The following is a 65,643-nucleotide window of genomic DNA, read 5'->3' on the forward strand; positions in this document are numbered from 1 at the left end:
TTCTCCCAGTGGATGTAGGGTATTACGCTCCGGCGGCCCGAACCACTCTAGATCGTGAGTTCATGTGTGCTTGCCTCCGTGCTAGATTAGCCTAACCGCCTAGTACTTCCCCGAGTCCTCCCTCACCGGGAATAGGCGGGTGCGCTCCGCCACCCGGCTGTGGGTACCCTAAAAATCCCACGACAAGTACTAGTATTCTCCACAAGTCCACATTAGTTTTCAGACGACGCTGTTTGTTCAGAACGTTGAATGAGATGGTTTCTGGATGCGCTTGAGGTTTTCAAGACTGATGCTGTAGCTTTAGAGTCTTTCTAAAGGTTTCTGGCAGTCTCATGTGTCTTCAAGACATTCATTTGTTCCGAAAAGAAATGTAACGGATGTGATATCCTAACTGTGACTTAGTTTGCGTTATGATGACAGTCACTCCATGCGTCAGTGAGATTCCAGGTATCTGGTTTCTATAGGAGGGCGCAAGCTGTTGTCCTTCCAACCACCAAGTAGCACTGTAGCTATAGAGTATTGGCATGCTCACGCATTGTCCAAACAAGTGGAAGTAAACTAAGTACCTACTCGTGTTATCAAGTCAATATAAGCAACTAACTATTAAATTTTTAACTGCGCCAATGATCACTAATCATGCTATTAGGCATAATTATATAACGCTCCATAATGCTTTTGGCAAGAATGCGCCTAATTTGTCATTCTAGCCTAGTTGACCATGAACTCCCAAAATTCCAAAACTTTAGGCCACAACGCCCCACATTTTCAAATCGCAATTCGAAACAGCATACCAATGGGACGACAAAACCTGGATCCTGTAGCAGATCCGACAACGGCAGCGAAGACCAACATACCAAGCTAGAACAGCAGCCGTAGTCAAGCAGAAGCCCCATTTACAGTAGTTGCTGGTTTATGAAAATCATGACATGCTCCTCAGCTGCCGTCGCTATACCTGTTCTCACCTATGGACTTTGCTGCATACTCCTGGTGGGTACCGATCGATCCGGTATGGTCCCAACCACAACCACCCGTCTGTCCCTTTCCAGCTATCCATGGCTGCAGGCTGCAGCTGATTGGATTGAGGCACGAGATCGCAAGTCGTTTGGGTTAGGGTGACCAATACTCCCTGCTGCTTTACCTTCTCACACCTAACCCTTGACATGGCTCCAATTGATCTGGTGGCACCTGTATGAATTCGTCATGTGTCCAAATAGCGACGGCATAGGCCACTGTGCGCCGCTCGTCAGCTTGCAGTCCTGCAGAGGTCAGGGGGGAACGGATCAGAGGTATCCTGGGTAAGCTTTGGTTCAGTTCAGGTTACCTGGGTGACGTTCTAGCTAACCTCATTGAACGCGGGCCTGAACAGATTAGTGATCAGGCCTGGTTGCGATCAGTGAACTCGTAGCAGAGAGAGAGACGTCCCTCGACACAGTGCTGGTGTGCATATCAAGTAAACACCTGTCCTTTGGTGCTATTATTTCAGGAGTTGTACATGTAAAGATTAACAGGGGACGATGGTCGATGGAACCTGTCCGATAGAGATTGTTCGAATGATCTTCGGCGGTAAAATAAAATGAAAAGGATTTATGACATTAAGAATGTGAATTAGGTTTGCACTGTAGCAGTTCATGTCATTATGCATAGTCATATAGAAATGGGAATAATGATCAGACAGGAGGTAGCTGCGGTTCCTGTCTTTCTAGGATCCTGTTTTTTTATTTGTGAAAATTCAGATCCTGTAAACATTACTTCTTTTATCTTAGATGAAAAGGCGGAGCACCTACCGATTGCCCTAAAAAGGTAGAAATTTGACAGTCCTTCAAATTGTGCTATTGTCCATTGTCCTTCAAACTGAGATGAGAAATACATGTGAATGGACAAAGGAGGACGCGAGACATTTTGCATCCGAGACGCCTTTGTAGTTTGTACATCGTACCGCACTGACTAACAAAGATGCTCCTTTATTAGTCCTTTTGCGGTTCAACTTCAACATGAAGTCTGTAGCCTATACACACTGCCTTTTTGAACAACGACTCGGCTACCTGGAACGGCCAGCGAGCGTACAAGAGACATCCGAAAAGGTCGGAGTAGGTTCACCAGTGACCAGTCCATGCGACATTCGGAGATACAAGGACGAGGCCGGTAGGATAGATCTCGGTCCGGCTTCGTGCGTGCCAACTGCCAAATGACCGAACTGTACTGTGCACCGGGATATCAGTAATAGGATTGTCCATTCCCATCATCTAATGAAACTGTTCACTGTTCAGTCAGGCCAAAAAAAAAATGGTCCTTTGCAACGCCGGCAACCTTTCATGCATGTTCCATCCCAGGGCCGCCGGGCTCTTCAACTCCACGGCAGCAAGCTGGTGGTGGCCGCGCCGCGCGGTGGCGCGTCCCGTCCGGTTGGGGGGTGTGGCGTGGCGCCCTCGATGAGAGGCGCACGCGACGCCGCGCGAGCTCGTTCCTGGCCTGATCGTAAACGGGCAGCCGCACGGATCTCTTTCTGACGGCGGTGTATGTAACCACCCTGCTAAGACTCCGTTCAGTTCGCGATTTTGGAGTGAAAAGTTACTGTAGTACATTTCGTTGTTATTTGACAAATAATATCCAATCATGAACTAATTCCGTTATTTGATCATGACAAATAATATCAAATGGTGTCTTAGCGTTGCTAATAATATTATTTGACAAATAATATCTAATTATGAACTAATCATGACAAATAACATTGCTAAGACTCCGTTATTTGATCAAACGGTGGCAACTGTTCACTGGTCCGGCCTGTCCCTGTGCTCACTGCACGATTGACTGCTGTGGCACAAGAGGAGTTGACTCAAGTTTCCGCAATCATGGCTGGTGGAGTCCGTCTGAGGTACGAGACCGGCGGTCTAGCCCGTTCGCCGACCCTGACGGCAAGTTGCACACCTCGACGCTTTATAGGCTGCTGCACTCCACGCGGAACGCCACAAGCCCACTCGCTGCCTTCGTTTGGCACAACCGGGCTCCCCCAAGAGTGCAGTTCTTCGCCTGGCTCCTCGTCCGGGACCGAATTCAGAGCCGGGAACACTTGAAACGGAGGCACGCGCTGCATGACGCTGCTTCTGAGATCTGCAATGGCGCGGAGGAAACTGCGGCGCACATCATGTTTGGGTGCAGCTTTGCGGCCTCCTTCTGGGCTGCTATCAACATCGACCTGCCCCCGGATATGACGCCGATGAAGCTTCATCTACTCCTCCCGCCGGCGCATATCCCTGGTAAACACTTCCACACCTTCCTCCTGCTGTGTTGTTGGCAACTTTGGAAACGACGGAACAACGCCATCTTCCAGCAGCAAAATGACCACCTGGGCACCATGCTACGCGCTGCAAAAGAGGAAGCCAGAACCTGGGGGTATCGTCTGCCGCCAGGCGACCTTAGTGTTAGCTTGTCATGGTGCTCTGTTTTTAATTCCGCAATGTAACACCAAATGAACTTGTTGTAAAATGTATTGAAACATTCTGATGGGCCACTTCAGGGCCGGATGAAATGAAAATTCAGGTGGGGATTCTCTCCCCTCCCGGTGACCTTAAAAAAACTAATTAGGCTTAAAAGATTCATCTCGTGATAATCAGTTAGACTGTGTAATTAGTTATTTTTTTCATCTACATTTAATATTTCATGCATGTGTCCAAAAATTCGATGTGATGATTACTGTAGCAAATATTTTGGGAACTGAACGGGGTTACTGTCCCACACGACCGCACTGACTTTCTCGCCGGATGCGGGTCGCCGCCTCGCCGGCCTGCCCGTGCTCGCCACGTCGTCCTCAAGGCCGCAACTGGACATGCACGTTTTGCTGACAGATTGATAGATCTTGCATTCTTGCGAGGACATCGCTCACAGTCACTAGCTTCGCCCAAGTCGCCGAAGTAACCAAGTAGGCTGCAGCCCGATGGGTACCTGGCTGCGAAAGGCCGCTAGCTGAGAACAGTCAGAAACGGGGATGTTTTCTCAACAGGGATAGTCCAAGTGTCCAACTTGCTGCCTGACCTGTTCACCTGTGTACCGGTAAACCACGGCATCTTGGTTCGGCGCATTGGTTCGAGATTCCGGAGGCGGCCGGGCTGCCAAACCGGTGTCTCTCCGCTGAGGCATTGGCATTGGGTGCCTACCTGCCTTTTGTTGATCGGTGCAACTGCCGCCATGTTTCCAGCAAAGAAGCTGAAGCCCGAGCCCCCCCATGTGAACGTATCTTCCCAAATCGTGAAGATTGTTGGAGCATCTTGTATCAGCGCGTTTGTCTTTTCTGAATAAACTGCTGCTGGATCTGTACTCAGAGCGAGAAGATACTGAACCAGTTGCATGCATGGCTGCTTGTCTTGTTGCAAGTACTAGTAGCTATCAGGGGGACGTTTCTTCATTTGACTGGCTTCGTTTACCTTTCTCTTCGGTACAGCAAGTCTTCAAAGATAGATAGATATCTTACTTGCTCTCCAACTAATTAACAGAATTCTGAACAACTGACAGGTCTAGCTGATTTATTAGCATTGACAATTAAGGAGATGTTTGAACTTTGAATTTGGTGTCAATGCTTGCTTTGCTTGCATTGATTGAAAACTCACTACATAAATTTTCCTCAATCATATTATTTGACAATAATTCGGATAAACGGATAGTGTGCTCCACTTTCTTCGCGGGCAGAATGTTCTGGAGATTTCCGTGCGAGTAAAAAAAAATGTCAACATCTGCACGGGTACGTTTGGAAAATGTCGTAAGTTAGAAATAAAAGTGTTAAATAAAGATATTATTACAAGTAAGCTTATGGTCAGATATTTTGGCTGTCAAGTATAATTTATTACTCCATCCAATTGTGGAACAAGTAGACAGTGCAGTCTAAACGGAAGACCTCATAGGCGTAGACATATATCACACTCTATAGTCTGCAGTTCTGCATATCACACACTAGCTAGACTGTATGATGTCATTCCGATCAAAAGTAATAATAAGCTGCCCATCTCATGAAACATGGCCAATCTAATAATGAGTGTGGTGTGAGTAGTCGTCGGTAACTTGGTATGCATTTGGTTTTGAAGCAATGGGTCATACATGATTACATAGGTTTCAAGGGAGAAGGGACACTCCGTACCACGTATAACCTAAAGATAAAAAGCTAAGCATAAGCAACTAAGCAAGTGTGAACCATCATGTAGGATTTTGCGGTGGATGTTGACTAGCTACTTGAAAGGGATTCCACATGTTGTTAACAATGGTCATTGATAAAGAGTATATTTAACACAGGCCTACACACACACACACACACACACACACACACACACACACACTATAGCCAGTCATGATCAATTGATTCGGAAGAGTAGTGAAAATTGTGGAACCTTTGTATGTTTTGACGACTTCATATGAAAAATGGATAATTTTACATAAAAATCCTATGCCCCGTACTCCCATAGGCCACTGCTGCTGTAGTAGCAGTTTGATCATGCGTCCTGATACGTACTACAATTCTACTATCTAACTGTTGAAGAGATAGCTGTAAATGGAAATAATCAAACATAAGAACAGCTTTGGATCCTCCTCTTTTTCGAGAAACGCCAAAAGTCTAGCCTATTGACGTTGAAATGCTAACCCAGTCAATTGAGTTTATTGCTGTTGCAAAAACTCAAAAGTCTAGCCTATTGACGTAGAAAGAAACGTTTTAAATCACAATGATGATATGAGGCATCTTCCGGTGATTGGAATTTCTATTTTGATAAGGTAATAGGAGGTACCGAGAGGTACCAGGAGGTACTTTCTTATTTTGGTATGGGTTCTATCTAATTTGGTACTGATTGGTACATTTTTCTAAGTACCTATTATGTCTCTGAAAGGATCTTGGTGATGCCTAGAGGGGGGTTGAATAGGCGAACCTGCAAAAACTTGAAAAATTCTTCACAGGAATTAGTCCTGTCGGAACTTCCGACCCACCGTAGGAAGTTCCGACCCTATACTATGGTCTGAACAAAATTCAAACCTAAATACGAGATTGTAAAAATTATATGAATCAAAAGTTCACCAGTACGTAGGAGAGTAACCTGCAAGTGATCTTGTGCACTAGAACAACTCAAGAAAGTAGATGGGTCAAATTAAGTTCTAGGTCAACAAGAACGAGTATGAACAAGCAAGAACAAGTAAAGTAAATGACACAAGAATTTGTTCCCGAAGTTCACACACACAAAGGATGCTACGTCTCCGTTGAGGAACTCACAAAGAGCCGGGTTGCCCTATAACCCTTATCCTCACCCAATCCACCACTTAGGAGGATTGAGTATTCACTAGCTCTTATCCACAAAGGACGGGGTAATACAAACTTCCCGGAGCGCTCACACACGAGAGGGCGCTCCGCGGGCGACGCCGAACCATCTAGGAGCAAGCTCCAAGAGTAACAAACGCGAATCACCCGATGAAGATGCTTCTAGCGCCTTGAGAAGAATGTGGCTGCTCACTCTAGGTCAAGGATTCAAGCTCAATCACAAATCTAGCTCACACCCAAGCCCTTGCTTGGATTCACTCAAAGATTTAGCACTTCTAGGGTTTGGGAGAGTGTTTTGGAAGCTTGAGGATGAGTTGTGTTCATGGGGAGTCAGCAGCAAATGAAAGAGGGGGTGAAGGGGTATTTATAGCAGCCCCTCAAAAACTAGACGTTGCTGAAGTTTTATGTGTTTGTCGGAACTTCCGACACAGGGTCGGAACTTCCGACCAGTTCAAATTTACACGGCTGAGAGGATTGGGACCTCCGAAGGGAGGGTCGGAACTTCCGACCCATGTATTTTCAGCTGGCCGAGGACCCTTTGTCAGACAAAACACAGCACTTCCGATGGGGGTCGGGACTTCCGACCCCTACTGTACTTTTCAGGTTTGGTGCCCGTGCGTGCATCGTGTCGAGAAATGGTTGGATGGTTTCTTTTCTAGACACTATAGCATCTCCAGACCGTAGTTTCACGTCCCTCTTAATAGTACAGTGCTTCCTATACTCAAATTCAAAATACAAATTAATAAAACTCGTCAGTGTAGCACATGCACCGTTCCTTTAGCGAATTTAGCGTCGATACTTGCTCTTTTCAATTTCAATGATTTTAAATCCTGCTCATAACTCAATAAATGCATTAGCTCCTTAATTGTGCGTGTCATTATCATCAAAACCCACTTAGGGGGCCAAATGCACTTACAGTCTCAGCCGTCGATTTCAGCTTGATGGACGATCCACATTTATTTCAACCATTATAAAATTTCTATGATAATACATAGGGTAAATTGCGCAAGAAAATGCAGTTCTTGCTATTTGCCTCCGCAGAATTTGATGGCTCTACCTGCAACCCAATAACTGAATGCCACTGAATATTCAGAAAACGAGGCTTTTCTGAGAAGTTGGACTATGAACGGAAAAGGAAAGAGAAAGAAAACCCACCAAAATTTAAAGCAGCACAGGAGATCGTGAGTGGGGAACCTTTCACTGTTTTTCATGGTGTCGTCCAAACCATCCAGGTGCATCCATGGAAAGAACACAGGATGAAATACGAGCAAGGCCACACTGCAAATGGACACCATGCTTTTTATCTCTGAATCCACAACAAATGTGCAGCACGAGCATGCTAAGCGAGGGCTACGAGTGCTAGCCTGTTACTCAGAACCGAAGTCATCAACTACTCGTTTTACTTGGTTCATAAGAAAAGCAGGCTCAGACAAGCAAGACACACACACACACAGAGAGAGAGAGAGAGAGAGAGAGAGAGAGAGAGAGAGAGAGAGAGAGAGAGAGAGAGAGAGAGAGAGAGAGAGAGAGAGAGAGAGAGAGCAACATCTCCAGCTTGTGTCGCTTTTGGGTTTCGAACGCTAGGCCCTGCACGCCCCGCCCTTTTTTATCCAACCACCCAGCAGTTAGTACCGTCAAAATTAAGTAAAGATGGGGTCTAGACTCGGTTAAGTCCAGAGCACCCGTCGCTGTGGAGAAAATATTGGTAGGGTGTGTGTGTGTGGCCTGGTTTGCAGTTTCGCTTGGAGCCTTGGACGGAGGATGTGACCGTTGTTGCTGCTGTCAGCCGGGCGTCGGTACTGACGAAACGGGGGCATCGGCGTCGGCGGACTGGACGCCGGGACAGAGCGCGGTGCGGCTGTCGTCACGCCTCGCACGTGCGAGGCCGCGGTGGCCGTCACTGCCTCATTGGGCTCTCTCCAAAGGCAGCTTAGCTTTGGTCTTGTTGTGAGTTGTGACAGGGAACTAAAGGATGGCACCTTTGAGTGTGGAGGAGGATCAGCAAGTGCAGACTGCAGAGAGGAGAGACTGGTGAATGATGATGTGCTCTAGCAAATTGAATAGGAGTGCACTAGATTTGTGGATGCATAAAGTTGAGTTATGGAAGTCATACATGGCGAAACTAGGCGTTGAAAATTCAAAAATTTGCATATCGTTGTATCCTTACTATTTTTAAAGACTATATTATTTGTTACCATACATCACCCTATTTATTATCGTAAATTATGTTTTATTGTTGGTTAAAACAATTCAAATTATGTCGTATTTTAGGCTAATTTTAATCGTAATGGCAGTGGTGGATAAGGCTATTTTTTATCGTAATAGCAGTGGTGGGTACCTTTTTTTTCTATTTTTCTCTGATTAACGTGAGAATTTCTATACCTTGAGAGCGAACGTGGAGGCTCGGTTTGTTGGTCAAATAATAAGATAATAGTACATGTTTGTAATTTATACATAGCTAAATGATATTTTATATTTATTTTTTCATAATGGCATTGGTGGGTAATTTTTAGTGAGGCACAACGATATTTTAGACTAATTTTTATCATAATGGCAGTGGTGGGTAATTTTTATTTTTTTATTTTTCTTCGATTAACGTGAGAATTTCTAGACCTTGAGAGTGAAAGTGGAGGCTCCGTTTGTTGGTCAAATAATAAGATAATAGATTTTAGATCTAATCAGTGCTTTTGCAAATTTTCATGGCTGCAAATTTTTTATCTAGATAATCTAAAAGTCGGGTCTTAAAAAAAATCAAACTCTAATTTTCTATAATATTAAATTAAAATATTAAAATCAAATTAAATTGTAAAGAGAATATTAGGATCATGGTCTATTACCATCCTTAGTTGTAGGCACGTGCTTATTTTCTGATGGCACATCGATCTATACAAGTGTAGATGTCGCTTGACTACTGCAACACTAAGGCCCTGTTTGGCAGGGCTCCGAAACTGGCTCCGGCTCCACACGGAGCCCTGCCAAACGGGGTGCGGGGAGGCGGCTCCATCGGAGGAGCTCATGGAAACCCACTCCCTGGAGCCCATCGATGGGGGTGGAGCCATGAAAATGTAGCTCCGCGCGACTCCATGGAGCTCCTCCATGTTCCCTACCCGCTTTGCCCCCGCGCACGCAGTGTCGCCTCGCGCCATCTCGTGCGGGTGTAGGGGGAGGCGGGAGCTCGCGGCGGCGGCCGCCGGCGGGAGCTCGCGGTGGCGAGAGGAGGTGCGGGCAAAAGCCGGCTTGGGTGGAGGCCGCAGATGCAGGGGCCGAACCGACTTAGCTCGCGACGGCCGGCAGGCGGGAGCTCGCAACAGCGGCCGGCAAGCGGGAGCTCGCTGCAGCGGGGCTTGCAGCGGCGGCGGCAGGCGGGATCTCGCTGTGGTGGCAGGCGGAAGGTTGCGGCGGTGGGCGGGATCTCGCAGCGGCGGCAGGTGGAAGGTTGCTGCAGCGGGCGGCGGTCGGCAGAAGCTCGCGGTGGCGGCCTGTGGGTGGAGGAGGCACGAGCGGAGGCAAGCAAGAGGGGCGGCGGAGGTGGAAGGAGATGGGGATGACGGGGGAGGAGGGGGCCGAATGGATAAGGAGGAGAAGAGGGAAAAAAGAAAAGGGTGAGAAAAAAAGAAGAGGAGAGAAAAAAGGAAAAGAGAATAAAAGAAAAAAGTAGAAATGGTAATTTAGATATTTTACAACTTCAATCCAGCAGGTGAAGCCGTTTTGCCAAATATTTTTCAAAACGGCTTCAGCTCCATCAAAGAAGCCGCTCCATCTGAGGAGCCGGAGCCGTTTTTAGAGGAGTCGGAGCTCTGCCAAACAGACCCTAAACTCATATTTTAGTCATGTTGCTCAAATTTCCATCTCCAGCAGGGCCCCTACTTGGGTGACTAAAATGAGGGGGTGACTAAATTTTCTCTCCCACCTCTTCAATTTGGTCACCCTCTACTTATGCTACCAAAAGTAGGCCCCACCATTTTTTTCTTTTTAGTCTATTTAGTCGGTGCTGCTGGAGTAGAGACTATATTTTGGATGACTAAATTTGAAAAGTGGGTGACTAAAATAAATTTTAATCACTCAAATTTAGTCACTCCACTGGAGTTGCTCTAAGATTGCCGAATGAGTAGCAGCTTACTTGACGGCCTACATCCGTAGGCGCGGAGCCAGAAAGAGATTCAACCCGGGGCTGACAGGTGGACAAGATACTAAGCTAACTAAAATTATATTAAATTCTACTATTTTGAGGTTTTATTATTACCATTTTATTTTTTAATTACACAGTACAACTCAGACACTCACAACACACACGTAAACTCACACATATGAACACACATATGCAAACTTTATTTCTATGAGCATCTTCGAAGACTTAGTCGGAAAATCCTCAAGATTGATGAAAATCATCACATTCGAAGGTTTAGCCGGCAAATCCTCGAATCTCAGGATTGATGAAATCATCGCAGACGTCTCGCTGTCGACGGGAACATCGCTTGCCACTAAAAGCTCAATACCATTAAATTTTAGAATATTCGATCTCTTAGGGAGTCGAACTCAAGACCTAAGATACTATTAGACTCATGTAATCACTGGGCTATAAGCCCTTTCGCAATTATTGACATTTCACGTGGAAGAAGCTAGGCTAGACCTTTGCGGCAGCACGCGGACCCTGGCTCCGCCCATACACGTCTGTGCTTGCAGGACTGTAGAGAAATACTCCCTCCATTCTAAATTATAAGTTATTCTAAAAATCTTGGAGAGTCAAAGTTTTTCAAATTTGATCAAATTTATATAACAAGATAACAATATTTATGATACCAATTAAGTATTCGCTATATTTTCATAGTGCACCTATTTGATGTCATAAATATTTGTGTTTCTCTCTATAATTTTGATCAAACTTTGAAATAGTTTGACTCTCTAAAATTTTTGGAATGACTTATCATTTGGAACGGAGGCGGTAGCAAACAGCTCCGCGCATGCACGTCTGTGCTTGTAGGACAGTAGAGAATAGCAAGCAGTGTTGGAACAGCACAGCATATGCAATGCACACAGAGCGCGAGCAGGGATAGATGCTGGAATTGAAGGTAGGAGGTTTATCTCCCTTGTCTTTCTTCCAGCCTCTATTTTCCTCTTCATCTCTTTTTTTTTCTCCGTCTCTTCCTCTGCCCTCCCTTTAATTTCCATAAAATTCTTGAGGGTAATGAGCTTGAGCCCCCTCAGCCACTATGCTGGCTCGGCCACTGAGCGCGAGGTAAGAAAAGCAAGGCTTCAATCGAAGAAGTGAGTTTGTACTGCAAGCCTAATTAGTTCGCTTCAAAAAAAATATTAGCATGCTAAAATATGGTAAATCTATAAATTTTGGCACTTATTTTGTTGAAGATCCAAAAAGTTACCAATCTAATCAAATACTAAACTTGCTAAAATTTTGTTAAAAAAAATAGCATACTCACGTTTTCATACACCTATATTTTGATATGCCAATATTTTTGAGGTAACCAATCAGGCCCGTATCGTGTCGTGCGTTGCGTTAGGCGCGAGAGGTATTTGGGCCGGCGGTTTTTTCTTTTTTATATTTAAAAAAATTAAAATTTCAAAAATATATGTCCGTTTTGAAAAATTTCGAAAATATACCCCGGTCGCGCGCACCAGGGGCGACAGAACCTTAATGTAATTTTTTTCTTCTAATTTGCAAAGAGGTCCCTGACCGGGGGCGCGTGGGGGCAAGGGGGCCTGTCGCCCCCCCCCCCCCTCGGGCGACTGGGGGCCTGTCGCCCCCTCCCCTCGGGCAACAGGGGGGCCTATCGCGCCCCCCCCGGGCGACCGGCTCTGCCCCCTATATAAGCCCTTGACCCCTATTTCCTCCTCATTTGAGCCCAAAAATTTCACCAAAAATCTAGAAAAAAGAGAGGGGTGAGGAGAAGGGAATCGGCGAAGTCCTGCCGGATTGCGCACTTGTGATCTGCAGGTAAATACATTTAACTTATACTCCCTCTATTAAGTTTTGATTGATATATTTCCATATGGCACAATGATCAAGGGCACCACAAGTGTGCTTATCAATCTAATAAATGCAACAGACTTTTTTGTTGGTCCTCCAATGGTTTAACTGGAAACTCCTTGTAACTAGTGCTATTTATTGTCACAACCCATACCAATAGTAAATATAGCTATCATTTTTGAACATTTAAGTTTTTGAAATATAGCTATCAAAAGTGAATGGAGGGAGTATATTTTTCCATTGGTATTGTAGAGTAATTTAATTTATTTTTTCCATTTAAGTAGGAGTTTAATGATACTTTAGTTACGTAGTAGTAAATTAGTTTAGAAAATTAGTACTACGTGTTTATTATTACAATTGCAGTACTATTAGAGACGTGTTTATAAATTAATTACGATTTAGAATAGAATTTTGCATATGCAATATAGAACTCATCACGTAGTTATAAATACTTATATGTTGTAGTTGAAATCCATACTTAGTTTTTACGGATTATTGAATAAGGTAGTGAAGTAAAGTGTATAACTCGATAAGTATTCTGTGATATAGAGATATGTCGAGGAAGATGCAGTTTCAAGTATTTTTTGGTGACTACAATATTTTGTATGGGCCAAATGGAGTAGACCTTTCTGCCTTTAAGTGTACATCTAGCGCCATAGATAAACCTCTGGAGAGGAGTTTTGGTTCCATATATAAGTGGCAGCAGCGTGGGTTCCGTATTGATCCGGAGACACATGTGATGACCGTCCAGTCTCTTGTTAATTGGGAGGTAGAAAGTGATTTATGGGTATTGATGATGATACACAGCACTGATGACTGGCAGAAGTACATGCAAGCAGCTCTAGAGCGCGGGTGACCTCTGGCCATTCTTGTTCAAACCCGGGAGAAGACACAAAATGAAATCCAACATGGTACAGATCAAGCAACTCCGAGTATTCGAAGAGAGACCAACTATGTTGAGCAAGATGAGTAAGAAGAGATAGAGAACCAAAACATCGGACCACAGAGCCTTGCTGATGAGGGAGAGAGGATACATAGCATTATGGACGAGATGGAGGCAGAAGACCAAACTGCAATGGAGATGGAAGAATATGAGGGCTCATCTGATGACGAGCAGTACTCATTGCCAAAAGAGTGGAAGGAGCATGGTTTTGACAATCATGTCGTAGAAGGCGTACGAAATCAGGAGTGGGAGTACAGAGGAAATGAGGTAGTGTAAGGTGCAACATATCCAAACATTGAAGCCGTAAAAGATGCTGTGAGACTATGTGCAATATCATTGAAACAAGAATTTAGAGTCGTAAACTCTGGCAGTAAAGAATACGAGGTGAAGTGTGTGAATGATGGATGTCCATGGCAGTACATGCATTCAAGGGAAAATGGAAGTCGAACTGGAAATATTCCATTGTGACAGAGCACACTAGTTTGCTGTCAGAAGTTCTTCCCTCGCATCACAATATATTATACGACTTTATTGCAAAGCAAATATATGGGTTGATTATGGACAACCTAAATTATGAGCCAAAAATGATTGTTCGACACATTGAGCAGACTTACCAGTACACCATTAGTTATTTGAAGGCATGGCGGGCTAAACAAAGAGTGTTCGAGATGCGGTTCGGTACATACGAGGCATCAAATGATAACCTACCTCGTATGTTATCCCAGGTTGCTGCTAGAAATCCTGGAAGCTTTTATGACACATACCTCGTACCAGCCGTGACTAGGGGGCAAAGCATTCTGCAACGAGCCTTCTTTTGCCTAGGTGCCTGTGTTAGGGCATTTCGGTGTTGTCTTCCGGTGATCTGCATTGATGGCACATTTCTGACTGGAAAGTATAAAGGTCAGATACCGCTATCGGGGTAGATTGCAACAACCAAATAGTTCCGCTCGCATTTGCATTTGTTGAGAATGAGAACTTAGACAGTTGGTATTGGTTCCTTGAACAAGTGAAGGTTCATGTTGTTGCTGCACGTCCAGATGTGTGCCTTATTAGTGATAGACATGCAGGTCTGCTACAATCAATACTGAAATTACAACGTGGAACTGCGACAACGCCTCCATTGTGGCCCGATGTCCAAAACAGGTGGTGCATTAGGCATATGAGTGCAAACTTCTATGACCACTTCAAGAACAAGGATCTTAAGAACATGTTTAAGAGGTTGTGCACCCAAAATCAACAAAGAAAATTCAATGCATTATGGCAGATGCTTGATCAGTTGACTGCAGAGCAAGTTAAGGTAAAGACATCAGGAACAAGTACGAGTCAGGCTGCAGAGTCTAGGGATTCAATTGAGAAGGCATTTTCACACTGGATTCGAGGTGCACCTAAGGAGAAATGGTCATTCTTTTATGATACCAACAGAATACGGTATGGTATTCAGACAACGAACCATGCAGAGTGTTTCAATATGGTTATTCATTCTTGTCGTGCCTTTCCTCTTGTGGGAATTAATGAGTTCATCATGTATGGGTGCATGAAGTATTTCAGAGAGCGTTACATGGCTGCAAGCATAAACATCAGCAACCCCCAAATTCAGTTTTGCACAATAGTGACACAATGTATGCAACAGAAGATTGAAAAGGCCAAACTGCACCGCGTCATATCGACAGGTACAATGGAGCATAGATTTGAGGTTCTATGCAAGGATAGAACTGGTCGTGGTATCCGTAGAGATAGGGTGGTACAGGAGAGTTTGATTATAGTAGATGGCAAAGTCTTCTGCTCCTGCATGAAGCCTAAGTTATTGCATTTGCCATGCTCGCATCTCATTGTGACATGTGCAGAGTCTGGGTTGCAGCCAGGAGTATTTGTTTCACCTTACTTCAGCAAGGAAGCAGCTGTATCCACCTGGGGACATGAGGTATTGTAGCGAAAATGGCCTCTCATGCCATATTTCAATATATTTTTTTGGTGATTGATATAGACAACATAACACTTGGACTAATATGATTGTTAAGATGACCATTCTCAGGCTTTTAGGTTCAAGTGATGACAAAGAGAAGATAGGTGTAGCTAGGCCCGAAGGGCCGCCCCTACGGGGGTTCCACTACCCTGAAACCTCTTCGGTCCAAGGGACAAGAATTGAAGAGACCGTGAAGAAATTCAAGTCAAACCGAACAAGACAGAGACAATTTGCTATCACCGGTTAAACCGACGTTAGGCACCGGTTAAACCGACGTTAGGCAAATTGTACTCATCGGTGCAATGGACCCAGAAAGCTGAGACTAGGGTTTTGCGCCGGTTGAACCGACGATGCCTGAAGACAACTCGTCGGTGCAATGACTTGAAGTGAAGACTGACCCAGAGGCACCGGTTAAACCGACGATAAAGAAAAAGTGAGCGTCGGTGCAGTTGTCCAGAGACTCCATTTTTTGGGGGGTTTCTGAGCTTGCACTCACCGGTTAAACCGACGTTAATTTTGAGAGCGTCGGTCGATTGATCAAATAGCCGTTGGAAGATTGTAATGGCTAGTTGCTGGGAAAATACACTCACCGGTTAAACCGGTGATGACAAAAACTGGAGCGTCAGTTTAACCGGCGTTAAGAGATTTTGTCAGCCTTTTTCCCAACGGCTAGTTTGGAGGGTTGGACTATATATATGCCACCCCACGGCTCATTTGAGGTTGCTGGAGACCAAGGAAGTATACAAGAGCCAAAGATCATCTCCAACCACCATAGAGCTTCATTGTAGATCATATAGACTTAAGCACACTTGTGAGAGTGCTTAGTGCTTGTAATAGGGATTAATTCTTGCGAGAGCTCCCTTGAGAGAAGTCTTGCTGCGGCAAGCAATCCTTGTGATCCGTCGTGTGACCCTCCGACTTGGTGTGGAGTGGCAACGACACTTTGTGCGGGGGAAGAGGAGACCCCCTCCTTGGTGGAGAAGCTCCGTAGTGGATTTCGGCCGGGTGACCGAGAGAGACGGTGGCGGTGCATTAGACTCGGTGTCTTGTGGGCACTTGCCTTTGCTTGCAGGCATCGTCTTGGTGGCGCAGTGCAAGACGGTGATCGGAAGAGCCTCGGTGTCCCGTGGACGTAGGCGTTTGTGCCGAACCACGTTACATGACTGTGTCTACTCGGGAGTTTGCATCCCTCTTACACTTACCTCTTTACTTACCATATTACGTTTCCGCATTTACTCTACCTTGCGTGCCTCTACTTTCCTAGTTGGTTTGATTAGGATTGGTTATAGGTTGCAAGTATTTTGGGGTAAGTAGAGAATAGCAAAGATAAACCTTAGTCATAACTAGCATGTATAGGACGTGTTAGGTTTATCTTATGCAAGTAGTTTGAGCCCTAGGTTAAAAAGCGATTAGCAACCCTATTCATCCCCTCTCCCTCTAGGGTCGGACACCCCGGTGATCCTTACAGGTATACAAGATTGGAATAGTGGGACCTTTCATTCAGGATAATGAGGATAACATGTTTATTTCTGATCCAGCCACTAAGAAAGGCAAAGGCCGCCGTCAGACACATCGTATTCGGAATGGTATGGACGAGTCCGAAGCAAGCAAGGCATAAAAGCGTTGCAGCCAATGTGGAGCATTGAGTCACAACTACAAGAAGTGTCCTCAGAATGCACTTCACGATGCTGCTGACGTCGGTCCTTCCGGAAATCCCAGAGATGGAGCACCTCCTACGTTCAGACGACCATCGGCGAGAATTGCTCGTGGAAGGCACTCGGTGTCATGATCCACCAGTGTGCAGTTTATACCTATATACTAATCGTGCGTGGAGTTTGTATCGAACATATCTGTAATATGTAGTAATCGTGCGTCCAGTTTGTATGTAACATATATGTAATGTATAAATATCGTGCGTCCAGTTTGTATTGAACCTATCTGTAATATGTAGTAATCGTGCGTCCAGTTTGTATCGAATCTATCTGTAATGTATAAATATCGTGCGTCCAGTTTGTATAGAATATATATGTACCTATGTGTTCTCATATATTTTTGAATGTAGGTATGGAGATGGACTCCTTGCTAGACCCAATTATCGACTCGAGCCACAGGTCTTTCTTTCCAGCAGTTGAGCACCGAGCCCTAGTGGTGCTACATCCTCGTCCACCTGGGGAGGCGATCTCTATACACCACGATTGGGTTGACAGGTATGTAATGAAATATTATTGTTTATCACTTATGTATTCGTCCGTATTCTTTTGTTTTGACAATTTTGTTTATTGCAGGTTACATGAGTCCGGTCTATTGACTCTGGGCCGTCTTGTCGAGGGTGGGCTTGTTCAGCTCGACCGATCCCTCCTGACGGCGCTCATTGACAGATGGAGGCTGGAGACACATATGTTCCACCTCTCGTGTGGGGAGTGGGGAGATGACTCCTACGCTGCAGGACGTGGCCTACCTCCTCGGCCTCCCTATCGTCGGGAGGCTGTAGGTCCGCGTGTGGTGGCGGCCTCGTGGAAGGATGACCTGGAGGCCCGTTTTGCCCTGGTTGACCGCGTGGAAGAAGCAGGTCCGATCAACCCGCACCCGCGAGCAGCAGGTCCTTCGAAGACCTGGTTCCTACAGTTTACAGTACGTATTCATTGCATATTTAAGTTTAATTGTTACAATTCACATGTTGCATTGTCAGTAGAAACCATTAATCTTAATTGTTTATGCAGCCTACCCTGTTGGCTGTGGATGCCGACAAGTACAGTGTGACTTTGGTTGTTTGGTTACATCATATTCAACAACACTTATGGCAACTCGGTCGATAGGATTCTCCTTCCGTATGCACGGGAGATTGCGGATGGGGACGAGGACGAGGACGTACCGCCCTACAGCTGGGGTGAGGCGGTACTTGCAGCCACTTACCATGGACTCTGCGACGGCTGCATGAAGACACACGGGAACACTATCCTGGCGGGGTGCCCACTACTGCTGCAACTTTGGTCGTACGAGAGGCTAGCCGTTGGTCGGCCCATCGTCAGCCACGAGCCTTACCACGAGGCCATGTACGGCGACTAGGAGGACGACAGGCCCACTATGGGAATTCTCTGGATCTGGCGTCAAGTACGTTCGCAACAAATCTAATTTTGTCATTCATTGTTACACGATGCATTAGCGCACTTTTAATTTTATTTATTCGGACTGCAGAGGTCCTGGGCACATGCGCAGGTTAGACGCGCATATCCTGAGTTTGTTTCGGAGCTTGACATGCTGACGCCGGAGGACGTTGTGTGGGAGCCTTACAGCCAAGAGGTTGTGGCTACCCGTGCATCAGCAGGCCTGTCTTCGCACTGCTCCGCGAATGCGAGCCTGTGGCTTACTACAGCCGTCCTGGTTTACGACATCGCGGTTGAGGCATATTGCCCCTGGAGAGCCGTCCTGGTTTACGACATCGCGGTTGAGGCATATTGCCCCTGGAGAGTCAGGAGACAGTTTGGGCAGCGCCAGGAGTTTTCGGTGCCCACCGCGTTGGAGTGTGTCAGTCACCAGGACCATAGGTAATTATGATGAACTTGGCTCATACATTCGTGTCGAATCTAACGATTCTTCGTGGTCCACTTTTGTAAGTTGTCAAGGAGTGGCTTGCCGTGCTCTGCTGATTGGCTCACCAAGATGCAGCCGTGGGTGGACCAATGGGAACAGGCAGACGAGCACTTGGTCCATCCAACAGGACCACACACAGACAGCTCCTTTAGGGCTTACCTCACTCGGGCTCGTCTGGTTTATGTTGACACTCACCCGCAGGCACACCAGGCGAGGCCTCAGGATGGCTATGCCCGGCACCACGTGGAGGCACTAACTGGCACGATGAGTCTCTTGATCATATTTGCATATATATATATATATTAATATTTATAAGATAATTCATGTGTTACTAACTGTTCCTTTACTCAATGGATGCAGTTTCGCCTTTGCAACATGATGGAGACGGACTGCTCGACTTACCTGACGACGTGCCGGATCCCCAACAACCCAGTTTGAGCAGACAGAGGCATGGTCGAGGCAGCGTGACCAGTTGCGTTCAGTACTGAAACTTGGCGTGTGCAGTATAAAGACAGCCACGGGTCGTCCCAGGCCTCGTCGTCGTTCCTGTGTCCGGCGACCGTGCACCGGCCGATGTCTCAGTACTACACAACTGCAGGTAACGTAGATATCTCTTTAAAATTAGATCAAGTGTTGCTACATATTTACTAATATCACAAACAGGATATGATCCAGCTACTGCGTTCGGCCATACTGGAATGTTTAGAGGGGCACCACCAGTTGGCGGACCGTATCCAGGGATGGTACCGGGGCCACAGATACCGGCCTACATAGGTTAGTTTATGTTTCATATTTTGGTTTCTACATGTTATGACGAAAGACACGAGCGTACGCTAACATCCGCATTTTATGCGTAGGATTCTACCCCGATGCGGGCGCCAGACCTTCTTCCTCCTTTCGACCTGGTATAAAACACTCTCTCAATACACTCACTAATTTACCACGCAACATATGTTGGTTTACGTTTATATGTTACACATGGTTTGTTTCGAGTACGTTCATTCCAGATAACGAGGGCGTCACCTTAGACGAACTCGACAGCTTGACTCCAGACTCACCTGGCGCGCACGGTGACCCCGATGTCTTGGGGTATTCACAGCTAGGAGGAGCACCACTTGGGATCTCTCAGCAGCAGACACCGCAGCCCTCTTTGCGTCCTGAGCGACAGGTGAGGTCTCCGGATCGTCACACCTACTCCGAGGGCCATGTCCGTGCTCAGCAGAGGGCTAAGAGGGTCCATCGCCCTAGGGGTGGTTAGATATATCCGATGTTTGTATCTTTGATGTTTATTTGTAATGACATAGCTGTGGACCGCTTATTTGTACACTTCAACGTTCGCCTCTGATCACTCTCGTATTTTCCATTACATACGATAGATGGTATGTTTATGTTTCGATGCTCCATTACGACTAAGTACTATTCAGACTCGACATTGTGTACATGTCCAGCGAATGCAAGTTAGGTACGAGACATACATACAAGCATAATACAACATTAACAATACTAAATGCGAATACATCTTAAACCGATGAACATCATATGTTATAGATCATTGCATGAAATCATCTAGGTCGTCATCCCAGTTGACAGATGCTGGTGCTGCAGGTGGTGTAGTATGACTCGACGAACCTCTTGTCTTTCCCTTTCTCTCTTTTCTGGATCTACGTTCATGTACAGGGGGAGGAACATCATGTGTTGGAGGCCATGGTTTGGGGGGCATGAAGTCATCCATGTCGTCATCCCAGTTAACACAAGTTTGTGCTGCAGGTGGTGCAACATGACTTGACGAACCTCTTGCCTTTCTCTTTGTCTCTTTTCTGGTTCTAGATTCATGTAAAGGGGGAGGAACATCATGTGTTGGAGGCCATGGTTTGGGGGGCATGAAGTCATCCATGTTGTCATTCCAGTTAACACAAGTTGGTGCTTGAGGTGCTGCAGCATGACTCGACGAACCTCCGGTCATCTGTTTTTACGCAGGCCAAGTACTATCACCCGAAGATCTTATCCACCCCCTTCGTCTAGTTTGTGGCATAAGTCCACCGAAGATACATACCAATTTACGGAAATTTGGTATCGATTTGTTAATCAACTCCGTATCCTCGGGGTAATCCTAGCATATAATTAAACAACAATGTTACTGTTTTATAAATATGGATTCCAAATGACGGACGGGATTAGAACTGAATGAGAGTTACCTTAATGTGCATCTCATACACCTCTGGCTGCATCCATATTTTACAAAAACTTTGTAAGAATCCAATGATATTAGGATGATTCGCTAGTTCACATACTCTCATATATATCTTCCAACGTTCTAGCAGGTGTCCCTTTACACCTTGCGTTGTAATACCTCGAAATAATGTGAAATCTTTAAACTCTACACTTTGGACAACACCATCTCTATCGTACCATCCGCTAACGGATCCAACTTCTTACTGATAACAAGATGGGTCATGATATCAAGTATTATACTAGATTTTTCTTCGGTCCATGAAAATCCTCCACAATTGGAGGCAGTCATTGTCTTATACTGCAATATCAATAAGGTACTATCATAATTCTATTCTAATTCATAATTAATTTAAAAATAAGTCTGTAATAGTACTGAAATTGTAATACTAAACGGGTGTTCTAAAGCACCAAATCTAATTCAGCTAATCCGCTAATTAAATTAAATTATTATACAATATCAATGGATTCATACGGAAGTTACCGGTAGATCACAAGTGCGCAATTCGGCAGAGCTTCGCCGCTTTTCTTCTCCTCACCCCTCTCTTTTTCTGATTTTTTGGTGCAATTTTTGGTCTCAAATGAGAAGGGAATGGAGGCCAGGACCAGCGGCGGATCCAAAGGGGGGGCTGGGGGGCTCCAGCCCCCCTAAGAGCCCCTAATTACATATAAATTACTGTAGCAAAAGTTCAAATTACCATTAAATCTTCACACAAATCAACATATCCATTGTTTCAGCCCCTCTTGTCTCTCATCCTGCATCCGCCACTGGCCAGGATTTATATAGGGTGGGAGACCCCCTATTGCCCGTGGGGGGGCCTATCGCCTGGGGGGCGACAGGACCCCCTCCCTCCACACACCCCCGGTCAGGGACCTCTTCACAAATTCAAAAAAAATTATATTAAGGTCCTGTCGCCCGTTGATTGGACGACAGGACCCCTGTCGCCCCTGGGGCGGGCGACCGTGGACCATTTTCGAAATTTTTCAAAACGGACATATATTTTTGAAATTTTTATTTTTTTAAATATAAAAAAGAAAAAGACGCTTTGGGCCGTGTACACGGCTGGCGTTGGGCCATTCTCGTACCGCGGGCAGAGCCCGTAAGGAGCGGCAGGAGCGATACTGTAGAACTGAAAACTCTGAACCCGACCCTCTTCTGCCGTTTTCCCGAGTTCTTCCCCAAACTTCCCAAATTCTATCCGAAATCCATCCAAATCTCTCCCCCAATTTTTGACGAACCTTGTTTGGATAAAGTACATCTTATAAACCGCAGATTCCTTAGGATCCACAGTTTCGTTTCCTTTAGTAATTGGTGAAATATATTCCCATCGTGTATATTCCAGCTCCCTTCTCAGCAAGGGCAGCAGCCTCAGGTCGCCGTAGTCCTCGCCCACTACTGGATCACCTAGCATGCCATGCTCTGCTCAAGGTCGGCGAGCCACTTGTCATCGCCCCTGCAGCGGACGTAGTGCCGACCGCCGCGCCGTGCTCCTCGATGCGGCGGGGTGGCGGGCGGACGATGAGGTCACGGCCACAGGTGAGGTGGTGGTGATCGCATATGCCCGTGCGGCCGTGCCCGTGCTGAAGGGCGCGCCTGCAGTTGATGCAGTAGGCGTCCCTGGTGAGGGCCTGAGGGGCGGCGTGGCCTGTAATCGTGCTGGACGAAGCGGTTGGGTTGATGATGAGGTGGCCCTCGGTCGGTTCCCCGTCCGTCGCCGGGTAGCGCGTGCAGAAGGCTATCTGGCTGGCCGGCGTCCTCCACGCCGACGGGGGTGCGACGGTCGACGGCGCATGGCCATCCATCTCCAGTGGTGATCCTGGCAGCAGCGGGAAGAGAAGGCCTGCATAGTACACATCCCACACACGAGCGGTCGCGCCGGCACGTCCGCGACACGGCGACAGGTCCTCGTCCATGCCAAGCCGCTGCTCGCTGAGTCGTGTGAGGTATGAACCCGAACCAACGGTTCATGTCCAACCAGTGAACCAAGGCTGCCCCACATCTCCACCAGCAGGCCAGCTTTTGGGTGGTTAGTTTGGCGCGATTCAGCTTCAGCTGACATGCTCATCCACCACCTCACCTGCGAGATATTTGTGTGTCACTCTGCTAATGGTTTGGAAACCAATTCAAAACCACCCCCGAACCATTTTATTATTAATATACTTTAGAAACCAAATCAACTCCATCCACTTACTATTCCACCCAAACCAATCCAAACTAATTCCTATTTACTCCCAAAGCAAACCAAACCAATAGTTTTAACCCAAACAAACCGATGTCGAACTACTACACGTCTAATTCTCTCCAAGTAGTTTAGTGCATCCGCTCTTTACATGAGGCCCACGTGTAGTTTTAGCCACACTGCTTTGCATAGAGTAACTGCCAGCCATACTGAGTCATCTCCAATAAGTTTCAGTCAATTTCAATAAAATTGTATAGTGTGAACGCGAGGTTTTATTTCCAGGGTTTGACTCTTGACGTGGGGCCCACGTGTAGTTTTAGCCACACTGCTTTGCGCAGAGTAGCTGCCAGTCATACTGAGTCATCTCCAACAAGTTTCAGTCAATTGCGATAAAATTTTATAGTGTGAACATGAGGTTTTATTTCTAGAGTCCGGCTCTTTATGTGGGGCCCACGTATAGATCTAACCACACTGCCTTACCAAGAGTATCTGCGAGTCATATTGAGTCATCTTTAATAAATTTTAATCAATTTCAAAAATTTTATGATGTGAATGTGTGATTGTTACTTTTAGAGTCCATACTATTTTGGACAAAATATCCATTTCAACCCACCCCTGATTCATCTCAATCCATATTTACATAGAACCCACTCCAACCTAACCCATTACTTAACTCAACCCATTTCAACCCGACCAAACACAATCCATCTCAAAACTCAATCTATAAAATCCATTTCAATCCAAACCATTAGCAGGATGATTTGCGAGCCCCTCCCTTTGCTTGCAGTTCAAACCAAGCCAAACCACCAATCCCTTTCGACGCATTTAAGCGCGCCTAGCCCTGCTAATGGGTTGGAACCCGCACCATACCCAACCCCACCCAAAATTAACATATTTAGATACCCAATCCCACCCAACCCAATTAGTTAATTTCTCAACTCTAACCAACCCGCCCCATTATAAGCGGGTAAGCCATAAAAACCCATGGGTTCTACTATGCAGAGGAATTTAGTGGTTCTACACTTAATGTGGGGACCACATATATATCTAGCCACACTACTTTGCACAGAGTATCTGTCAGTCATATTGACTCATCTCTAAAAATTTCAGTCAATTTCGATAAAATTTTATAGTGTGAACGCGAGGTTTTAATTACAGGGTCCGGTTCTTGATGTGGAGCCCACGTATAGTTCTAGCCACGCTATTTTGCACAGAGTAGCTGCCAGTCGTACTGAGTCATCTCCAACAAATTTCAGTCAATTTCGATAAAATTTTATAGTGTGAACGCGAGATTTTAATTTTAGGGTCCGGCTCTTGATGTGGAGTCCACGTGTAGTTCTAGCCACGCTGCTTTGCACAGAGTAGCTGCCAGTCGTACTGAGTCATCTCCAACAAAATTCAGCCAATTTCGATAAAATTTTCTGATATAAACACGTGGTTTTAATTTTAGAGTCCAGCTCTCACGTGGGACCCACATTTATATATAGTTATACTATTTTGTAAAAAGTATCCATTTCAACCCACCCCAACCCGCATTTATATAGAACCCGCCCCGACCCATCCCATTAACTAATACAACCCATTTTAAATCATCCAAACACACTCCATTTCAAAACTCACCCCATAAACCCCATTTCAACCCAACCCATTAGCAGGCATAAGCACGCCCGCCCCCAACCGCACTGGCGAAAAGCTTCGGGCCGCCCCGCACCAGCGCGCGCCAACAAAAATGCACAGGCAGCTCAGGCCCTGTTTAGTTGCATCCAAAATTCCAAAACTTTATAAGATTCTCCGTCACATCGAATTTTTCAACCCATGCATGAAATATTAAATCTACACGAAATAAAAAACTAATTGCATAATTTGCTTGTAAATCACGAGATGAATCTAATGAGCCTAATTAATCTATGACGGGACAATAATTACTCAATACAAACGAAAGTACTGCAGTGTTTTACACCCTAAAATTTTTGCAACTAAACACGGCGTCAGCCTCTCGGCGAGCTCGCCGAGGCAGCAGCAGCAGGACGGCGCCGGCGACGCGGCGCAGGCGATGGCGGTCACCGGGGACGAGTCGGCCTCGCACTCCAAGGCCGACAGGGCGCGGCCGGCGAGGGAGGAGAGGGCCATCCACCTCATCCCACTGCTCACCTTCCTCTGCTTCCTCCTGCTCTTCCTCTGCTCGCGCGACCCCTCCGCTTCCGGTACGTTTCCACCCCTTCCTCGCCGCGCCCCCGCGCGTGTGATTTGCTCATCTGATGAAAGGTTTGCGATTTCGCTTTCTGTTCCTTTCAAGATATGTCGAGCTTCGCTGGCGGCGACGGAGTGAGATCCGGGAACCGGAGGTTGAAGATGATGCTATAGGTCTCTTAGCAATTACCAGATGCGTGTTCGTGGAGTGTTTTCCTTTTTTTTTGAACTAGTATTTTCCATTTTCAATCAGATATTGCAATGTATCTTGCGCTCAAATGGAGCAGCATCTAAAGCTGTACTTGTCCAGCAGTAATAAGCCAGCAAGAAAGCATTGGGCTTCATGCCACTGGTTTCTTTCCTTGGTAATTCTAACTATCAGCATTTTCCTTATCATCAGAGTTGTCTTAACAAGATAATTAAGGATAATATGGTGACACACCATGGCTGATATTTGTGACCATATGGCACAACTATCCTGTCCAATGTAAGGTCCTGCTTGATAGAGTGTGATGGTCCAACAAACCTAGCATTGCCCACACTTCAAGCAGTGGATAACTGTCCAAATTCACAACCTTCCAGTTGAGACATGTTTTGCATACAAAATGCCTTTTTTTAGCAGGACCCCAAAGTTGAATCAGCCTCAGAACAAGGTTGAAATGGACAGGTACTGCCACAGATACTAAAACAATTCATCACCAAAGAAAAGACTGTAGAAGACAACTCAAGTTGCAACTTCACGAAAAACTAGACCAAAAAAACACCAAATGATTGTTACTAGAAAATAACCACCTCCATTATGCCTGAAAACATCATTGAAGGATGACACATTCAACAGCTAAGAGCTGAATGAAACTATCATTGCCTAAAAACAACACTAAAGGATGGCAAATCCAAAATCAAGAGCTGAAGGAAAACTAACATTGCCTGAAAACAATTAAGCCTGAAGGATAGCAGATTCAAAGCAAGAACTGAAAGAAACTATCATTGTCACTCTATCCTGTATCTACAGTAATGTATTACAGAAATCCCTGGGCAGATTCAGGCTTCTTGGGACTGTTGCTAGAATCCCCATCAATAGTGGTCGTGGTGACTGGAATAGTGACAGGGCTTCCAGGGACATGGGTCTTGGCAAACTCACCACTCGGTTGCTTGTGCTCCTGCTCAGTTTGTTCAGCCATCAGAAGGCTGTCTGGAATATTGGCCTTGCATAGTTCAGTCTCATGTTGGTTAGGCTCCTTCTCAACTATTTCAGTGTTTTCTTGGGCCACTGCGATTTCACCCTCCTGATTTTTCAGCTGATCTTTAACTATTTCAGTGTTGCCTGGCACGTTACTCATTTGACTTTCACCCTCTTGGTGCTTGCTCTCCTGCTGAGTCGTTTCAGAACTTCCCAGATTTGCAGAGACTTCCTGAAGCTTGCACTCTTGCCCATCTGCTTCGGAGCTTTCAGGCAAATGAGTCCTTTCGAGTTCACGGTCTCGATGCTCTCCCTCCTGCTCGGCCATCATCCTTTCCTTTGCCTTCGCACCAACATCAGTTGCCGTGGTTGCAACCTTGCTGTAGGCACCAGTTACCCATGCTGCCCCTGTAAGGACATACCTGTTGCTCATGATAGCAGAACTGGCAGTAGAGACAGTCTGTTCAGCAGCAGCTAATGCTGACTTTGTCTTCTCTGCAACCTGGTATTTCTCATCCATTTCCTTCATTTTCTCATTCACAACTATGGTACTGGTGTTGAATTTCTGGCTTAGGCCCATTGTTTTGTCAAGGGAAGCGACCTTGGCAGTTGCAGTCGATGTGAGCTGATGCTTTTCATCAAAAGCCTTCGCTTTTTCAACAGCATCCATGCCAAGAACAAATCCTTTGGCTAGCATAGAACCGACAATATCCTCTGCCTTCCGAAGGGCGGATTCCATGCCACCAGCATTTTTTGACTGATAATGCGTAAGCAGTATTAGGAGTTTGAGATTGCTGAAAGCAATTTGCTAATGGGAGATTTGATTATGGTATGGTTCTACCTCTAAATCAGCTAAAACAGATGCCGGCAGCTTGTAATCAGTGGCTGGTGTGATGATGACAGACATATCTGCTATAGTCGCACCCTGCACGAAAGCACAGATTTGCACGATAGAGAAACAGTGTACGAAGTCACAAAATTTATCATTAATACAGGAAAAGATATTATGACACAAAAGGGAAATTCAAGGAAAGATGGAAAAAAACTCATACTTAGTGACCAAGACAAAATAAACACACTACACATGGCATCACAGTTTCATGGCAGAAAACATATGTGCAGGCTGTATGTTCATATCGAATACATGACTCAAAAGCTAGAAAAAGAAAAGCATTGGTGTAGCTCATCTTTCGGTCAACAAAATCAGTGGAGATAATATTATGTAATTCGCAGTACTTATTCAACAGTTAAAGCGTATTTGGATCAGCATAATCATCGGTACTTTGTAGCAAAGATTGTTAACCAATGGAAGAACCAATACCGTAAGAAGCATAGCCCTCTCTGCTCCTTGATTATCTCCGAACGTGATGTAGGCAAACTGCGACCGCTCATCACAACTACAAAGCATTCTTGGTCAAATTATGTGTGTTTTGTACAAATGATATCATGGAGTGATGGAGATCATATGGCAGTAACCTTTGCAGTTCGACATATACTATGTCACCAGAGAACGAAAAGAACTCGCTAATATCTTGCTCTGATGCATTAAGCGAGACATTGTGGACCTTTATTGTGCCAGTCATGCTTGCCTTCAAAAAAAAAAAAAGCAGTTTGCTTAATGGTTGACACAGCTAGTGAGTGGGAGGAACGCAGAAAACACAATCCATTCCTTGCCCAGACAAAGTATCTCGATCTCAATATGAAGTTGCTAAGCATCGGAAAAAAATTGGAAAAAAGGAAATGACTACAAATGTTCCTTTACATAAATTGCAAGCATCCACTTTGGTGAAGGGCATCTGAACGGTACCACTTGAAGCAATTACACATGATTTCAATCGAAGAGAACGTTGTGTTGCCTTTGGTAGGAAATCTGAAATGTCTGAATCTACAAATGGGCAGGCTTCGAAATTCTAGGCATTCGCAAACCAGAACGATGGACAAGATTCAGAGAACCACGACAAGAGCCCATATAGCATAATCTATCAGGCATCAATCCGCATCCAAGCTGATCCTAATCAAGATCCCCAAATACACCTGTGAAAATAACCTAACATACTTGCTCAGGGAAAATAAGAAACAGCGAGAGAGAAGAAACACGCTCAATCGCAAACAGAAGGAATTTCAAATCTGAGTGCTCACCTCCGCGGATGCGATCCCTACGGCCTCGCGCTCCGTCTGGGAACGGGAACGAGATGGGGCGGGCAGAAATGGAACCGTCGCGCGCGCATTTTGGTGGCGGTTTCATAGGAGCAGTGCTGGTGCCGGTGGTTCCCCTAAAACTGGAGAGCTATGACGTGGCTACGTGTGGGACCGCAAACACCTGGGCCGTTGCATAATCATGGGCTGTCAGCCCATTTACTCCCCACAAAGATACAGGCCCAATGGCGCCTCGCTTCTAGTCTTCTTCGGTTCTTCCTCGTCGCTTCTAATTTCCAACCAAAAAATGGGTGGTGTGGCGGGGTGGACACGGCGGCGGAAGAGAAATTGGTGTTTTCGCCATCATGAGAATCGAGAATCTGGTTTCGCACTTTTGCCATCCCTCAAATTAGTTTTGCAAATTTGTCATCGTCAAACAGAGGTAGCCAGCTCAATTGTCATTATTGAGACTTCAGACCTGATTTAATTCTTAAGAAATAGAAGAAAAAAAACTATCCTTCCTATTCTACCCCTCCATCCCTCCTCATCAAAACGGATGGCAAAAACGGATCGTCCTCCTCTCCCGTTCCTCCCGCGGAAAACGGATCGGGCGCCAGGGCCTCTCAGGACCGAGCGCCGCCTCCCTGCTCCTCCAGGTGCGCCGCCTCCAGCTCCTCCAAGCGCGTTGCAGCGTTCCTCCCCACCCAGGCGGCGGCGCCCCTCCTGCGCAGCTCCGCCCAAAGGCCGCGGCGCCCCTCACTGCGCAGCTCCACCCCAAGGCCGCGGCACCCCTCACTGCGCAGCTCCGCCCAGGCCGCGGCGCCCTCCCGGCGCAGCTCCGCCCCAGGGCGCGGCGCCCCTCCCCGCGCAGCTCCGCCCAGGCCGTGCCCCCCTCCCCGCGTGCAGCACTCCTGGGGAGGAGCTCCTGCTGCAACGGCGTAAAGAGAGGTAGGGGTCGAATAGGAAGGATAGGTTCTTTTCTATTTGTTAAGAGTTAAATCAATTTCAAAGTCTCAAGAATGGCATTTGAGCTGGTTACCTCTGTTTGACGATGGCATATTTGCGAATCCAGGCGGAAGGATGGCGAAGGGCGGCGGTGGCAGGGGGCTGATCTGGGCGACGGCGGAGGATCTGGCGCGGAACCGGCCGGTAGTGCTGTCTCTGTACCGGCAGATCCTGCGGGCGCTGAACACGCCGGAGCTGCCACTGGGGTACGCGGCGCGGCTGGCGAAGAAGGCGGAGTGCCGCGCCATCTTCCTCTTCGGCGCCGAGGAGAGGTCGCTCCACAACATCAGGGACCTCCTCGTCGCCGCGCGCCACACTCTCGGCCTCCTCAACCGCGGCCGCCTCCCGTAGCGAGGAACGAAGAGTCTTGCAAGTCGCTTTTCCCAATGCCCACGGGTATCTCATCTCTCAGCTTCCTTTATAGTCACAATTGTAAAATTTGGTTGTTCTGCGTGCCGAAATGGGTAGATTGGTGTCGTCTGTTCGAGTAAGGTACCATATGTCGGCTTGTTTCTCTATGCAGACTGCAGAACGTATGTACTGTAACTTGCAAAATTGAAATGAAGAAGTTTTTCAGCTGTGAATATGCTGGCACTTGAATTATTAAATAGCTGGTGGTGCTCTCGTAAATTTGAGATTGGTATGCATGTTTTTTGGAGGCATTCTGCAACGATTGAGTAAATTGTAGCATTCAGGTATCAGCATCAGTAGCATGACTTTGTGCTACCCAAATGATTGATGCCTTACATCAATGTTATTTGCACTAGTGTTAAGATTTTGCCATTTTGTGCCATCAACTGTATTTCACATACCAGAAATTTGTGGCGATAACTAATATTGCAGCCATTTCTTGGGCTGTTAGACTCCTAGCCTAGAACATAGCATGCCTTTAGCAGTAGGGGATGAGGCCAGAGCCCAGAGGGCATGCGCTATTGTAAGGTACGGTTCACCTTTGCGTAGATGCATGTCCTAAATCAGTGTCATTACCCTAGTAATTTCTCTATGTACCCTGCAGAACATATACATTGTAGTTGCAAATCATTTTTCGCTGTGTAAATCTGCTGTCACCATATAAACTGATACTCTTTTGTCTTTTTGTACATTTGAGGTGCATGGTTTTGGAGGGTATGTTCAATGGATGAGTAAATTTTTAGGATTCAAGAACTACCATGCCTTTGCATTGCCCAAATGACCAACATGTTGCACTAAAACCATTGATATTGGCAGTTGTTTAGATCTTTCCTTATGTGAAATTGTTCTTCTCTTACAGGTACATAGTTTTGGAGGGTATGTTCTTGGGATGAGCAAATTTGTAGCATTCTGGAACTAGCATGCATTTGCATTGCCCAAATGACAAATATGTTACACTAACACCATTGTTGTTGGCAGTTGTTTAGATCTTTCCTTCTGCGAAATCGACTATAAGTATACAGGGCTATGATGTTTACACAATACAAATTTACGCCCCAACATGACTTGAATTGATCAACTAATCTTGCAGCTGTACCTAGAGATCCAAACTTAGAACACTGGACAGACGCTATCGGGACCCAAGTCCACCCCTTTAGCTGTAGGGCACGAGACTAGAGGACAGTGTTCTCCAGCTGTGCCCCACCAATCGATGCTTTTGTTCTCCATTGTCAGTGAGAAGTACAGCACCACCCCCATGAATGCTACTCCAGCGTCAAGCCCAGCAGAGAGAATGTAGTTGTACCTTGTCCACCACTTTTTCCGGTACCGGAACACAAAGAAATTGAAGATGGTGCCAATGAGCAGCCATGAGTTATAGTTCACAGCCGTTGCTGGGGGCATGTAGGCCGTTGCACCAAGGAGCACTGGCAGATTGATCAATGGTATCCACGTCTGGTTGGGGAACATCCTGTGGAGAACGTATACAATAACTGGGCCTGCTGCGCCAATGAGGAAAAACCAGTTGAGGGCAGCGTAGTTCCCAGCTGACCCAAAGATGCGCATCGGACCGACAAGGCCCCAGATCACTGATGCATCGAAGAACACACGGTCACCAGGGCATGTCCATGGGCTGTCTGGTGGGAGTGAATCTGAGCAGATGTCCTTGATGGAGCCGAGCAGCCACCATGCCGTCCCAATGTTGACCGTGCCAGCCACGATAGTTCCAACAAACTAAGCAAATACAGTACCTGAAGGTTAGTACCTTTTGTTTTTTTATACATGTCACCAATTCACTTGCAAGAACAATGCATTAGGGACTTCCATTTATTACCTGAACAAGGAACATGGACTTGGGAGGGATCTTCATATAGTGGCCAAGCTTGAAGTCCGAGAGGAAAGCAACAGCCTGTGACATGCTCATGTAGCCATAAACCTTGAAGCAGACGTTGGCAATTGGATAGCCCGGCATAATTAGACCCATGACATACTCAGTGATCACATTCAGACCAGGTGTCTGCATAATGCATTTAGAGGGTCTGTCAACTTTTTTTACGTAAATGATCACAATGCAAGACAATACCTGAAGCATCTGTCATTTTTATTTTTATTTTCTAAAAAACATCAGAACATGCTAATCTGCAACTTGCCTGGTTGGTTGTCGCAGTGATGATGCTGATGGGAAGGGTGAAGATGAATGCCATGCCACACGCGAAGATAAGGCCCCACCAAGGGAGCTGGACCTCGCGCTTCAGTACAGTGCAGAGGAGGAGGGATACTGTAACTGAAAGTGCCATCAGCGAGTAGAACCACCACGCAGGGATGTCATCATACTTCTTCATCAACCTTGTGTGGATGTCAGGCTTCTCCGTCTGTGATGCTTTGAAGCGGCGGTAGATTTCCCTGCACATAGGTATGTCCCGTTTTAGAGAAAAATCATGCATTTCAGTTCAGGAGCCACACGTAATCAGAGCATGTGTTTGTTTTCTCTGTACTAAGTTGAGATATCATACTTTCCATAGAAGAGCCCGACATGCGTTATGGTGGCTGCAATGGTGGCGAAGCTGAACCCATAAGTGAGTGCGAAGAATATGCTGAGGTTGACTTTGCCACGCTCTTCGTACGCATGCTTATCAAGCTGAAACTGACTGTTGACAATTGAAGGTATGTCGTACTTGGTGCCATTTGACATGAACAGGTGCGAGGAGAAGATGGGGAATGTCTTGGCGTTGTACAGGTTGAACCCCCAGTATGCTACCGGCATGATCAGGTAGACGAAGAACACATAGCCAAAGAAGATGTTGACGGTGGCGAAAAAGGGCGAGATGAGGGGACTGAAGAGGAAGGAGGAGACCGTGGACCAGTCGAGTGTGAAGGCGCCGAGGCCAAGGCCCTTCATGCCTGACCCAAGCTGCTGCGCCGTCACGGACTTGGAGAAGACCCAGCACACCCATGAGATGGACGTCAGGGTCGGGAAGAGGTAGCCTGGAACGGCGTACCATGCGAAGCTGCACGCGAGCGCCACCACAAAGAACTTGGAGCGGGAGATCTGACGCGAACCTGCAGCGGCAGCTTCGTCCTTCTCGTGCAATGCCCTGGTTCAACATTGAGGACATGATCAGAGCTGTTGTTAGTGGCATTTCTACAGCTAAAACATGAAAATATGCAGTCGGTACTGTAACTATAGCTGGTCTTGAATCAGACTGTATCATTGTAAAAACAAATCAATTATGTTTCACTTTAAGGAATCCAATTACACGGTGAAAAGTTGCAGTCACAGAATTCATCGTATTTGATTCACAGTTTTGCTTACTGCAGCTGTAGAAGCAGTGCAGAAATTTGGATGAGCAAATCTTCATATTTCTTTCTCCCATTATACAATGTATGCAGCCCAATACTACATAACACAGGTGATCACCTTAAGTAACCGAAGTGCGGAATGGCAGGTCGGCACTACGAGATCACATTTCAAATTCTGTTTAGCTATACCAGAATACAAAGGCCCTGTTTATAGTTCCCACCCCATAAACTCCGTAAACGCAAAAAAAAACATCACATCGAATGTTTCGACACATGCATACAGTATTAAATGAAGTCTATTTACAAAACTTTTTGTATGGATGAGCTGTAAATCGCGAGACGAATCTAATGAGCCTACTTAATCTATGATTTGCAACAGTAATGCTACAGTAACCATCCGCTAATTATTGATTAATCGTGAATTAATTAGCATCATTAGATTCGTCTCGCGATTTACAACACATCTGTGAAAAAAATTTATAAATAGACTTCATTTAGTACTTCAAATTAATAAGATTCCAACGCAAAATTTTTTTGCGCTGGAACTAAACATGGCCAAAACAATGCATGTTTTCTTATCAGTTGTCAGTAATACGCAGCGTCTCTTTCAGAGCGCGTAAGCAAACATCCAAGCCCAAGGCCATGTTTGGTTTAGGCGTGAAAAGATTTGATGAGAGAGAAATGATGCTTTGACCACTAATTAGGGATATTAAATAAAGTCTAATTACAAAATTACCTCCACAACTATGGTACTGTAGCAGTTAGTCTAACTAATGAGGTCTTTGACCGTACGATTGGTGAATAATTGAGCGTGGTCACTGTAGCATCACTGTAGCTAATCCAGACGGAACTTGAGTCATTAGATTCGTCTCGAAAAGTTACACTCATCCTTAAAAAAATTTTGCAAATAGACTTCATTTAGTACTCCATGCGGATGTTTATCTTTTTGTGCAAACTTATTTGACATGTATTCAAACATGGCCCAACAAGCCTAACACGCATGGGCAGGAATGCGAGTCTGCCGTCTGCGAGCATGTGCACGGATCTCTGCCGCGCCCGACTTTTCAGGGCCACTTGGACGCCCCTGGACCACGCGCGCGCAGTCGGCTACTGAAATCCACCCACTTGCTCTCGGTCAGAGCTGCGCAGTGCAAGTTTGGCCTCGAAGACTCGCAGCCATGAGCGGGGTGTGGGCAGGCGTGCATTCGTTCAACCGTTCACATCGCGCCGGCTGGCTGCGGTAGTACTGCTCCAGTGAGTAGTGACAAGGAAAAACCAAGCGAGCTCGTCTTCGTCTAGAACTAGCAGGAAAAAAAACGCCCACGCGTCGCTGTCCCCCCACACCCGTCCCGTACGTTATCCTGGACTTTGGATCCCATGGCACGAACGGAGCAGACCATCGGGGGACTCAAGGCTAGTTTCTTCTATGCCACGGAGACTTGATCGTCTGGTCTAGCGTCTGGATACACGGAGTAGGGAGATAAAGATAACCAGGTTCAGAGCGAGCGAGACTCAGCTAGCCACGCAATGCAACAAGTTGCCGTTTCAATCGCTCTGTTTGTTTGCCTTGTCAGCCAACCAGCCAGCAGTATTGTTCTCTCATACTAAATCAGCACCAGCCACTAGCTACTAGCCAGTCAAAAATACATATGTTTAGAGCCCGGCCCTTTTAGGGCCCGATTCTTAGATTTTCTAGTTCAAAATGTTGGGCCCTTTACCACCCCTATCAGCAGTACTATACTCTCATAACAAGTCAGCACCAGTCATTAGCCACAGCTAAACGAACACAGCAAATATATATATGGACGCTGAGCAAAGTCCAAAGTATCACTAAACTAGCTGCCAAATTGGTAAAAGAGACCTCCCTTTTATCATCTAGTGATGCAGGGAAAACAACGTCGCGAATGGGACTCGTGATGCCGCGACGACGAAGCTGAGGCGTCAGAGCGATGCCACCGCAAGCATGGGCTATATTGCTTTGGGATCTCGCGTTCTGACTTCTGATAGAAGGGATGCTGATCTTTCAGTTTAGTTAAGAGGTATCAAACAACAATGATAAACCTCTAACAAGCTGCACTGCAATACAGGCTGACAAGATTCAGTATCACCTAACCACTATAATACGTGGAGCTAGTCAAGAAAACTAGTCTCTATATACGAATCCTGCATCAAAAGCGGGCAAACCATCAAGCCACGTCGCCCGATAACCCATTAACCGTCGGATGAAGCGATCAGGCAATCTTGTCCGTCCAATGCGGTTTGGCACGGGTCTCCCACCCGCTTCATCTTCGATCCGAGCCATCGCGAATCCTCGCGAACCCGATAGCGGGCAACTCCTGCACCACCCGGTCCTCGCCGTCGTCGCGCGGCCATGCCGCCAGCGCGCCCTCCCCCGTCCCTCCTCCCTCTTGCCATCCTCGCGGCCGTCGCTCGGCCATGCCGCAGTCACGGCCGTGCTGCGCCGCTGTAGCAGGGCCAGCGCACATGGCCAGCAGACTACAGCCCGCCTCCCACCAAGCTATGCCCGGCCTCGGGATAGCGCGAGCCCAAAGTAGCTCGACAGCTGGCCGACCAGCCGCCGCTGCTGCCGTGGCCTTCCGCGGCCAAGATCGACACCATTGGAGCCTGCTCGTGCTCGCCATCCAGACTGCCATTGCTCATGGCTGCGGGCCTACAAGTCCCCTAGGCACTCGATTCGCCCCTCCATGGGAGCAAGCTAAATGTGGCTAACCCCAGCGCTACCCCTCGCCGCCAGCGCGGCCGCCGGCTGCCCGGTATCAGCTCCGCTAAGCCTTCCCCCCGCTCTGTTCCTGAGGGAGAAGAAAGGGAAAGAAAAATGATTTGGGAAGTCTCCAGGGTTCCCAATGCAAAGATCTAGACTTCGATAAATAGTGCTCATGTGCTGCGGGTTAGTTCCTTAGAAGTTCAAGGTTCCAGTTGCAAAGTCTCTGACTTTAGTGTTCTTTTACTTTTAATTCTTAAATGGGCTGAAAATAGATAAATGCTCTGTAATTCGTAGATAAATCAAAAAATGATAAATCCAGTCTTGTTGAGCTCCACAAATATAGATCTATGCAATAATCACATCGTATGACATGTTTTAGTACAAAGTTTTTGTTGTAGATGCTTGGCTATGTTTTAATCTTTAGTGTGAAATTCGTATCTTTACTCACATATTTGCAGTTATCTTGCTCTAATTACTATGAACGTTTTATAATAGGCTATTCACGTGATGCTTGATTGTGCTCAAAATTTCAGCTTCATTCAGCAACTAAGTTGTTGATTTACCTAGGTTCACGTTTGTTAAAAAATGGAAAAATATACTTCCAGTTCAGTTTTCGGTTCTTCTCTAACAAGTGGAGTGGGTGCTGCTGAGTTGCTATAGTTCAGTTACCTAAATTCAAAGATAATGTCAGACAAACAGTCTAATACAAACACAATTAAGAGGATAAATCACGCATAAGAGACAAAATATATTGTTTATATAGTCAAACAATGAAAAAATTAACTATTGCCAGAATAACACTAAAAAACTCAGACACATATAGTGCAAGCTTAAAATTAATAGGGAGAAAATATGAGCACATATAGAGTTTCTAATTAACGGGACATTGCAAAGATCCTACTTCGCTAAAACCATAATATCGTAGCACCATTTCTCTATGGTTTTTTATGGTACCTCCACAACAACACATCATTTTTTAATATAATAATCACTACTTCCTTAAAGAAAATGCCATCTTATGATTCAAAGTCGAATTATACGCATTTTTAGACTGTGTGCCCTCCCTAATAAATAACTTTACTCCTTCTTTCATCACAATAAATATAGTAAAAAAATATCATAGTTCCATTTTGATACCTAAAATAATATATTACTTAAATAATATTGGCACCACATTAGGACTGTACACCATGACATCTATGCGAAAGTAGCGAAACGATGCATTTGTCTACATTACTTCAAAATGTTGTATATTTACTTATATACCATAATTGCTACTCTACGCATGATCTAAAATCTTTACCCACTACAATACTACGACATAAAATACAAGTCCTGTAGTGTTGGCCAGCCCCAAAAGGACACTGAACTGCAGCTGCTGCTATTCAAGGGCAAACAAAACTCTGCTCTCTTTAAAGTACAGGTAAAGTTGCAGGTTTGCGGTACAGATCGATGACCTGTCACCACTGCACAGGTATAGCACAAAAGCTGAGCCACACTTTTCTCTAGTGGGCTCGTCAAAAGATCTTGCGACGATCGAGTACCTTAACGAGGGCAAAATCTTCCCCAACCCACACTAATCCCAGCTTTCTTTTCTAAAGAAACTCAACCATGTACCGCGATACCAGTCGGCCCGGATAACGCCTACTGATACCAGAGTTGATACGAAAAGGAAAAGTGTTGCAAGCAATGGATGTCTGAAAACAAAATTTGTTGCGTTTCTTTTTTGGATCGAACAAACTTGTCCTTGGTGCGTGGGGACACATATTTCTAAGCTGAAATTTTCTCTGCAATTATTGATGATTCCATCAGGCACTCATCAGCGGCCAATCCGTAATCCATCACTCAGTGCCTGCACACTACCATGTTCGTGGTGGGGTGTGCTAAAGCCCATCCACTCTTGAATCAGTTGGTGAGAGGTGGATCATGATGCTCTCAAGATTCTTCCTCTTTAAAATTTTATCCGTTTAACTTTGTTTTTGTCTTGTTAATGTCATCGGCCAGCCAGATTAGATTCTCCTACGTCAAACCAAAGCTTTTGGTGACAACCCTATGTAATGTTTGTCTCCAGGAAACGGTAAGCTCACATAAAAGCGTCAAAGATCGCTAAACCAAACACCTAGGTTTGGGTTCCATCGCAAGTTTTGTCAGTTTACTATGCGCCCATAGTTCTCAGTTCTCTGTATTTTAACTCGTTGGCAAAAAAAAAGTCAGAAAGTGACTTAAAAGTTGTACAACGAGATGCCCTATGCAAGCAAAGCTACAGACGCACGCGAGCTGGCGGGGCTGTACCTGTAAGAGAAGGAGAAACCAAACGACCAACCCGAGGTGAAGAGCAGTAAAATTTAAAAAAAAACAAGGAACGCGTTAGTCTCGCCAGCCTCCGAAAATCCAACCGCAAACGGCAACCAAAATCTGACCAAACTGAAGAACGCGGTAATTGAGGAAAAGAACATTTAGAAAACCGAATGCAAGAACACAGAAAGGAAGCACAGCACCAGCTTTGGTTTTACTGAAGCAGAGTAAGTAGTGTGGCGGTAAAACTCGCGCTCACCGGAAGAGGGAGACCTGGACGAGCGTGCTCGGCCACCACATGTGCGCGGGTTCCACCACGTACTTGCGCATCAGCCCCGCCCACCCGTATCCGAGCACCTTGAATTGAAGCAGCCATTGAAGCAAGAGCAAGAAATTCCACGAACAAAACAAGTTGATGCCACAGTTAGTTGGCGGTAAGAACAGTAACGATTAAAGAAACCTCGCAGAAGCTAGGTAGCTGGGTACCTGCGTGGTGATGACGAGGAGCCAGGCGGTGAAGAAGGAGATGTGGCGGTGGTAGAAGGCGCGGATGATGTCGATGATGCTGATGGCGTAGGCGTTGCCGCCGCCGAAGGCGAAGCCGGCGTTGGCGAAGATGGAGATGAGCACGTGCTCCTTCATGTTGAAGGGCCCCGGGTTGAGGCTCCACTCGCCGCCGCCGAGCAGCGCAGGCGCCCGGCGCTTGGTGCGCGGCAGCACCCGGGCCATGAAGTGGCCCACGGGCAGCGACGCCACCTGCACCGTGATCTGCGTCACGATGAGCGGCTCCGTCCGGTAGGTGAAGAACTGGTTGAGGAAGCTCATGAGCGCGCACGACAGCAGCCCGATGCTCCACATCCGGAACGTCCACACCGGCTGCGACGGGTCGTCCGTCGACGGCACCGTCAGCCGCACCTGCTCGATCGGCGACTCCTCCTCCTCCTCGCCGGCGGCGACGCCCTCCTCCTCCTTGCCGACCGCCGCCAGGGCGCGGTCGTCCGCGCCGATCTCACCCATTGCGCGTGGGCGGGATTCAATAATGCCGGCGGCCCAGCTGCCCCGCGCGTGTCGCTGCGCTTTTGAGCGCGAGCGAGGAAGAGCTTTCCGCGGCGCGGCTTGTGAGTGAGGCGCGCACGCGTGGGGAGCGTATATATCGATGCTTCGAGCACGGCGGCGCCGAGTTATTAATGTGTAATTTGCTTGGTAACCGGGAGAGGCGCCGCGTCACGTGACCTGTGCTATGTGGCTGCCATTTATGACGCGATAAAAGGATGAGTAGTATTTTATCGATGGAATCTGGCCGGAATCTGATTGCCGTGCCAACCTAGTGAAGCCAAGTGTGATTCGTAACTGAACAACTAACACCCGATCGAACTCCTCGTACCGGACCAGACAGAAGATGAACAGCAAGGCTTTTGATGAAAGCAGAGGCAGGGCTCTCGCGGCGCGGCTGTGGCCATTCCTAGCTACAGGCCTTAACCCATAGCTCTCACGTGCCGCAGACCCCCAGAGTCGGCATCACCACCGTGCACAGGCACGGTCCAAGGAAGCGAGCGAAAACGACGGGGGCATGCTCAATGGACGCGCCATGAATCGGGTTCTCTGTTCAGCAGGCTTGCAAACAACTTTCTCTCGCTCTTCCACTGACACAGCATGTTACTGTTGCAGCTACTGGCAATGGCAATGAAGGTTTGGAGGGGGAGGACTTCGTAGGCAGCGCGAGCGCATGCTTTCAGATTGGGTCTTGACCTACACAGGGAGCTGCGCGCGCGATGGCGAAAGCCAAGACGAAACGGATCCAAAGCTGTCCGTTTGGTCTTGCATGTTGATTCAAGATGCGCAAATTGGGGATTTGGGATCGCCCTTGACGCAAAGGGAAGTTCCGTCTGGTGGGGATGGATAAGCTCGATTCTAATGCAAGTTCAGGAGCACTGAATATTCTGCTAGCACTGAGCATGGTGGTTGGACGGATTTATACACTGGTAGGCACAGATGCAGCAATGCGAGCTGTATCTGACTATCCGCTGACCAGCGGGTACCAAGGCCGATATGGCGATATTCTTCTCCCCCATGTTCTCTTGTCCTAGGAATCGCAGGACGTCCAATATTGGCGTGGCAGCTAGGTTGGGTTTATCACAGGCTGTGAATCACAGCTTCCCTAAATATCAAGTGCCCAGAGAAGTTGCAGCGCTACGGTGCTAGACTAGCCAACCTGCTACAAGCATGTTTTGCAGTGAAGTTTTCAAGCTAGTGCAATTTTCCAGCTTCATTGAAGTCATGCTTATTTTGCCGGCAAGTTTTCATGCTAGTAATTCTCCAGCCCCCCATAACTGCCCAAGTTATATACTACCACTACTGACAAATGGGCAGTGATATTCACACGTTCAACGATAAACCCAAGCACAATCCGCACAGTAAAAATGTCAAAGATAACTATGCCCGTAAATTGGTCTATCAGAAAAGCTAGTGTGCCCCGCAAGACCGAGCCGTAAACATCATAGTTGAAAGCTGATCAAGAAATGAGAAACTGAAACAAACGAATATCCTAAATGACTACTTGCAAACATCAAAGAAGTTACTAGCAGAACAAACGCAATTACAAGACAAGCTAATGCATTCATGTTGAATATTACACTCCCTGTACCTTCTGGATCTAGACAAATGAGCAATAAAGTAACTATTGTCGCCAGGGGAAGAAAGAATTGCAATCAATGACAGAGAGCCAACAGAATAACACGAACGAGCATAATTGCCATATTCAACACTGGTAAAGTGTCTGAAAAGAAACCAGGAGTACTGAGTACGAAAACAAAAGTAATAGCAGAGTTTACATGATGAAACACAGAATACTGCGAGGTACTAGGGTATCACACTACAAGATCCAACCACATCAACTCCGGATCAGAACACACCTACTTGATCCCTTAGTTAGCAAGGCCACCGCGGAGGCGCAAGACAAGATGGAGAGTGGATTCCTTCTGGATGTTGTAATCTGCCAAGGTACGTCCGTCTTCCAGCTGCTTCCCAGCGAAGATGAGCCTCTGCTGATCGGGAGGAATTCCCTCCTTGTCCTGGATTTTGGCCTTCACATTATCAATGGTGTCCGAGCTCTCCACCTCCAGGGTGATGGTCTTGCCAGTCAATGTCTTGACAAAGATCTGCATCCCTCCCCTAAGACGCAGGACAAGATGAAGAGTAGATTCCTTCTGAATGTTGTAGTCCGCCAATGTGCGCCCATCCTCCAGCTGCTTCCCAGCAAAGATAAGCCGCTGCTGGTCTGGTGGGATGCCCTCCTTGTCCTGGATCTTGGCCTTAACATTGTCAATTGTGTCTGAGCTCTCAACTTCAAGTGTGATGGTCTTTCCAGTGAGGGTCTTGACAAAAATCTGCATCCCTCCTCGGAGACGCAGGACCAAGTGAAGAGTAGACTCTTTCTGGATATTGTAATCAGCCAATGTCCGCCCGTCCTCCAGCTGCTTTCCAGCAAAGATGAGTCGCTGCTGGTCTGGTGGGATGCCCTCCTTGTCCTGGATCTTTGCCTTGACATTGTCAATTGTGTCAGAGCTCTCAACCTCCAGCGTGATTGTCTTCCCGGTAAGCGTCTTCACAAAGATCTGCATCCCCCCTCGGAGGCGGAGGACCAAGTGAAGAGTTGATTCCTTCTGGATATTGTAGTCAGCCAGAGTACGACCATCCTCAAGCTGCTTTCCGGCAAAGATGAGCCTCTGCTGGTCAGGTGGGATTCCCTCTTTGTCCTGAATCTTTGCCTTGACATTGTCGATGGTGTCAGAGCTTTCAACCTCAAGAGTTATGGTCTTCCCAGTGAGGGTCTTCACAAATATCTGCATGCCACCCCTCAGACGCAGAACAAGGTGGAGGGTGGACTCCTTCTGGATGTTATAGTCAGCTAGTGTACGACCATCCTCAAGCTGCTTGCCAGCAAAGATGAGCCTCTGCTGGTCTGGGGGGATGCCCTCCTTATCCTGAATCTTGGCCTTGACATTGTCAATGGTGTCGGAGCTCTCAACCTCAAGAGTGATCGTCTTCCCTGTGAGTGTCTTGACAAAAATCTGCATGCCACCCCTCAGACGCAGGACAAGGTGGAGAGTAGACTCCTTTTGGATGTTGTAGTCAGCCAGGGTGCGACCATCCTCTAGCTGCTTTCCAGCAAAGATGAGCCTCTGCTGGTCCGGGGAGATGCCTTCCTTGTCCTGGATCTTGGCTTTGACATTGTCAATGGTGTCCGAGCTCTCGACCTCAAGAGTGATGGTCTTGCCAGTCAGGGTCTTAACAAAGATCTGCATCTGTTTCAGACAAAGAAAACAATAATCAGAAAGCTTGCAAACATGAGTTTATGTAAAGAGATGGTTTGTATTTCAGCAAATTGAAATATAACATCACAAAAGTCCATATATATGCTCCATAGAGGACACAAATGTACTGATAACCACTATATATTGTACAGGATTTGTTTGAACAGGCTAACATGATCAAATTTAGGACGAAAATAAGACAGACATTCCAAAATTACACAGGGCAATAAATTCCGTCATTCCTAGTGATGACGGAATGCTGAGAAAACAACCAGCAAATCTTATGGAAAGATACATCCACATCAAAAGGGCTAGATTAAATTTAGGTAGAACACATGGATTATTATGTCTCTGGGAGCATTAATAGCAGTCTTTAGATTTTAGAAACAAAATCATAATGCGTTATAATCCCTCAACCAGCTTCATTTGCATATAATGATTCCATTCACAAATAAAACGGCAATTTCATTTGCAAATAAAATGATCTGATCACCAAAATATACCAAATCATGTATTCCTAATCACAATAAACTCCATGACCAAAGGAGTCTCATCTTCCATGATTCTCAGAAAAAAAAGCACTTTTAGACCAGCGGGAACAGAAAAAAGTATCACAGATCTACACAACCAATAGCACTACATCTACCTGTCCCAATACGCCTATAAGATTGTACCAAAAGCATGTCACGGCGGCACCAGGACCAAGCATGTCACGACATGAGTATTGGACCAGAATCGTAAGTAATTTGTAGATGAATATTAAAAAAACTAGTCGGTAGGCAGCGAACGCCACCAAGAACAAAATGACCCTAATCTAAATTCTAAAATCAATCCGTAGCGCCGACGCCGCACACAAATCCTCGATTGCTCCAGGCATAAACGATGAGGTGCATTAACAAGCAAATCACAAACAACTGAGCCACTCGAGAAACCCTAGGCTAGATCGGTTCAAACCGCGAGCAGCATCTCTAGCAGATTGGGGATCGGAGCAAGGAGCTGGGTCGATACCTTGTGGGGGGGCGGAGATCTCTGCGGAGCGACGAGCCGGAGGCGTCCCTGGAAACCGCGACACGAGCGAACACGAGATCGGGGACGGAACTGGGGTGATCGGAAATCTGATCTGAGCCTCTCGGCGCGCGATGGGAGGATATTTATGTCTTGAGGGAGAGGCCGGAGGCGGGTCGTGGCCTCGTGGGCTCGTGGCGTGCCTTGGTGGACCACGACTCCGCGTCGGTGTCGGTCGCTCGTGGCTGGCTTCCAGAATTCACGAGGAGGATCCGGTCTCTTCGACCACAGTCCGGGCCGTAGGTTTTGTGCTCAGGCCCATGTTTTGTGCTCCGAAGCCCACCAGCGCAAAAAATTCACGCGAGACGGTTGGGCGGGCGTGCAGAGGACCCCCAATTATAGATATAGTTAGTGTCCCCGGGGCCCCATCCAGCTAGAGCCCACTACGGTTGCGGCGACGCCGGCCCATTTTCAAGTTGTCCCGAGCCGCACGGACAGCAGGGGGCCGTTGGCACTGTTGCCCGTTGGCGCGCCGGGCTCCCGGCTCCACCGATCACCGGTATGGCAGGCAGCATCTGATGTATCTGAGTATCTGACCGGCACGTCGAGGTGTTCGCCGTTGGATTGGATGTTAGATGTTAGCGGAAGTGACTACGCGAGTTTCCTGCATGTAGCGTCTAAACAGCAACAGCCCCCCACTTGCATTCATTTCGTGCTACTGCTTCCGTCACGTTCATCCCCTGACCAAAACACTATTTCCGGGGCTAACCACTTCGGTTCCAGGAGCCCACCACGCGCGCCCGTGTCACCTGACCCGGACCGTGCCCCGCTAGCATAGTAGCATGCCTGCGAGCACTACCCGCGTCGTCTCCTAGCGGTAGACGTCGTTGATGAGTGATGACGACCCAACAAGGAGTGATCCAGGGTGGTTACGTGTAATCCACGTAATGGCATTATGACAAGCTGCCCAACGCCCCAGCGTGCCTGCTCGGCTCGCACTGCCGCACGTGGCCCAGCTGTACGCTAGTGGAAACCAGCCCACGACCCGTGTCGAGCAGCTGAGCTTGAGCCCCATTCACCCGGCTCTAAGAACGCAGTAGAGATTAAGCAATCTAGCGCCAAAAGACACACAGGGGTCCCACATGTCCGCAGCTACACTTAATCTAAGAACGCAGTAGAAGCTTCCAATCCTGCCTGGAGTACTTCGGAAACGGAATGCTGGTTGCTAGTATACTGGCACTCGTATATCTTTTAGGCTCCACCACATGCTTGCTTTAGATATGCTTCATTACTAGTGTCTACCTGTTGTGAGGAACGGAACGAGCAGGGCCGGGGAGCAATCATGCATGGATGCAAGAGTGGCGGCATGGTAGGCAATAGGCAGTTGGCAATCGGATCGGATGTCCCTAATGACCGAGACCGAGAGCGAGGGAGAGCTAGCGTCGCCACATGACATCTTTCAGGCGCAGTGACGGGGAGGTTAGGCTGCCTTGGGAAAGCACCCGCGCGAGCGAGCCTGGCGGGGTGTGGATGGGCGGTGGGGTTGCCTCCACTCCACATTGAGGATGCGATCTGTCTTTGTCCGTGTTTGGTTGAATTTCATGGAAAAAATTTCATTTTTGACCAAAAATTTAGAGTAGTAAATGAAGTCTAATTACAAAACCACCTTCACAACCCCCCGTGTAAATCGCGAGACGAATCTAATGAGACCTTTGACCGCGTGATTAGAGGATGATTACTGTAGCATCAATGTAGCAAATCATCACTTAATTACCGCCATTAAATTCGTCTCGAAAAGTTACACTCATCCCTAAAAAAATTTTGTAAATAGACTTCATTTAATACTCCATGCATACTAGATTTTCTTCTCGAAAAACGTGCGCGAAAAATTTGCTCACTAACCAAACACGGCCTTTGTTCTGCGTGCCCGGCCCCCAGTCCGTGCCTGCTGGGTCAAGCTTATCCTCTTAATCCCTGCCGCGCAAACTGCGATGGCCAGAGCATGAGCATACGGGAGGCGGCTGGATAGTGAATAGTGGCCGTTACAGGGATGGGCAAATGGCGTTGGTCCTTTATTGGACTGACAAGGATTGTTGCGCCTAGTGTCTCCAACAAGGAGATGCAAAATAGGAGAGGCATCCCTTCATTTGCCTCATACACAGTGAATTCATCACACACATAAAAATCTTCGTCTCCAACAGACGGAAGGCAAAGGCATATGCCTCACCGCCGGCCGTTCCTTTCGCGCGCCGCATCGGAAGAGGAGGGAGGGAGCATTGACGTCGTAGCGGTGGCGTCGTGGCGTCCACCGCCGATTCGAGCTCGGCTCGGCGACGCGCTCGCCTCCGCCCGCCCCCACATCGACGCGTGAAGGGGGGAGCACGAGCTCTTGGGGCGGCGGAGGCGGCTCCGTCCGCGCGAAGCACCGGGCGCCCGGGCGTGGGGCGCTCCCCTCTGCAGCTGCCGACGAAGCCCGGGGGACGATGGATGATGCGGCGCTTCTCGCTGGCCAGCCAGCCGGGAGCGCCGGTCGACCGCGCTCCCGTGCTTCATCTCTGCTCCAACCGCCTCCTCCCTCGGTCTAGCTACTGGCGCGACCAGCGCCACGTCGTGCAACCGCAGCCGCCATCGCTGCCCAGAAAGCACCGCCTGCCGTTGCTCTGCACGCGCCGAACTCCGCCTCTGCGTGCCCTCGACCCTCTCCCACAAGCTGAAGTCCGGGAAGCTCCACCATTGTTACTCTGCATTAGATGCTCGGTCGCCGGTTCGATTCAGCGTCTCCAAGCCCCCAAACTTCGATTCATCACACACACAGCTCCATCCCGACCTCGTCCCCCAATCCCCGCCACCGGGAGTACGCTTTGGATTTGGATTAGAACTTCAATCTCCTTCCAAATCCGGTCCATCAGGACACAAGCTGAGGTGGAGTCCAATGCGGAAGCGGAAGTGGAGATGCAGACGACGGAGGGGTGCCGGAACGCGTTGGCGGAGGCCGTCGGCGAGGAGAGCGGCGGCGTCACGGGCTGGCCCCGTCGCAGGTCACGTAGGCTGTCCGCCTGCAGCTGCTGCGCTGCGGCGTGGCGCTGCAGGCTCGGCAGCGCGAGTCCGAGGCAGCAGCAGAGGGCGAGGAGAGCGGCGGCGTCACAGGCTGGCCCCATCGCAGGTAGCTAGCTTACGATCCTCTATGCATTTCTCAGCTTCAACAGGTGCACCTCGGCCGCCTCGACGGCCGTGGCAAAACGCAAGCGAGGCAGCGACTGGCGGCGGCGTCGATGTGAGCGAGGATGGAGGTGGCCGGCCGCGAGGATGGAGGTGGCCCGCCGCCGCCGCAGGCTGGTCCTGTGCTTGAGGAGTTTGATTCCTCCGCTCCTCTGCTCCTGGCCGACGGGGCTCGACCACCGGGGAGCTCGATAGCTAGAGCCGTCGCCGTCCGCGGGTCCACCAGCGATATGCGTCGGAGGAGAGAGGAGACGCATCTTTGCCTCGCGGTTGGCCTCGAAGGCAAAATGCATATCGTGTTTGCGTGATCTGTTGGAGACCGTTTCCCTTCCCAAAAAACTACTGTACCGATGCATTTTTGCTTTTGCCTTACCTTGTTGAAGTTAGTCTCAGTCTTACCTCTCGATGGACGCAGCTCAGGTCCCAGTCGTACGTGCCCGGTAGCTGTAAGCTGCAGATCGTTGGAGAGGCGATCCATTCAAAGTTTCAGAGGCTCCAAAAGACTGCAATGGGAAACGGAAAGGAGAAATCGTCTACGAAACCTTTGTCAACTGCTAGCTATCAGGCTGTTGTGACGGCCCGAAAATTTACCAAAACAAACCATGTATTAAAAGTAATTTTCAAAATTTCCTTTTATCGTTGGGCTCAAATCATCATTAAACCCCAAATCCTCCGAAACCTTTCCCATCAAATCTCTATCCCGACATCTGAATTCAATCACCGTTCCATCTGCCTTTTTCCCCTCGCAACGCGTCGCCGACCGGCGCGCGTACTCGTCCGACCGCAGTCGCCGCCGCGAATCCCGCTGGCGCGCTCTCTTTCTCTCTCTCTCCCTGTTTTTCTATTTCTTTCTCCTTTGCTTTCTCCTTTTTCTTTTTCTTTTTCCTCCCTCTCTCTCCTTCCTCCCTCTCCTCTCTGCCGCACGCCACACGAGCCGGGCAGCTCGGCTCCGCCCAAGCCCACAGCGCCACCACCGGCCACTGGCATTGCTCCACGCGCGGCATGCGCGCACCCCTGCTCGCCTGCCCCCCCCCCCCCCCCGCCTCGGCGCGCGCCCCTGCCCACGCGTTCGCACGTGCACCACGCTCGCCGCCGGCCGCTCCTGTGCCCCCATGCGCTGCACGCGACGAGCCTGTGCACAGCACGCGTTCCACGCGGCCGTGCCGCTCGTCGTGCCGCCCGTCAACCAGTGCACCGCCACCGCCTTCCTGTGCCGCCTTGTCTCTCGTGCCGCCACACTGCAGAGCACAGCGCCCCGCCCCGCCGCTCGAGCCGCACAACCCGACGCCGAGCACAGCAGCCGGGCCCTCCACGTGCCTGCGCGTCGCTAGGGCCTGCCCGAGCCGTCGCATCTGTAAGCATCTAGGCCCTCAAGGTATGTTTCGGTGATTAATGACAACCATTATTGTGACTAATGAGTTTGTGCAGCTTAATAGATCATTATCGCTCATTTGGTCATATGTCAAAAGAGACCCCTCAATTTCATTATTCAAAAAGGCGATCTCGGTATTCAACTCAATTTTATGTCAAGACTAAGGATCTTTCTAGTCCTAAGTGTCATAAGGTTGAGAAGGACACTTAGGTTAGTATAGGTTTTGTAGTTTTGTAGTGATCACACTATTAAGAGGGGTTAAGGCTAAGTAACTTGAGCATGGACATGATCATTTGAAAATGGATGCACACTATGGTCACTCAGGTTTCTAGAAGTTCAAATAAGTGGTTCTCAAACTATATCTCAAGAATATTTGGATTTCATTCAAGACTCAAATCAGAAAAGACAAAATCAGAAAAAGTCTATACACCGGTTTAACCGACGCTCTCAAATTTCTATACGTCGGTTAAACGAAGTCAGCAGAGTCTGGACAAATTCAATACACCGGTTAAACCGACGTGTTTGAATTTAACGTCGGTGCATTAGTCCAGAGTTGGTTTTTCCAGGGCAATTCAAGTTCTATTCACCGGATTAACCGACGCTGTTTGAATCAAGACGTCGGTGCAATTGACCAGTGAGATGGTTTTTCAGAGGAATTTAAAAGTTGTACTCACCGGTTAAACCGACGATAGGTTTGAGTTAACGTCGGTGCAGTTGTCCAGAGACTTGGTTTTTCAGTTGATCAGTGGACAACTACACTCACCGGTTAAACCGATGATACGTCGGTCAATCTGCCCAAGTTGTAACGGCTAGTTTTCAGAAGAGGCAGTTTACATTCACCGGTTAAACCGACGATGACAAATGGAGGGACGTCGGATTAACCGGCGCTACGCAGTTTTCTGGCAGTTTTTCTCCAACGGCTCTATTTGTGTGAGCTGCCTATATATACCCCTCCAATGGGTCATTTCGCCCACTCTTGACACCAGGCAACATCCAAACACTCATACCATAGTTAAGAGCCACCTTGAGCTTCATCATTCACATACTTGTGCATTCAATCAATCAAGAAGCAAGATTAAGGACTTGAGTAGAGAGAAGCTAGTGTGCATCCGTTCTTGGTAATCGGTTCTTGCTCAAGTGAAGGCCTTAGCTTGTTACTCTTGGTGATTGGCATCACCTAGGCGATCTTGGTGATCGAGGTGTTTCTCGCGGAGCTTGCCAAGGATTGTGGGAGCTCGGAGAAGAAGATTGTACGTGGCTTGATCTCCACCACGCCGGGATGGTGAACGGAGACTCTTAGTGAGCGCCCTCGTCTCGGTGACTTGGGAGGTGACAATACTCTTTGTGAGTGTCACAACGTGGATTAGGGGTGTGTGCCAACACATCGATACCACGGAAAAAATCCGGTCGTCTCTTGTCCACTCTCTTTATTCAAGCATTTTCTTTCATGCAATTTACTCATGTGCTTGACTTAGAGATCATAACTTAGCTCTACCTTGCTAGACTTTACTTTGTTTTATCTCTCTTAGCTTGTGTTAGTAGCTTAGTTATCCGGTTGGTGAATTGGTGCCCTACTAGCATTGCATAGGTTAAGGTTGCTATACTTTGTTTTAGAAATTGAAAAAGGCCCAATTCACCCCCCTCTTGGTCCATCGATCCTTACAATTGGTATCAGAGCCTCGTTGCTCTTTTGGATCATTAGGCTTCACCGCCTAGAGCTATGGCCAAGATGGGTGGTTCACCGCCCCACTTCGAGGGCAAGAACTTTGCTTATTGGAAAGTTCGCATGGCCGCATATATTGATGCGATTGCCCCCGAAGTGTGGTTGGCCACTAAGACCGGATTCACCGGAACTCCCACCGCCGAACAATTAAAATGGAATGCCAAGGCTAGAAATGCAATTTTCGAAGCCATTAGTGAGGAAGTCTTTGCTAGAGTTAATGGCATGGACTTAGCAAGTGATATTTGGAAGGAGCTCATTGAAATTCATGAAGGCTCCACTAAAGTTCGTGAGCAAAAATATCACTTGTTTAGAGCTAAGTATGATTCTTTTAAAATGCTAGCTCATGAAAATTGCAATGATATGTACTCTCGCTTGAATGTCATTGTCAAGGACATTAATGCACTTGAAATATCCAAAATTGACAGTGCCTCCATCAATCGCAAGATTCTCATGCTCCTCCCGAAGCCCAAGTATAACATCATCAATGCTATGCTTCAAAAGGAGAATCTTGACACAATGGAAGTAGGAGAACTTGTGGGCGAAATTCGCGCTCATGAGATGAGTATCCTTGGTATGTCCGAAGAGCCAACTTCAAGCAAATCAATTGCTCTAAAGACCAAGGCAAACAAAGCCCGCAAGCTCAAGATGATCAAGCAAGATTCAAGCTCAAGCAATGAAGAAGATGATCATCATGAAAGCTCATCCGATGTTGAAGATGATGGAGAGCTTGCTCTCATGATGAGGAAGTTCACCCGCTTGAATGACAAGATCAACAAGAAGGGTTTCAACTTTGACTCAAAAAAGGGAATGTTCCGGCCAATGGATGTCAAGAACAAAATTTGCTACAATTGTGGAGAAAAAGGTCACATTCGTCCAAATTGCCCCAAGCCGGACAAAAGAAACAAGGACAACAAGAGCAAGCATCGCCATGATTCAAGCGATGATGAAGAAGAAGAAAGGAAAAACAAGAACAAGAGACTTAGGAAGAAAAAGAGCCATGACAAGAAGACCAAGCTCTTCCCAAAGAAGAAAGGGCACACCAAGAAAAGCTTCTTGGTGGAAAAACAAGAGTGGGTGACGGATGTCTCATCAAGCGAAGATTCAAGTGATGAAGAAGACATAGTCACCATCGCCCTCACAAATGAAGAACCATCACTACCTCCACCTCCAATGTGCCTCATGGCCAAAGGTAACTCTAAGGTATGTGAGAGTGAAGATGATAGTGATGATGAGCTTGACCCTAATGAGTTTGCTAACCTCATTAATGAGTATACATCCGTCATCAAGAGGGAAAAGGGCAAAGTCAAGGTTCTTGAGAGCACTCGTGCCAAGTTAGAGCTTGCCCACTCCGATTTGCTTGGCAAGTATAATGACTTGCTCAAAAAGCACAATGAGTCACTTGTACTTGCTAAGCAAGTTGAAGAGAGCCACAAAAAAGCTTAAACAAGAGCATAGGGAGTTGGCTCACAAGTATCAAGAACTTGAATTTGCCTATGAAGCAATTGACCCAAGTCTTGAGAACTTTGCTCATGAAACTATTGAGAAGGTCAATGCTTCTACTTCATGTGATGACCTACTCATTAATGCAAATGCTACTAATGCTTTGCCCGAGCTTGCACCTTCTAGGGAAAAGGAATTGATGGATCAAGTTGCAAGCCTCAAGAGTAGTGTGGAGAAGCTCTCAAGAGGAGAATACATCCACAAGGAAATTCTCTTCAACAATGCACATGACTATGGCAAGAGAGGTCTTGGTTCATTTCCGGAGCCAAATCAAGGCACTACTCCTTCTCCGGAGATCAAGATAAGCTTCATCAAGGAAGTTGGTTCATATTGCCAACATTGCCAAGTCACCGGGCACCACACTAGGGAGTGCACTTTACCATCACGTCCTCTTCCTAAATTACCCAAGAATTACTCTTCAATGTTTCAAAATAACCATTTTCTCTTGAGTAAAGTGAAGGGCAAGGTGAAGGCCAAATTCATTGGCAAACTCACTAAGGAGTCAAAGAAAAAGCTCCCCAAACAACTTTGGGTCCCAAAAGCTCTTGTCACACATGTGCAAGGCCCAAAACTTGTTTGGGTTCCTAAAACTCAAAAGTGAATTCTCATGTGTGTAGGTGAACTACAAAGCCGGTGGAAAACATTGGGTACTAGATAGCGGTTGCTCTCAACATATGACCGGCAATGATAGCATGTTCACCTCCCTTAAAGACCCCGGCGATCATGAACATGTCACCTATGGTGATAACTCAAGGGGAAAAGTTTTAGGTTTGGGTAGAATAGCTATCTCTAAAGATTTATCCATTTCTAATGTCTTGTTTGTAGAAGCACTTAGTTTTAATCTTATTTCTATTGCTCAATTGTGTGATCTTGGACTAACGTGTACCTTTGACAAGAATGGTGTTGTAGTAACTCTTGAAGAAGACAAGTCAATGGTATTCACGGGGTTTAGGCATGGCAACATCTATTTAGTGGACTTCTCTTCAAAGCAAACAAGTACCATGACATGCCTCTTCACCAAGTCTTCTCTTGGGTGGCTTTGGCATAGAAGAATTGCTCATATTGGCATAAGCAACCTCAAGAAAGCCCACAAGAGAGGGATGATCACCGGCTTGAAGAACGTCACCTTTGACAAGAACAAGCTATGTAAAGCATGTCAAGCCGGGAAGCAAGTTGCAACACATCATCCCATCAAGACGATGTTGTCTACCTCCAAGCCGCTCGAGCTACTACACATGGATCTCTTTGGTCCAACTACATACAAGAGCATTGGTGGTAACCTCTATTGCCTAGTAATCGTTGATGATTTTTCACGTTACACTTGGGTTATGTTTCTAGGCGATAAGGGTGAAACTCCGGAACTCTTCAAGACATTTGCAAGAAGAGCTCAAAGGGAGTACAACTCCCCAATTGTGAAGATCCGGAGTGACAACGGCACCGAGTTCAAGAACATGAAGATTGAAGAATGGTGCGATGAAGAGGGCATCAAGCATGAGTTTTCCGCCACCTACACGCCTCAACAAAATGGAGTGGTGGAAAGAAAGAACAAGACTCTCATCACCCTAGCTAGAGCAATGTTGGATGATTATGGCACGTCCGAGAAATTTTGGGCGGAAGCAATCAACACGGCGTGTCATGCATCCAACCGAGTGTATCATCACCGACTCCTCAAGAAAACTCCATATGAGCTCATCACCGGGAAGAAACCAAATATATCATACTTTCGAGTCTTTGGTTCCAAATGCTTCATCTACAAGAAGAAAAGGCTCGGTAAGTTTGAAAGTAGATGTGATGAAGGTTTCTTTCTTGGTTATGCATCAAACTCCAAAGCATATAGAGTATTCAATCAAACCTCCGGGTTAGTTGAAGAAACATGTGATGTGGAGTTTGATGAATCTAATGGCTCCCAAGAGGAGGTTGTTGGCTAGGAAAATGTAGGTGATGAGGAGATTGATGAAGCTTTGAAGAAGATGTCCATTGGGGATATCAAGCCGGAAGAGGTGCATGAAGACAATGATCAAGGGGGAGGATCTTCCTCATCTACACCAAGCACCTCCATGGCGCCCCAAATGGATGAAGATCAAGAAAAAGATGATACACAACCTCAAGAAGATGTGCCAACGCCAACACCCCAAGTCCAAGAACAAGAAGAGCAAAATGTTCCACCACAAGCACAAGTCACCCATGATCCACCCCAACAAGCATCCACGCAAGTACCGCTAGTGAAGCATGGTCGCATCTCCAAGGATCATCCAATTGGTCAAATCATTGGTAGTCCATCAAAGGGAGTAAGAACTCGCTCTAAACATGTTTCATTTTGCGAATATCACTCGTTTGTTTCTTGTATTGAACCCACTAGCATAGAGGAAGCGCTTGAGGACTCGGATTGGGTGATGGCCATGCAAGAAGAATTGAACAACTTCACCCGCAATGAAGTTTGGGTCCTCGAAGCTCCTCCAAAAGACAAGAACATCATCGACACCAAGTGGGTCTTCCGGAACAAGCAAGATGAACATGGGGTGGTGGTACGCAACAAAGCAAGACTTGTGGCAAAAGGGTTTTCTCAAGTCGAAGGTTTGGATTTTGGTGAAACTTTTGCTCCGGTCGCAAGACTTGAAGCTATCCGTATCCTTCTTGCTTACTCTTCACATCATAACATTAAGTTGTATCAAATGGATGTGAAAAGTGCATTCTTAAATGGCGTTATTAACGAACTTGTTTATGTTGAGCAACCTCCCGGGTTTGAAGATCCGAGGAATTCTAACCATGTTTATAGGTTGCACAAGGCACTCTATGGGCTCAAACAAGCTCCAAGGGCTTGGTATGAGAGGCTTCGTGACTTCCTAATCATGCAAGGCTTCAAGATCGGGAGGGTGGACACCACGTTGTTCACAAAAGACGTCAACGGGGATCTTTTCATTTGTCAAATTTATGTTGACGATATTATCTTTGGCTCAACTAATGATTTACTAAGCCATGAGTTTGCTACCATGATGTCTAGGGAATTCGAGATGTCCATGATTGGCGAATTGACCTTCTTCCTTGGTTTTCAAGTCAAACAAATGAAGGAAGGGACATTCATCCATCAAGAAAAGTATACTAAAGATATCTTGAAGAAGTTCAAGATGGATGAGTGCAAGCCAATCAAGACACCCATGGCAACCAATGGGCATCTCGACTTGGATGTGGACGGTAAACCGGTTGATCAATCCCTCTATCATTCTATGATAGGGTCTTTGCTTTACCTTACCGCATCTAGGCCCGATATAATGTTTAGTGTGTGCTTGTGTGCCCGCTTTCAAGCTAACCCAAAGGAGTCACACCTTTCGGCTGTGAATAGGATCCTTCGGTATCTCAAGCACGCTCCTAGCATAGGCTTGTGGTACCCCAAAGGCGCTAGTTTAGATCTCTTGGGATACTCGGATTCGGATTTTGCCGGAAGCTGTGTGGATCGCAAGAGTACCTCCGGGGGTTGCCACTTGCTTGGGCGTTCTCTAGTTTCTTGGTCAAGTAAGAAGCAAAATTCCGTGGCTTTGTCCACCGCGGAAGCGGAATATATAGCGGCCGGTGCATGTTGTGCCCAAATCCTATATATGAAGCAAACCCTTTTGGACTTTGGTGTGAAACTAGATAGGATCCCACTCCTTTGTGACAATGAAAGTGCCGTAAAAATTGCCAAGAATCCGGTTCAACACTCTTGCACAAAGCACATTGATATTCGCCATCACTTCTTGCGTGATCACGAAGCCAAGGGGGACATTTCCCTTCAAGGTGTGAGATCCGAGGAGCAATTGGCGGATATATTCACAAAACCTTTAGACGAGAGTACCTTTGTTAGGCTAAGGAATGAGCTTAATGTGTTAGATGCGGCAAACGTCATGTAAGTTGCCATGTCATATAGAAAAATGCATACATATAGGACACTTGTCTAACCATGGTAAGATAGTGATGAGCAAGGGTTTAGCTAGAGGTGGTGGTCCACTTGTTTTCCTCTAGGCTTGTAGAAAGGCTCATCATGAAGAAGCTTCCCGTGGGTTCAAACTTGACAAGTAGATCTTAATTTCTTGTTATGCATTTCTTGTCATATAGATGTGCACTTCATGTTTACTATACTTTCGCATGTGGTTGTAGCTTGCATTATCATTGCATGCGTAAGGATCACAAAGGAGATCACTTGATGAAAATGAGACTTGTTTTCATATACAAGATCTTAATTCATGAAAAGTGAAAAGAGCAAAGTGTTAGGTGCGTTATTGACTAGTGAGCAATGTCATGATGAGTTTGAAGCTTTCTATCTTCAATATTCCTATGACATGGCTCATACATTTTATTTGGCGTTTTGTCTCTCTTGCGGCTTTTCCTTGTGTTTAAAAAGAAATTTATTTAAGCAAGTGTGCTATCCTATCTATTTTGAGGGGTAAAGTCGCCTATGCAAGTCCATTAACTTGAGTTTATTTGAATCTTATAAGTTTATTGGACTCAGCATAGAAGAGTGAGTTGAGTGTGGGGTTTTTGGCTTCACCGGTTAAACCGACGTTCAAAGGATCTATACCCATCGGATTAACCGGCGTTACTAAAGTTTGGCTCAGCTCAGTCAAGTTTCAGGCGTTCAACCGGCGTATACAAAAGTCAGAGCATCGGATCAACCGGTGATAGTAAATGCAAATCAGACCTAGCAATCAACCGGTGTTTTGATCAATCAACCGACGAGGACACTTTTGGCATCATCGGTTCAACCGGCGTTCAAAAACAGATCTGCAGAAGTCTCGGGTGAACTACACCGACGCAATCAACCGGCATTCAAACCCTACGCGTCGGATCAACCGGTGTTAAAGAAAAACGCGGGCCCACCTGTCATATATGTGTCTTGCCCGCGGACATCTTCCTCTCTGTTTCGCCCGACTCCAGCCGCCGCCGACCTCGTTCTCGCGCCGCCTCTCGCCTCCGCGCCGCCACCACTCGCCGCCGCTCGCCTGCACGTCGAGCCGCTGCCGCCGCGCCCTCGCGCTCGCCCAGCGCCGCCCGTGCGCGCCTGCGCCGCCCGCGCAAACGCTCTGCGCCGCCGCCTGCGCGCGTAGCCGCCGCCGCCGCCGCACCACGCCCTCACCGCCGCACGTGCCTCCATCGCCAAGCGCCGCCGTGCTCCACGCCGCAGCCCCACGACGCAGCCGCAGCCCCACGCCGCAGCCGCACCCGCAGCATCTTCTCGCCAGACGCTCGCCAGGTGCTCGACGATTTGCCTGAGCTGCCTCTTTCGCGCCGCGTTCGTGTTTCGCACACCGTCAGTCGAGATGGGTCGCGAGAAGAGGAAGGGGAAGGAAGTTGTGGTCGAGAAGCCCGCTCGCAAGCGGACTCGTGCAGATAAGGAGGCCGAGAGGGCCGAGATGGTGGCCAAGGCCGCCGAGGAGCAGGCATCAGGCCGTGCTCGTCCGTTCCAGATCAGGGAGGACCCCAGAGGCAGAGGCAGAGGCAGAGGCAGGGGCATGGGTAGAGTGAGAGGTGCCAGGGCCACCAGAGCCGCGACAGCAGCAGCAGCAGAGTCAGATCAGTCAGATACAGCTGCAGATTCTGACTCAGAGGCAGCACAGTCAGAGGGGCAGAGTTCTCCACAGCAGTCGTCTGAGAGAGGTTCCCCGGCAGCGACAGAGCGTCGCACTGGACCGAGGACTCGGGGAGGACACCAGCCACAGGAGCCCCGCAGGTCAGCAGCAGCAGCTCGCAGAGCCGAGGCCCTAGAGGCCGAGCGCGCAGTGTTCCGTATGGACACTATTGTGCGTCTGGAGCCAGGTGTGATGCTCCAGAACTTGACCCGAGCCAATGCGGCCAAGGTCAAGAGGCTCAGGTGGAGTGTTGACGAGGAGGTCTGGTTCCCAGTGACCCGAGACAGCAGAGTCGACAGGAGGTTCTGGACTTTGCTACAGGCCAGCTTCTACGAGACTTTCCAGCGGAGGGGCCACCGGATCTTTCAGCACAGGGTTCTTGACTGGGTCTCACTGAGGACAGCCGCAGGGGGAGCAGATGTGAGAGCACACTTTGCTCACTTCAGAGGTCTGCCCAGACTGCTAGAGATGGAGCAGAACCGTTATATCGAGGACTGGGTCAGAGTGTTCTACGCTACAGCTTGGATAGCCCCCGAGCGCAGAGCCGTGCACTTCATGTTTGGAGGGCAGGACTTTGGTTTGTCGAGGGCGACCATTGCTGGTATTCTTGGAGTTGACCTGGTCGACGTCTCGCTGCACGAGAGGGTTTACGGGGACTCAGATCCACCCCGCAGGGCGATGGTTGGCGGGATTGCTCCTTCTCACGAGGCGATCACTCAGTGCTTCCGCCAGCCGTTCCCAGCCTCTTACACCAGAGTGCCGAGCTTGCTGACCCCAGAGGCTTACGCTGTTCACATGGCACTCCGGAGGACTCTGTTACCGAGGAGTGGCTACCCAGAGGGGTTCACAGGTTTGCAGCAGCTCTTGCTCCTACACATCCTCACTCACGAGCCATTTGATATAGTTGACTTTATTTTGGCTGAGATCGAGGATGTGATCACTGATGGGATGGGTGTGGTGCGACAGTTTCCCTATGCGCACTGGATCAGTTACATATGCTCTATGATAGTGCCAGCAGAGTCACCCATCAGTGCCCCTTACCGTCACGACGAGGCTCCCAGGTTCCCTGTCTACCGACCCACAGCTCCACAGGACAGGAGGAGGGGCAGACACGCAGATAGAGCAGCGATGGCTCGACTGTCACCGGAGGTTCAGGCACGAGTGGCAGAGGAGGATGAGGCACTCCTAGCAGCAGAGGCACAGCTTCCCGGGGGAGATGATGAGATTCACTGGTCTGAGCTTGAGTCAGACTCCTCCGACGACGTTGAGTACTTTCCTTCAGCTGCCCCAGCCAGTCACGATCACGAGGCAGGAGGTTCAGGAGAGCCAGCTCCTCCGACTTCAGCAGCTGCTACAGTCTCTGAGTCTCAGGTGACTCAGCCGTCCGAGCTCACTTCACTACTACAGCAGCTCGTGACCCAGCAGAGGGAGGACAGACTTGCTCAGGAGGAGGCCAGGAGAGCCCATGAGGCCCAGATTGCAGCTATTCAGAGGGAGGCAGCCCGAGAGCGTGCAGCGACAGAGGAGCGTTTTGTCGGCCTCATTGACAGAGTTTCACAGAGGACAGACGCTCAGTTCCAGCAGATGCAGCAGGGCATGATGGCGATGTTCGGGATGATCTCACAGCTTTACTCTCACACCGGACTCGCCCCGCAGCAGCCAGGACAGCCAGGCCTTCAGGGTGTTGGAGCACCTCAGCTTGCCATTACACCAGCTCCAGCCCCTACTGCAGCTCCAGCTACCTCAGCGACACCGGAGACCACGTTCTTGATGTCCGCATTACTTGGGTCTGCTGGTCGTCCACTGTTCTCTCCACTGCCAGCGACCACACTCTTTCAGGACTCACCGTCAGCGGTTCAGTCGGTCGCCCTCCCTTCCTCACTTCAGGCAGCACCTTCAGGGGGAGGAGCAGTAGAGGAGTCCCTGCTTCCACAGTCGACGCAGCCGGCAGCTTCAGCGGTCACTTCTTCGGATATTGATACTTCTTCCGCTGGCCCGGTTACGACTTCTACGGATCCTCTACCAGGCAGTGCCAGCACGAGAGCCTCCACAACAGTCACCCCCCCAGTGAGCTCAGACCCAGACCAGCAGCTTTCGTCTGTCACCGAGGGTGAGAGTTCTCCGTCCGACGACGACGACCCGGACCGCTTCGTCGCCGTACCACGACAGCACGACCCGTAGCTCGCCTTTTGGTGCTTTGATGCCAAAGGGGGAGAGGTGTTAGGGGGAGCACCAGAGTTAGGGGGAGGGTAGAGCCAGAGAGAGCTCGTAGTTATCAGGACTTTGATTCTTTGTATCTCATTTGGTGTTAGTTCATGGATATGTACATTTGTCGCTTGAGTATGCCGTGCTTTGAGAGATATCTGGGAGCACCAGAGTTAGGGGGAGGGTAGAGCCAGAGAGAGCTCGTAGTTATCAGGACTTTGATTCTTTGTATCTCATTTGGTGTTAGTTCATGGATATGTACATTTGTCGCTTGAGTATGCCGTGCTTTGAGACATATCTATGAATTTCGTTTGAGCCGTTGAGCTCTTTGGTCCTGCTTTCGAGTTTGCTTGTGTTTATCCTGCTTTATCTTTCTCGCTCTCTCGTTATTTATGTTTGTGTTGTCATCAATCACCAAAAAGGGGGAGATTGTAAGCATCTAGGCCCTCAAGGTATGTTTCGGTGATTAATGACAACCATTATTGTGACTAATGAGTTTGTGCAGCTTAATAGATCATTATCGCTCATTTGGTCATATGTCAAAAGAGACCCCTCAATTTCATTATTCAAAAAGGCGATCTCGGTATTCAACTCAATTTTATGTCAAGACTAAGGATCTTTCTAGTCCTAAGTGTCATAAGGTTGAGAAGGACACTTAGGTTAGTATAGGTTTTATAGTTTTGTAGTGATCGCACTATTAAGAGGGGTTAAGGCTAAGTAACTTGAGCATGGACATGATCATTTGAAAATGGATGCACACTATGGTCACTCAGGTTTCTAGAAGTTCAAATAAGTGGTTCTCAAACTATATCTCAAGAATATTTGGATTTCATTCAAGACTCAAATCAGAAAAGACAAAATCAGAAAAAGTCTATACACCGGTTTAACCGACGCTCTCAAATTTCTATACGTCGGTTAAACGAAGTCAGCAGAGTCTGGACAAATTCAATACACCGGTTAAACCGACGTGTTTGAATTTAACGTCGGTGCATTAGTCCAGAGTTGGTTTTTCCAGGGCAATTCAAGTTCTATTCACCGGATTAACCGACGCTGTTTGAATCAAGACGTCGGTGCAATTGACCAGTGAGATGGTTTTTCAGAGGAATTTAAAAGTTGTACTCACCGGTTAAACCGACGATAGGTTTGAGTTAACGTCGGTGCAGTTGTCCAGAGACTTGGTTTTTCAGTTGATCAGTGGACAACTACACTCACCGGTTAAACCGATGATACGTCGGTCAATCTGCCCAAGTTGTAACGGCTAGTTTTCAGAAGAGGCAGTTTACATTCACCGGTTAAACCGACGATGACAAATGGAGGGACGTCGGATTAACCGGCGCTACGCAGTTTTCTGGCAGCTTTTCTCCAACGGCTCTATTTGTGTGAGCTGCCTATATATACCCCTCCAATGGGTCATTTCACCCACTCTTGACACCAGGCAACATCCAAACACTCATACCATAGTTAAGAGCCACCTTGAGCTTCATCATTCACATACTTGTGCATTCAATCAATCAAGAAGCAAGATTAAGGACTTGAGTAGAGAGAAGCTAGTGTGCATCCGTTCTTGGTAATCGGTTCTTGCTCAAGTGAAGGCCTTAGCTTGTTACTCTTGGTGATTGGCATCACCTAGGCGATCTTGGTGATCGAGGTGTTTCTCGCGGAGCTTGCCAAGGATTGTGGGAGCTCGGAGAAGAAGATTGTACGTGGCTTGATCTCCACCACGCCGGGATGGTGAACGGAGACTCTTAGTGAGCGCCCTCGTCTCGGTGACTTGGGAGGTGACAATACTCTTTGTGAGTGTCACAACGTGGATTAGGGGTGTGTGCCAACACATCGATACCACAGAAAAAATCCGGTCGTCTCTTGTCCACTCTCTTTATTCAAGCATTTTCTTTCATGCAATTTACTCATGTGCTTGACTTAGAGATCATAACTTAGCTCTACCTTGCTAGACTTTACTTTGTTTTATCTCTCTTAGCTTGTGTTAGTAGCTTAGTTATCCGGTTGGTGAATTGGTGCCCTACTAGCATTGCATAGGTTAAGGTTGCTATACTTTGTTTTAGAAATTGAAAAAGGCCCAATTCACCCCCCTCTTGGTCCATCGATCCTTACAGCATCGTCCTGGTGCCGCCTCGAATCGCGCCACCGCTCCCCTTAAGGCCGCCCGTCGAGCACGCCGGCCTCCACCGCGCCCCGACCGCTCCACCGCCTTTCCTCGCCTATAAAGAGGCCCTCCGTGACGCCCCCGAGCTCCGCAAGCCGCTCAGCCACCACACGCCCCTCCCCGGCCTGCATCGCCGCCGCCGCTAGCGCCTCCGCCCGCCGCACTTGCTTCCAGTGGCCGTCCTGCCCTGCTGCCTCCTCGCTCGAGCCAAGGGCCAAGGTAGGCGCCCTGGACCTCCCTCTCACTTTTCCCCTACCGGTGCTCGCCTCTGGCCGCCCTTGCCACGTCGCCCACGGCCGCCGCCTGCCCGCAACGGCCATGGCCGTCGCGCCCCTTCCTACGGGCCCCCTCCTCTAAAATTGGGGAGACGAATCGACTCCCCGTGGCCTCCTCTCTCTTTCCCCCTGGTCTCAGCTGCCGCCGTGCCCTAGGCCGCCGGCGCCCTGCGCCCCCCTCCTCTGTCCATCACAGGGGGAGGTGGAAAAAAGGGCAAATTTGCCCATACCCCCCTGCCTTTTTTTCTTTTTAATTAAGAGTCCCTCCACTCTCTAGTCTTTTTGCAAAAAATAAACCCTCTCCTTTATTATATTCCAAAACAAACCCTTCTACCATATAAACTTAATTCTAAATAAACCCCTGACCCTATTTAAATAGCCCGGTTATTTTCTAAAATTCCAATCAAGCCCTTGACCTTTCAAAAATAATTATAAAGAGGCCCCTGAACCCCGGTTTAACCTCTAAACCCCTCTTCGACCTATCATTTCATGCGTCAAACATTCTCCGATTGACCTGAAACTTTACCACGCCATCCCTAACATAATTTAGGCCATTCTATTAGAAAACCACCCAAAAATATTACTCCTATCTCTATATCTTAATTGTTCCCGATTCAAGCTCAACTATAAAACCTTTATTTCTTTTTCTTGATTGTGTGCTTGATTGTGTGTGTCGTAGGTCACGGTGTGGACGAGGGAGAACCCGTTGACGAGCAGTACCGTGAGCAAGTGAACGAGGACCAGTTCCGCGACCCTGAACCCGAAGGAAAGTACCTCGAACAGGACTTCCCGGAAGGCTTTGAGAACGGCAAGTTCAATCCCGCCCTTTGATGCATGTTTTGTCCCAGTTTTTATAAACACAACATATTGGCTTGTTTTACAAAATTTCATATGTTTTGACTGCTGAAAACATGGTTGGATAGCCACCCCTTGATTTGTTATAACCATTCCTTGACCACTTAGATTAATGTCTGAATATGATTTATTCTATTTGGATGTTAATCGCTGCTAGGACACATAGGACCTTGAACTCGGTACCACTTGTCTTATAAAAAAAATGTGTGAGTGTGTGTAGGAAGGGAAAATGTGGAATTTTCGAAAGATGAATTTAGACGGGATGGATGGCACTTCTGTGTCAATTACCAAATGGTGTGCTCGTACCTGTGTGGTTGAGCAAGGAAGGGAGATATCCATCTTGTCACAATTAAGGACCGAGTTGGTGTGTCATATTGCCTAACTCCACTATCGAACAAACCACTCGACCGTTGTATGGGCAACGGCTTAGTATAAACCCCACTAGTTAGTTTGATAGCCATCAGGAGAGCTGAGAGCAACGGGTGATCAAGGAGAAGAGATAAACTCTGTGTGACTTAAGCCCTGGTTAAACCTCGGTAATAGGATGACGACCCCTTGGTGGATCCCATGGTGGCTAGTCAGGTCTAGCTAAGGTGGGTAATGGCTTTGTTGGGATCTGCACCGACACTAAGGTGATCGTGCTGTGGTACCCCGCTTGTGGGTAAAGTTGCACACCTCTGCAGAGTTAAAATCTATTCGAATAGTCGTGCCCACGGTACTGGGCGAGTTACGGTTTGGTCACACAACTAGTGTTTCTTCTGGGAATGGATGGGTTGGCGTGAGTCGTTTCGGAAAAGTGTCCGACAGTTGTGCCGTGTGCTACGGCGGATGAGGAGTCCGGTAGCAACTTAAAACTGGGATCCTGTGTGGATCAACCATACGGGTTACTCAGTGCAAGATAATTGCTTTTGAAAACCCCTTTTTTTCAAACAAACCCCTGCATAAAAATTAGCTTTTCACAAATTAAACCCTAACTTTATCCTTGATTTACCCTGTGCATTATATTCTGTTTATACCCTCTCCGTGGGTGTGGTTGGACTTGCTGAGTACGTTTGTACTCACCCCATTCTTAATTTTTATAAAGGAAGATCCAGACTTCGTTCCCGAAGATGTTGAGTAGGGGTTCCGTTCTGCACCCAACCTTGCCTGTGGATAGGGCCACCCGCAGGAAGCTCCGTATGGCGCAAGGCTCTGATGACATCTTCATAGTTAATATCGTTGTGTGGGTTTTAGTTGTTATCCTCGCGATAGTGGTGCTTCACTGCCCATTACCGCGTAGAGTTGCACGGTGATGTACCATCTGATGTAATAAATGTGTTATCAGCCTCCTGGGACTGATATTGTATCACATTTAAGTCTTCTCTTATGAGGGGACGCTTCAGCTGTCCACACCGGGGCACGCTACCGCGTCCTCTAGGTCCGGTTTACCAGAAAAAATGCTGCAGCGGGGCTCTTTATCACATCCGCAACCGTTGCAGACGAGCAGCCCGGCCGCTATTCCCATCAGAATAGAGGAGGTCCGCTAGCCGCTTGCGTGGAGCGGGGCCCGCGCACCAGCACAATCACCAACTGCCTCGCGCCGTCCGCCGGAGGGTCCGCCGTCGAGGCCGTATTGTGCGCCCGCCGTGGACGTCCTACACCGCGCCGCCGCGGACGCCGCTCAGGAGCAGGGGAGCAGGCGCCAGACCTGTCGCCGTCCGCCGGTCCGGGCACGACCTCCCGCCGGATCTGGCGAGGGAGGATGTCCGCGCGCCGCCCTGCCGGAGAGGGAGGAAGAGGAGGACGGCCCGCACGTGCCGCCGTGGCCATGGCCTGTGCGAGAGGACAGCGGCCCGCCCGCCAAGGCCGGCCGCGCAGGGAGGGGCCGGGAGCAGGCTCGGTGGTCGAGGTAGGGGCGGAGTCGGCGAGGGAGATGTCGCTGCAGCTTCGTGGCTGAGCTCGACGGTGGGGGTGAAGGTAGTCGAGGTCCTGCTCGAGGTCGTCGAGGACGCCAAGCACGGGGATCGCGCCCGCGCAGCTCGCCGCCGCTGCACATAGGAGCCCCGCGCCGCTCGCCGCCACCCTCAAATCCTCCCCGACGGCCTGCGCTCCGAAGTTGTTAGTTGATAGTTGATATAGAGGATGAATATAGAGTATGAACGAGTGCGGGAAAATTAAATGTTGAGAAGAGAATATGAATTTAAAATATGACGAGTGCGGATAGGCTGAGATCTACGCCACCAAATTCCGGCGCCCATGCAGGATGAAATTTTGCCACGTCGTGCGTGTTTTCAGACGGACAAGATCCAGGAGACCAGAATCTGGGGCAAAAAAACGAACGAGGCGCCGGACAAAAATGGCGAGCAGCCGCGTGTGCTGAGTGCTGACCCGCTGCACTGACCCAGGCGCTGCTTTCCTAGCTCCCTAGGCGCGCCCGTGAAGCCAAAAATCGCACGCGCGCGGCTCTCTTCTCTGACCACGCGACAGTTCACGGGCCCGTTTAGATGACACTAGCACAACTAGCATAAATTTTTCCTAACTGCAGGAAGTACTAAACGAAATTTATTTGTAAAATCTTTTTACGAATGGGCGTAACTTTCCACAATGAATATAATGACAGTAATTAATTGATAATTGGCTACAGTGATGCTACAGTAACCAACCTCTAATCTGCGGTCAAAGACCTCATTAGATTCGTCTCGCGAAATAGCACAGAGATTGTGGAATTAGTTTTGCAAACTAATTTTATTTAATATCTCTAATTATTGGTTAAAATTTGTGCTACTTCTGCTACTGGAGTAACCACGCCCTGCTGATGATTGCTCCGTGGCTTCACGGTACGTCTAGTCGACTGGACGCATCAGGCGCGCCCGAGGACGAAACGGTCTCACAGGGGAACAGGGCGCCACCGTCCGCCGCCGCATCTGCAAGCTCTTGCCACCACAAGCTACCGGCGGAATGGCCGAAACGGCCAAGGGAACAGCCGGCCGCCGGACGCGGTGGGTTGCCGCTGGCCGGC

The 65,643-nt window shown here is 47.9% G+C and overlaps 5 protein-coding genes across 21 annotated transcripts; 2 read left to right on the forward strand and 3 right to left on the reverse strand.

The window, feature by feature from the left end:
• The first annotated feature begins 24,839 nt into the window (after positions 1-24,839).
• Positions 24,840-25,761, forward strand: LOC120656888. Of its 2 annotated transcripts, XM_039935096.1 has the most exons (4): positions 24,840-24,921; positions 25,168-25,379; positions 25,472-25,539; positions 25,619-25,761. In XM_039935096.1, exons 1-3 carry the CDS (start codon positions 24,905-24,907, stop codon positions 25,537-25,539), a joined length of 297 nt encoding a protein of 98 aa, XP_039791030.1. In that variant the 5' UTR covers positions 24,840-24,904; the 3' UTR covers positions 25,619-25,761. The 2 variants fall into 2 exon arrangements, with proteins under 2 accessions (XP_039791030.1, XP_039791029.1); XM_039935095.1 differs by having other exon boundaries at positions 25,472-25,743.
• Positions 25,762-26,076: 315 nt separating this feature from the next.
• LOC120656887 (binding partner of ACD11 1-like) lies at positions 26,077-28,867 on the reverse strand. 5 transcript variants are annotated; one of them, XM_039935094.1, is made up of 7 exons: positions 28,685-28,808; positions 28,308-28,579; positions 28,022-28,134; positions 27,867-27,942; positions 27,387-27,470; positions 26,571-27,302; positions 26,077-26,492 (listed from the first exon to the last, which is right to left on the reverse strand). In XM_039935094.1, the coding sequence occupies exons 2-7, from the start codon at positions 28,320-28,322 to the stop codon at positions 26,385-26,387; spliced, it is 1,128 nt and encodes a 375-aa protein (XP_039791028.1). In that variant the 5' UTR covers positions 28,323-28,579; positions 28,685-28,808; the 3' UTR covers positions 26,077-26,384. The 5 variants fall into 5 exon arrangements, with proteins under 5 accessions (XP_039791028.1, XP_039791024.1, XP_039791027.1 ...); XM_039935090.1 differs by having other exon boundaries at positions 26,077-27,302; positions 28,685-28,807; XM_039935093.1 differs by having other exon boundaries at positions 26,136-27,302; positions 28,353-28,579; positions 28,685-28,807.
• Positions 28,868-29,240: 373 nt separating this feature from the next.
• Positions 29,241-33,380, forward strand: LOC120656889. Of its 12 annotated transcripts, none has more exons than XM_039935098.1 (6): positions 29,317-29,629; positions 29,754-30,082; positions 31,188-31,851; positions 32,262-32,507; positions 32,617-32,693; positions 32,793-33,380. In XM_039935098.1, the coding sequence occupies exon 2, from the start codon at positions 29,762-29,764 to the stop codon at positions 30,035-30,037; it is 276 nt and encodes a 91-aa protein (XP_039791032.1). In that variant the 5' UTR covers positions 29,317-29,629; positions 29,754-29,761; the 3' UTR covers positions 30,038-30,082; positions 31,188-31,851; positions 32,262-32,507; positions 32,617-32,693; positions 32,793-33,380. The 12 variants fall into 12 exon arrangements, with proteins under 12 accessions (XP_039791043.1, XP_039791032.1, XP_039791035.1 ...); XM_039935101.1 differs by having other exon boundaries at positions 32,617-32,670; positions 32,759-33,380; XM_039935102.1 differs by having other exon boundaries at positions 32,617-32,670.
• LOC120656885 (oligopeptide transporter 4-like) lies at positions 31,049-39,534 on the reverse strand. Its single transcript, XM_039935087.1, has 6 exons — positions 38,901-39,534; positions 38,674-38,771; positions 32,608-33,189; positions 32,245-32,497; positions 31,929-32,111; positions 31,049-31,828 (listed from the first exon to the last, which is right to left on the reverse strand). Exons 1-6 carry the CDS (start codon positions 39,429-39,431, stop codon positions 31,208-31,210), a joined length of 2,268 nt encoding a protein of 755 aa, XP_039791021.1. The 5' UTR covers positions 39,432-39,534; the 3' UTR covers positions 31,049-31,207.
• A 1,611-nt stretch (positions 39,535-41,145) lies between these two features.
• On the reverse strand, positions 41,146-43,897 carry LOC120656886 (polyubiquitin). Its single transcript, XM_039935088.1, has 2 exons — positions 43,736-43,897; positions 41,146-42,718 (listed from the first exon to the last, which is right to left on the reverse strand). Exon 2 carries the CDS (start codon positions 42,716-42,718, stop codon positions 41,339-41,341), a length of 1,380 nt encoding a protein of 459 aa, XP_039791022.1. The 5' UTR covers positions 43,736-43,897; the 3' UTR covers positions 41,146-41,338.
• Between the last annotated feature and the right edge of the window lie 21,746 nt (positions 43,898-65,643).

This window comes from Panicum virgatum, chromosome 1N (genome assembly GCF_016808335.1).
Source record: "Panicum virgatum strain AP13 chromosome 1N, P.virgatum_v5, whole genome shotgun sequence".
In the NCBI taxonomy this organism is placed as follows: Eukaryota; Viridiplantae; Streptophyta; class Magnoliopsida; order Poales; family Poaceae; genus Panicum; species Panicum virgatum.

Excerpts from the sequence above, each read along its gene's own strand:
- LOC120656888 (XM_039935096.1), top strand. Across the intron at positions 25,380-25,471 it reads GCGCGACCCCTCCGCTTCCG|ATATGTCGAGCTTCGCTGGC; the intron begins GTACGTTTCCAC and ends GTTCCTTTCAAG.
- LOC120656887 (XM_039935090.1), bottom strand. Across the intron at positions 27,471-27,866 it reads AGAGGGCTATGCTTCTTACG|GGTGCGACTATAGCAGATAT; the intron begins GTATTGGTTCTT and ends GCTTTCGTGCAG. Across the intron at positions 27,303-27,386 it reads CTGTTTTAGCTGATTTAGAG|TCAAAAAATGCTGGTGGCAT; the intron begins GTAGAACCATAC and ends ACGCATTATCAG.
- LOC120656889 (XM_039935109.1), top strand. The coding sequence starts at position 29,762 with ATGGCGAAGGGCGGCGGTGGCAGGGGGCTGATCTGGGCGACGGCGGAG.
- LOC120656885 (XM_039935087.1), bottom strand. The coding sequence starts at position 39,431 with ATGGGTGAGATCGGCGCGGACGACCGCGCCCTGGCGGCGGTCGGCAAG. Across the intron at positions 38,772-38,900 it reads TCCTCGTCATCACCACGCAG|GTGCTCGGATACGGGTGGGC; the intron begins GTACCCAGCTAC and ends CTTCAATTCAAG. Across the intron at positions 33,190-38,673 it reads GTCCAGGTCTCCCTCTTCCG|GGCATTGCACGAGAAGGACG; the intron begins GTGAGCGCGAGT and ends ATGTTGAACCAG.
- LOC120656886 (XM_039935088.1), bottom strand. The coding sequence starts at position 42,718 with ATGCAGATCTTTGTTAAGACCCTGACTGGCAAGACCATCACTCTTGAG.